The 71240-nt window shown below is 48.7% G+C and overlaps 3 non-coding genes and 5 pseudogenes across 3 annotated transcripts; all 8 read left to right on the plus strand.

Annotated features, from left to right (window-relative positions):
* Positions 1-24191: 24191 nt before the first annotated feature.
* Positions 24192-24308, plus strand: LOC129847650 (U5 spliceosomal RNA). The gene has a single exon (XR_008758455.1). It is a non-coding gene; the product is annotated as a U5 spliceosomal RNA (small nuclear RNA).
* Positions 24309-38059: 13751 nt separating this feature from the next.
* Positions 38060-38226, plus strand: LOC129847654 (U2 spliceosomal RNA; annotated as a pseudogene).
* Positions 38227-38536: 310 nt separating this feature from the next.
* Positions 38537-38653, plus strand: LOC129847648 (U5 spliceosomal RNA). Its single transcript, XR_008758454.1, has one exon. It is a non-coding gene; the product is annotated as a U5 spliceosomal RNA (small nuclear RNA).
* Positions 38654-47542: 8889 nt separating this feature from the next.
* Positions 47543-47718, plus strand: LOC129847652 (U2 spliceosomal RNA; annotated as a pseudogene).
* Positions 47719-48020: 302 nt separating this feature from the next.
* On the plus strand, positions 48021-48136 carry LOC129847651 (U5 spliceosomal RNA). Its single transcript, XR_008758456.1, has one exon. It is a non-coding gene; the product is annotated as a U5 spliceosomal RNA (small nuclear RNA).
* Positions 48137-50552: 2416 nt separating this feature from the next.
* On the plus strand, positions 50553-50722 carry LOC129847653 (U2 spliceosomal RNA; annotated as a pseudogene).
* A 2957-nt stretch (positions 50723-53679) lies between these two features.
* LOC129847647 (U2 spliceosomal RNA) lies at positions 53680-53860 on the plus strand (annotated as a pseudogene).
* Positions 53861-63589: 9729 nt separating this feature from the next.
* Positions 63590-63735, plus strand: LOC129847655 (U2 spliceosomal RNA; annotated as a pseudogene).
* The last annotated feature ends 7505 nt before the right edge of the window (positions 63736-71240 follow it).

The following is a 71240-nucleotide window of genomic DNA, read 5'->3' on the forward strand; positions in this document are numbered from 1 at the left end:
TCTCGTTTACTGCAACGGCATGATAGTGTACAGTGTCAGACAGCACGTGAAACGGAATTCGTTTGGACTTAAGATGAAACGGGCACAGGTCTTGACCTTTCTCACTGCCACGTTCTTTATGTGCTGCTGGCTACCCTTCATTGCAAGCACCATTTACTACCGCTCCCATGGCCGGTGTGAGGAGGTGAAGTACGTGGTGCTCAATGTCTGCATAGCTATAGGGAACATGCACTGTATCACCAGTCCCACCTTGTATCTAATTATGAGGGCCCGCAGGGGTTCCCAAAGCTGTTTTAGTCTCCGAAGCAGAGATACTCCTCCACCTCAGCGAAGGCGCACTGATGCAACCACAGCCTGTTAGCGGGAACGATTGGCGAGGTGTGTCCGTGATGACTAGGTGTACTTCGGACTAAAGGGGCCATTGCTATGTGTGCCACAAGCCCAGCTACTGTATGCCAAAAATTAACTGGGACCTCAGGCAGTAGGCGAGAGGTTGGATGTCATGATGCTGTTGAAGTGGTTACCACTGATAAATTAACTTGAGTCAGCCATGATATGTAATATCACTGTTACATGTGGACATTTTGTGTGTGCCATCTCTGTGAAAGACATATCTAAACTAAATGTATACTGTGTATGATTCTGAGTAAAACATGACAACCCCACTTTCACTGAATGTTAGACATGTGCAGTTTATTAAAACATAGAATGTAGTCACTGAAACACCATTGTGCTGAAACTACACCATATCCACAGTCATATCCATGGTTTGACAACCTAGGTTTGATATCGATCGCACTCGCCCACTTGATGGGGGCATACGTCGAAGAGCTGAGCATTGTTATGCAAGGACATATCAAAGAAGTCTCTACATCGGATCTTTGGGGTGATGTCCGAGTTCTGGTTGTGGATAACATCTGTATGATGCATCGGAGGATCACTATCAGCAAATAGGTCTGGGCTGTTATCGGGCCATGTTGGATATGTTGATCTCACAGCAAGGTTGTTCAGCTCAGGATCATCCAACCCCAAAGTGTTGTCATCGACCCGTGTCGGACACGTCTGCCTCACAGCAAGGCTGTTCTGCTCAGGGTCATCCAACCCGACGTGTCCGATTGTGCTCATGTCATCTAGCATCAAGAAGGCGCTGGCACATAGAGTTTCTATCCTCTCGAGCAGTGCTGTGTAAGAGCTGACAAAATCATCCCCGTACACCCTGTACTGATCCACAGGCATGCGGATGAACTGGATGAAACTCGTGTTCTCAAACGACATGGCAAAACGGGACATTCCCATGGCCCTGAGGCACCTACTAACTAGAGGGTTGAGCTTAACCTTCTCCCGCCTCTGCTGCCTCTCTCGCCTCTCTCGTCGGTGCTGTTGAAGAGATCTAGACCGAGAATACATGCTGTATGATACACAGTCCAATGTAGTCTGTAATGTATTATAAAATAGTATGACTTTATGGGAATGTAACTTAGAGAGCATAAGGTTCACTGTGAACACTGTGGACTGATATAGATAGCTTTACATTTAACCAGGTTGTCGTTGGTTGTATGTGTGAACAAGTCTATATGCCTGCAGTCAATGACTGAATATGTCTGAGATGTAGACCCTTTTGTACCCAATGTCACTGCTTATTACACATGATAAATGAAAGCGAAGTAAACAGTTGTCCAACGTGTGATCTCTTCACCCAGTCATAATCTGTCATGCCCATAAAGGACATTTGTCCTATCATATCAAAGAGGGTGATATAATAACATAATCCCTATACAGAGGTTACTGGGTTGCATGTACACTTTATTTACATGGTGTTATTTACATGGTATTTTTGTTATATGTCACAACAACCACTCAGGGTCTACCAATTTATATGGGCATCTGAGCTCACATTAGTCTCAGCTGTTGTCTACACCCTCGAACCTGGGGCGTTTTCTTTTTTCCACTCTCAGCCTTTCCACAGAGCCTCTGTGCTGGTGTTCATTATTTGTCATTTTATGTCCCTTGCTACTTGTCCTGGGTACTTGCTCAAGACGTTGCTTCTGAGTCCTACATTCTTGTGTGTCACTAGCAGGCCTCATACCCTTTCTCAGGGCAAGTGCTGAGCGCCCGTTTGCCCCGAGCAGTCCAGTTGTCATGGCACAGAGTTTCTGGGAATGCCAAGGCCTTGCGGTTATCAACTCTCCCTTTACATCCACCATTGTCGCAGCGTAGTCCCGTTTCAACATCTCAACCGAGAACACGTCAGTGCCGTGAACCTTGTTGAACACGTCGGTCGCGTCTTTCCACTCCCAATCCTCCTCTAACTCAGCTAAGTGACCGCGAGTATCACGGTTCACTCTCAACAGTATCTTTTCCTGGTGATACACGGTCCGTGTGGTGCAAAACGAGCTAACGTTTTTCACGGGTACACCAGAGTACTCCGCTGAGTAAACGCTCAGTCTGGGTCCGTGAAAGGTGCCGCTCGGACCTAGTCTAGATTCTTTCAGGTGTCTTTTATCATAGGCTTCCTTAGGTGCATTCGGAGACATTGCCTTTCTGACAACCCCCCCATAATACAAGGAGGCAGAGCACTGGAAAGTCTCCCCTCCCAGCACGCACTTGTTGAAAGTGAGTTCGTTTAGTGGTTCTATTGCAGCCGTGGCTTCCAGTATTACGGACCGCAGCGGATCCTTGTTGAAGTCCAAGGTGAATATCAATCTTGGCATAGGCGGCTGATCTTCACTGCTTTCATTGGCAAACTGTCCGAAAGCATTCACGTCCTGGAAGTCTCCTTTCTCGTAAGCCTCCACCATAGCTTCACCCAACTGATCCCAAAAGCCCGAGTGAGACCTTGGAGCGTATAGGGCAAGGATATCATATACCGCTTCAAGTGGAACTGTGACAGAACCTACTTTCTTGCAATGATTCGAGGCTCCTCTCCTGATATGCGGAGCATTGTGGTTCGTGGCGTATCTGTACGTACACAGCTTGTAAGTTGTTATAGCAGAGTTCGTACCCTGCCGAGCCGGGACCTTGCATGTGGAGCACAGCAAAAGCATCCCGTTCGCAACATCGTTGCCACCCTTGATCTCTTTATCAGAGAAAAACATAGCATCTATACCCAAAATGGACAGGTGTCCATTTTTCAAACTAGTCTTCAGCTGCTGCTCATGGATCTGGGTTAAGATGTACCCTAGCACCTTGCAGGCAAAGTGACCCTGTATGTCGACCGCACGGGGACATATGTCCGGAAGACAGGCCGCAGTGCACAGCTTGTAGACAGCGTTGGTCTCTAGGCAGATCTGTCCGAAGGAAAGCTGGTTCAGAGCTTTCAGCCTGTTCTTGTTCATCTGCTTCATGTAACCCCTCAGGTGGGGATAATCCTTCTCATCTGGAATCTCTGTCCACGGAGGGATCCATATGTCAAAGACAAAGTGGCATGCCAACTTCATGGCCTCAGCAAACACAAGCTGCTTGATGCAGAACGAAACCCTCCGACTGACGACTCCCGTGCACACAATGTGACTACCGTATAATGCCGCAAGGCATGCATCCCTGCTGGTGTCGAACCTCACGCCGAACTGCATTATCTCGGACTCTGCAATCATGGTCGCTGACTGTATCAGGTTCTGCCTATACAGACACACGGCAGCTATACGGTCCATCTTGAGTTTGACTACTGTGTCCTGTATCAGATTGGTGCTACGCGTGCGAGTTACATGCTCGGGAAACTCAGATTCCATGATCAGGCACCGGTCGGCCCAAGCGTCGCTCACAAAGCCCATTGTGTTGGTGTTCCACACAAAGCCGCAGTTGTGGACAGCGTGGTACTTCACGGTGTCCACCTTGCCGCTGCTCATGTCTCGGGTTACCACATCGCTCTCCAGTACGCTGGTGTCTAACAGGTTCTTGAACGTATTGGGGATCACGTTGGACTCTTTGTCGACTGATTTCAAGTTCTTCTCGTGTGATATATGAGCATCGTCTATCATGACTACACACGAGTTCCTCTTCTGCTTGTACTTGAAAGATTGCGGGGTGAAAGACGTCAGCGTCTCTATGCAGCCTTTTACCGTCCTGAACTGGTAGTTTAGCACGTTGTTTGCGTAACTCTTACCTTCACCGGGACCCGTAACGTTTAAGAGCATAATCCGTTCGATGGTGTACCTGGGAGCGGTGTTGGTGATAATGTAATTGAACGTCGTAGACGCCTGAAACAACCTGCCCACTTGAAGGCTGTCACAGAACAAGTAGCGCACCAATGCTTGGTCGTACACTTTCACCGGATTCAGAGGGTCCGAATGCTCCGGACAGTCATCGTCATTTCCAGGCGCCAGGTATAACGACTCGTGTATCTCGGTGAGGTCGTGACCGAGAGACAAGCTCGAGTTTCTCATTTTGTCGTCTATCACGTCGGTCAAACCTTGGTATAGTGAGTCTTTCACACTGAACTGGTGCCTGACAAGGATATTGAACACCATATCCACTATGCTCTCGAACTGTCTGCGGCCTCTGTACCTGACTTTCATTTCCTTGCTGAGGCGCTCCAGTTTACCCAGATGAGGGTACAGGTGCGCAAAGTAGTAGCTGTGGTCGTCTTTACTCACAATGAAGGGGTGTTCCTCTGAGGCGTTGTAGAAACAAGAATATGAGGTCTGACACTCTCCGCTACATGCTCCAATGTGGTCCTTGGTGAGCCTCGTCTTGCAATAACACTGTCCTTTCCTCAGCAAAGACGCGATAGCTTTAGTTCTGCGTCTACTCTTTACATCACGTAATACCCTGGCAATGCGGCTCTTGGTGACGGGCATGTGCCTGTGGATCAGAGATTTGAGAAATAGGTCCGGGTTCTCCCTGTCAATGAGTTTCTCCACAGAGTACCTGAATACCAAGAGACCTCTGATGTCAACCTCCATGCCTCCAGAGGACCTGTTGAGATCGACCGTGAAACGTTTCAGTCTTTCCACAAATCTCACATCCTCTGGAATGGTCGAGTTGTAGCACGTTTCAACAACCTTCTGGTTCAGCCATTGCACGCACGTCAGCTTAGACATGATTGCTAGGAACAGGTTCTTGGATTCACCTTTGCTTGTACTGTCTGTGATCCTCCCTATGGAGGTCTCCAGAACATTGAGATTTAGGTCCATTATAGACTCCGGTAAGGAAACCACCTGCCTCCCTGACTGACAGGCTGGAGTGTACATGGAACCCTGGAGTTCCTTCACCTTCTTCCTATCCACCTTGGTAGCATTCAGTGTATCACTGCGGATATCCACCCAGTCGAACATGGAGCCTAGCTCTCCCTTGCTGTCTCTCATCACTATCATAGCATTGTTGACGGATGATGCCCTTTTCCTAACCAATTGCAGTCGCATGAAAGCGTTGAACGCCTCCTCAAAGGCTTCTGTCATCTCATTGTCAGTTGCTTGATGTGGGGACGTGTCGTAATTGGTGTCAGACCTGGCGTCATCTCCTCTGAACACATCCATGTTCACACTCATGTTCATGAGTCTGAGCAACTGGGTACTGGACACATCCCCATCCGTATCACCAGAGGCGGCCAGTGTGCTTAACTGGGACTGTACACCGAGGCTAGACGACGGCGTATTTGTTTCACATGGCTCCTCGTTACTCATGTCTAGGATAAAACAGAATAGGCGCCCCTGAGCAAAATCCTCTCTGATAGGTGGTGACATACTGCAGAAATCTGTGTTCTCCAGAGTCACTTGGAGAACCTCGCCTTTGCAGCAATATGTCAGGTAAAGGAGAAATTGGAAAGTAGCTCTGCCCTTTGGTGACAACGCTCCGAAAGACAGCTCATCTGATATCCTATCGTGTAGTATGTCATTGTCAACCGCTAAGAAGAAGGCTCTCCTATTGGAAGGCACGTTCACTGTTTCTAACACAGCTGTATTTGCTTGTCTGTGGCAGAACATTACAATAGGTTGACACCGTTGTATTTTTCTTAGTGGCCATGCTTTGATAGTGTTGTCTTCTCTGGTCTAACACAATTGAGAGCCCTAGAGCCTACTTCCTAACTCCTTGGCATACATGTTACACTAAACCTCATGTCCTTGACAGGGTACTTCAGCTCTGAACAGTGAAGTCAGTTTCTCTGAGTTAGATAAGTCAGCCGTGTTTGGATACATGAGCTCGTTACTGAACCGGACACTTCAGCTCTGAACAGAGAAGTCAGTGTCTCGTATTTGGATAAGTCAGCCGTGTTCGGATACATGAGCACGTGACTGGATCGGACACTTCAGCTCTGAACAGAGAAGTCAGTGTCTCGTATTTGGATAACTCAGCTCTGCTCGGATGAGCCAGCCGTGGTCGGGCACCTCAGACTTGGTCACAAATGGGTAATTCAGCCCTGAACGGATAATTCAGCCTTGGTTGTGTAGGTCTGTACTTGGTTTCGATTAAGATCTTTCATCCTTTGCTCTCTGTATGCTCCTTAGTTCAACATTTGATATCTTAGCATCAGTTGGATGCTTGATACCATACAAAGGGTATCAGGTTGTCACTGAACAGTAGTTCTACGAAAAGATGTGACTACACTCTGTAAAATAAACTCCCCTAGGTCTCTTGAGTAACAATCATGAACAAAGCCGTGCCTTTCGCGGATTACTTTAATGACATCTACCCCGAGCGTAGAGTTGTAAACCCTGACCTTGAACCTAATCTGGTAGGGGTGATGATCAAGTCTGTCCTCTGTAACAGACAGGAGGAGGCGCTGTTATGCAGAGGGTTGGTGGTGCAGGCTCGAGATATCAAAATCTACACTACGGTACACTTCAAAGTTACTGGTATAGCTCCTGTTGTGGGTTATGACCTAGACTTGGGTCGCGATCAGGATGGCGAGGAAGAGACCTGGGAGCTGGTTGGTAGAAATTGGTCTAAACACTTTGCTGCTGAGCCAGTGAACGTCCACGTTCTCCATGATGACATTAAGCGGAAAGTAAATGCTCTCGTTTTCCCGCTTAAATGTATATCCTTGGCCAAAAGGTATGTAGAATCTGTAAGGGGAGCACTCACTTTCGGAGACTTTTGCCCCGACAAGGGCTACTACATTGCTCGAGACGGTAACACGCCTGCCTTGTGCTCCAATGTCATGTTTGGTAGGGTCTATTTCATGTCTGCAAACAAGCTGAACCAGGTGCTCTCAGTATCCGAACTCATCTATGATCACGACCTGTCTGAGGCTGAGACTAAGCTCTTTGACAGTAAACACGTGGCCTATTTCTACAAGGCAGCGTGTCTGGACATTGAGACCGTGTTTGACAAATCATACTGAGACATGTCCCTAAAATGCGACTCATTCGCCTACAGGTTCCCCTACTGCACTGAGCGTACAGTCGAGGGCATGACAGAGTACAGGACTAAGCTGGTTCACATGCTAGACACTGGCAGGTCACAATTGCCAAAACATAGTAAGCACGTCTCTATCCCTACTCTATCTCCTGACATGCCAGGTCAGCAGCACGAGATAACCTGCATCTCTCTCGTGATCCTCAACTCCCACATACCCAAGACTTCACCTGACCACCACAGGAAGAAGCTGATAGTTGTCTATAACAAATGTAAGGTAACACACAACCACCAACCAGAGGCTGACCACGAACTAGCCAGGGGTGCCGGTATAGACGATGTCAGAAGGATTATGTTTTACCCGTGTCCTGGAGAAGATGATCCAACTGCTGTACAAGTACGGCATAGAACTGCTGTACGTGTTCAACGCCGAATTCGATGTGAGAGTGATCGAGCAGCGTGTGCATTTTTACACTCAATCGAATTACACCAAGTTCCGAGACGCCGTTACCCAGGAACGAGGAGCCTCGCTATTGCGAGCCTGGTACGGCCTCTTTGTCACCAAGGCCCTGGCCCATGACATGGTACCGTTCTTCCAGTTTGAAAACGTACGTTACCTTGATATGTACAAGGAGATGCTGAAGAGCGTAGGCTCTGTGTTGCTCAACGGAACCTTGACCGAGTACAAGCTCCAACTGATATCTGTGCACATCCAAACGTTCAACAAAGAGAAGGCCAAGCTGGGCCACTTCAAGATGAACAGCTGCGGTATGAACATCATAGATCTGTACAGGATGGCGGGGACCAGAGATATAAAGTTTGCGTGTACCAGCATGAAGTTGAACGACGTGGCACCCTTTGTCATCTCCAAGGTCAGGAAGCTACACAGAAAGGTCCCAAAGGACACCAGAAAGCTTTGCAAGCTAGCGGACGTGGGTTACTCTAGCATGGACGAGATGATCAGACTCGGAGGTAGGAGTCTATTTACCGTGCTCGTCTGCAACTTGGTCGACTCACAGCTGTGCGCCAGGCTGGCTAAAGTTCTCAACCCAGTATCAGCTCTGTTTCATCAATGTAGGGCCACTCTCAATATAGACGTGGTGGTACACGGGAGAGGGGATAACTTTTGCGGCTTTGTGCAGAGCATTCACTCGGTTCAGATCCCCCAGCTCAAGTTTACACTCGATACCCTCAGAGTGAAAGCGGGACCCCTGGGCATGGAACTGAACAGCCGACTGCGATGGGATCCTAATCTCGCCTCAGACAATGGTGACAGTGACATGTGGAAGGGAGGATCTGTGTGTGACCCACTCACTGGCCTACACTACTCGGGGCCCGGCATGGGTCTGGAGCTGTCCTTTGACTTCTCCAGTATGTACCCCTCGATCATGTGCGCTCTCAACATCTCACCTGAGACCACCATCCCCTGGCCTCCCGTTGACTTTCCCCACGATCTATCGGGTTGGGTGTGTTACAACTGGGAGGCTGAGGGGTTTCAGTACGCATCGCTCATTCTCAAGTACGACCAGACCCAAGGCTGCTTCATCCGTGCCCCGGGCATATTCTCTTCTTCGGTAGAGTACTATCTCAACCAGCGAGCTGAGTTCAAGAGGAAACTCAAGAACCCTGACATCAGCGAGGCCGAGCGGGTCTACTACAAGCTACAGGAGGGAGAGTGTAAAGTCCTAGCAAACTCCTTCTACGGAACGGCTCCTCGTCCCTGCGGGCCTCTCATATCTGGCCACGGCAGGCAACAGATTGCCGTTGTAAACAACTGTGTGTCTACGTTCTACCAGCACAGCTGCCCTGTTGTCTACGGAGACACTGACAGTGTCATGGTCTCAGTTGGATACGGTCCCCGGGACATCCCCGAAAGGGACGTGTCTGATGTAGTCGTGCACAGAACAGATACGCCCCGGTCCGGGGACACTGACATCAAACTCCTCGAGAGCTTTGCCTGTAATGGCCGGAAGGCTGTGGGTGACATGTTTAAGAGGGCTGGCTCCCAGGTGCCTGCCTTTCTGGACTACGTGCACACTGCCTTGGTTGAGGACACTCTCGAGAGGATGTACGTGATAGGCAGAGGTAACACACACCGAAATGTAGCCAGAGACCCGAAAGGAACATTCACCAAGGAAGGATATCCCGTCTTTGTGGCAAGAGTCCTTGGGTCCGAAGAAGTTGCGGATGTCACAGGGCCCTTCGTTAAAGACAGGAGAGTCAAGCTGGAGTATGAAAACAGTTGCTCGGTCTACTGTCACGTAGCTAAGAAGACCTACGTGGCTCTCAGTCACAACCTAGACGACAAGGGTGATCTGTCTTCGATCTCCGTAAAGGTCAGGGGGCTGTCGGCCTTCAAAAGTATGCGCTCCCCTTGTGATTCTGCCGTGACGGACACCTTCATATCCTGCGTCATGAGGGGAGACTGTGTCAAACTGGAGACTGACGTGTTATCCTGCTTTTCAACCTCTCCCTGGCACCAGCTCAAGGCTGGAGATGTAATCTTATACCTGGAGAGGGAACCGATCCTGGACGATCACGGGCAGTGGTTAGACTTACATCGAGCTAGCTCCTTCCTCACCTCTTACCGAGTGGACGATGTTATAACGTTGAAGCTGGACTCTGGGTTCTCTGCGGTCTCTACGACACTGGTTCCCGTACAGGGCTACGAGTCTGCGTCGAGCGACACCATCACAGTGAGAACGCTGTACAAGGACTGGAAATACTGCATGAACCACATGTTCTCGCGCAAGGAAGCCATCCTCAGAGACCTGTTAGCGTGCAAAGCATCGCAACTCATCGCGTCCAAGATGGCAGCAGGGTTCTTTCCTTGGAGCAGTCTCATCAAATCATCAAAGAACAAGCACTTTAGTCAACAAACACTGGATCGCTTGAAGGTAGCCAACTCCAGTGTTAAAACGACCTACCTAGAAACTGTGAAGACGTGGCTACAGCACATTACAGGACTCTCTGTCAAGCCAGTCGAATGCCCCGAGTATCACAAGTGTAACCCTTGCGAAGCAGCCTTCTACAGATACCGCTTGAACCTCCCGGCTAACACAGGGTGTATCACGGCCATGTTCGGTGGATCGCTCATATGCGAGGCCAAGCGTTCCGACACAAGCGTGGTGTCTGACGGTGATAATGAACACGGGTCCAATCCCGTTAGAGATGACAACACGGAGGAGCATCACACCCCGGCCCCCAGAACCCTAACTCCAATCGATTCCTCGTCTTACACAGAGATCATTTCACACCCCTACCAGCCTTTCAACAAATGTTTCGCCAACTCCAGGGTGCTGATAGCTCACTATGCTGACTCTACCTTGGTGAACCGCTCTGGAAAGCTTTTAGCTCACTGCATTATAGACTACTGCTTACCCCGCTACATGTACAGTTCTGCTCTTGGCTCCCACAGCCTGGATGATTGCAAAGAGCACTTGCTCACCTCAATCTCCTCAGTCAGACAGAGGTTGAAGAGGGCAACCACGGCTTTCAACACGGTAATGAACAACTGCCCTGAACACATGATACCCGTCTGCGGTAGTAGTGAGTTGGAGCACCTAAGGGTGAACAGGGAAACTGTGGCGCGTCTGCCCGGTGAGAAACTCGAGGTCTGCAGCAATGTGATCACCAAGGACATGTCCCTACAGCCCCGTGATGTCTACAGGAACCTAAGCGCCTCGCTCGGGAAAAGGCTCACGGAAGCCATATCGGAAGGCATACTGTCCCTTGTCGACAACGACTCTTGCTCTGACGCCTCCATCTTGCTTTCGTTGCCGATTGTCATGTTGCAAGACGCTGGGATCACCTACTCTACTACTGGTAGGCTTTCCATAGTGAGAAGCGAGCTGTGCGAGAGGACTCTAGTTGACCTGGCAGGCCTTCTGTATCAGACTGTACTCATGTTGCAGATACAGACCCCTGACGCGTTCAGCTCTGGGCCCGTTATGTACCCAGAATCTGTTCTTTGCATCATGCCGTACTGTTGCGCCGACGCAAAAGTCATGAGAACCTGGATCGAGACCTTTAAGGAGAAAAAATGGATCACCCCTGTCCTGGCCACGCTCGGAAAGAGGAGACGTCCTCCCTCTGACTGCAGGGTGGTTACGTATCATTGCACCGGTTGTAAAAACTTCTACAAGGACCTGTTCACCAACAATATCCCCGGTCACAGGCTTATCCAGCGTGTCTACGGTGAAGACAAGAAGAGAAGGATAGGACGGTGTGTCAATGAAAGACGGTGGCTCTCGTGATCGAGACGAAAAGCACTGTATATACCATTTCGTATACATGCATTGAGTACAGACCGGTGATAGTATACCTTTAGCATCCCAAGCACGGGTAAAGATGTCTTTCAGTCAGAAGGAGTATGTGTTCACCCACACAATGAACAAGGTCAGTGAAGCACATCAGCCTACCATGTTCCAGATTGACTTGCAAGGGCTCATACCCTTTGGAGACTGCAGCACTCTGTTCATCATTGACAACATGACAGTTACCGCATACAAGCAAGGCACCTTGGACAAAATACCAGTCAAGTTCACTGTCCTCAATGACAACAAGACAAGGATCCTGACTAATGATCCATCTAAACTTTCATCCCAGTGGAACGTTGACATTAACGGTGGCTCCTGTATCAAGATAGCTGGCACGGACACAGTGCCTTTCAATCGAACCCTATCTGTCTATGATGACGACAACAGGCAGGCTCTCATCAATGTCTTAGCCTTCATGATGTCAAACAGTCTCTGGGCCTCGGACAGAGCGAAAGGAGCTTTAGACGTTCTGGTCGCTTCTCCCCGAGGGGAGTTTCAATTCATATGCGGCCTGTGTTCGGCGAAAGGCTTTGTCAGCATTACCAGGGGACCCAGTGGAATAGCATCCTTTTCTTTCCCCCAGTGTGCAGACAGCTACGTGTGCATACCTTCCCATCAACTCGGCACTGACAAGGACTATGATGCTCTCAGAAATGTCCTAGCTCTTTGGCGATCTGTCTCCCTCGACGACCTTGGAATTCTCCACAGAGTCACTCAGGAGATGGCAATGGCAACCCCGTGAGCCTTCCAAGACCTCGACTGTACATATTTCCCTCCTAGACACATGTATGGTGGGGGTATTGTCATCCCATATGCTGTGATGAAATACGTCACCGCACTGTACCAGACCATGAGCGAGTACGCGGACAACATTGCCATTGTAGACGAAAATAGGCCTCACATTAAAGTCTTGATCCAGAGCCCCTCTGAAAACATAGGTGAAATCACTGGGCATCTCTCAATCACCATACTCTATGGAACAACACTCTGGGACATATACACCAAACTCATCCATGGGCTGAGGCTTGCAGAGGGATGTGAGGAAGAAGACATTGACAGTCTTACTACTGTCACACAGTTAAGCACCGAGGTGTTGATCAGGAGAACCCAGTTGAAGTTTATGTTGAATAACCATATGTCTTTAAGGGATTGGTATAACTTTTACTATGGGGCAACATGTATGGGTTAACAACAATTGCGTGATATGTGCAGGAGGACTATGTTATACAGTAATGTTTCACAAATATATTGAATAAAGGCAAAAGACACCATTGATTTGGTTTATTCATGTCAAGAAAAAGTACACTCTAGCTGTAACATTGTATAATATCTTACAGAGTATGTTATGAAAAGAGTTCACTATTCATTTCCATAGCCTTGTGCTGAGAATATCGAAACCTCTTGTGTCCTTCGATCCTACTCCATCCTTGTCATTGTGTCCCCTCACATTAGGGGGAAGGTCGTGGCACAAAAGTTACATTCCTAGCCCCTCTCATGTAGTCAATCAACTCTCCTATGGTGTAGAAGTGTAGATTGGTCCCACATCGAAAGCCAGACCCATCGAACATGATCTTGTATACCTTTCCTTTCCCTGTTACAATGTCAAAGAGGTATCCAGAGCGGTGTTCATCCATGTAACATACTGCAGCAGCAGGGTTGATGTTTTCACTTTGCATACTCTTTAGACTGTTTAACAAGGCAGTGTGCTCACATGACCCTGGGGACCTACCATTTGGCGACTGCCCAAGAGACAGTCCCCACCATGCACTCTTTAGTAACTGTATCATAGTATGCATCTCTTCCACTACACGTATGCAAGTCCCCTTGTTTTGACCACCAGGTATGGCTCTAGGTCTACCCATCAGGTACCCTCCTGGGTAATTTGCAATCATGTCTTCTATAATTTTTGCTGGTTGACTGTATTCCCACTGTAGGAAGTCGGTGCATTTGTAACGGCCTCCAGTGACATATATGGAGAATGAGATAATTTCACAATCCCCTGTCTTCATCATACATGAACACACTCCTCCGGGCTCCGCTCCACGGTAGTCCGCTATGGCAAAAGCTCCCACCTTCACCTCGGGTCTATTGAGGAAAGATATCATTTGTTCCTCAGATACGGAACCCCACCAGTGGTCACCCAGTGACTCTACAAATGAAAGCCATGATCTGTCCAAGAGGCCAGTTTCCATAGGGCACTTCCATCCCAGTCATTTCGAATACACACTTGATATTTCTTCCCCAGTGCTGAGAGAGGCAAACTGTTAACAGATCCTAAGAACAGACCTTGCTATTTAACTGCCTCCCTGTAATGCTCGGTTGGGTAAACACAGAGAGTTGGACAGCACAGAAACAGTTGGACGAGTGCCCAGAGCTGGATAAACAAATAGAGCCGTTGCCTAGGTGAAGGGAAGATAAACAGACAGGGCTGGAGAAATTAAGCCTGTGTGGACAGCACAGACAAGGTTGGATGAGCCTGTGTGGACAGCACAGACAAGGTTGGATGAGTGCCCAGGTGACGGGAAGATAAACAGACAGGGATGGAGAAAGTAAGCCTGTGTGGACAGCACAGACAAGGTTGGATGAGTGCCCAGGGCTGGATAAACAAGTAGAGCTGTTGCCTAGGTGACGGGAAGATAAACAGACAGGGTTGGAGAAAGTAAGCCTGTGTGGACAGCACAGAAACAGTTGGACGAGTGCCCAAGGTCTGGATAAACAAGTAGAGACTTGCCCAGGTGGTGGGGAGATACACAAGACAGGGCTGGAGAAAGTAAGCCTGTGTGGACACAACAGCCACCTAAAGATGAGTGGTAGACAAGTAGCTAAACACCCTAGCTTGGATGAATGGATAATGTGTGGATTTAGAGACAACGTTGGATGAGTGCCCAGGGCTGGATAAACAAGTAGAGACTTGCCCAGGTGGTGGGGAGATACACAAGACAGGGCTGGAGAAAGTAAGCCTGTGTGGACACAACAGCCACTGTATGATGAGTGGTAGACGAGTAGCTAAACACCCTAGCTTGGATGAATGGATAATGTGTGGATTTAGAGACAAGGTTGGATGCACGCAAGTGGTTGAGTAACAGGCCAAGGATGAATAACCAAGGCATTGTGGCATGAATGGAGCCCTTTTGGATAGCACAGACACGGTTGGATGAAGCAGTACCGGGTGGATAGCCCAGCTATAATGACTTTGTGAAACATGTGTAGTTGCAACGGTACTGCTCTTTGTAATGTATGTGAATAAAAAGAACAAGGCTCTGACATGACTGGTGATACACTTTATTGATTGCATGTCAAAACAATGATATGTAATGTATATTACATTGACACATATACTGTCACAAATATTAATTGAGATGTACAGTAATACAATGGTCATGGCCTATACCTGGTCATACGGGCTAGTCTGTATGGAACGTTTGAGACTGGGTAGGCCTCCACTTGTCTCCACTGGTCCCCTCCTTCTCCCTCCTGTTACATCCATCTTGCTCATGCACAGGTCCTGTGTTGTAGAAAGGGGTCTTGGTACAAAGGAAACCTTTACAACCGTTGTCATATGGTCCAGCAAACTTGTCATTGAGTTAAAGTGTATATCTGTATCAAGCACAAACCCAGACTTATCAAACGTGACCTTGTATGGTTGTCCTTTTGCTGTTACAATAGGTATCCATATTCCTCTTCATCCATGTAACAGATCGCTGCAGCTGGCTTGGGGTATTCATCTTCCATCTTTTTTAGGTCCTGTATAACTTCAATGTGATTTGATGACATTGGGGAACTGCCCGTCGAATGTCCCCACCATGCACCCTATAGTAGCTGTATCATTTCACGCATCCCTTCCACTACACATTTGCCAGACCAATTGTTCTGTTCATCAGGTATGTCTCTTGGTCTAGCCATCAAGTAACCGCTTGGGACTGCTTTAAGCACATCGGTTATTAGCTGAACAGGGTCACCTCTGTCCCAGTCTAGGAACTCAGTGCATTTGTAATAGCCTTGGGTGACGTGTATATCAAATGGGATGAGAGTATTGTCAGTGCTCTTCACCATACAGGAACACACTCCTCCCTGCATGTCACCAAAGTAGGCCGTGATGGCAATAGCTCCTACAGTAACTTCGGGTCTATTTAGGGATGACATTAGCTGCTCTTTAGAGACGGAGCCCCACCACCTCTCACCCAGCCATTCTACCAGTGGAAGCCAGGATCTGTTCAATAGAGGCCAGTTGCCATATTTCCTTTGCTTAGCGACACGGAGTGAGTCGAATTGTCTTCTCCCCATATAGGCCATCTTCCAACCACTTACCTATTTTGCTATATATATGTAATTGGTATCATAGTTCTTGTGATTCAGCCATTGTAAGTAGTAGGAAAAGTGGAACCATACCCCAAAGCCGCACACTCTCACCAACCCCAGGAAAGGGCCTTATGTTTTCTAACTGTTGTTGCTAGAGACGTGGCTAGTTGCTCATCATGATTATGATCACATGCAGCCTTACGAACAGCTTTCACCTCTGTACAACCACACCTAACCCGTAACTTAACCCACTCATGAAAAGGTGTTTAACTGTGACACCTACTGCAACTGTCACATTTAACAGCTAATCATGGACCTATATCTCCTTACCTCAGGCAATTGTGCATTTCCGACCTCTAATCATGTTAGAGGAGAGTGGTATAGAAACTGACAATAGCGAGCTGAGCCTGGTAGGATAGACGCATGTTATATCATACTCTATAGACACCTCTTTCATAGACCATGCTCATCACAGGCATTTAACTTGTACTGATTCTAACACTCGTCTCTATTCCACAGGTATCTACCATAATCCTGACCCGTTCTGTAGGTACTCGGTTTGATGTCCTTTCATTCACTGTTGTAAAGTATACCATGTATAAGTGATACATTTCCCATGTCTTTAATACACATTCAGGAGAGTGATTACATACTATCGTCTGACGATGAGAGACCTAGGAACCTTGTCTTGGAACAAGCTCCTCCACTGTTGCCCCCAGAAGTCGTCAACCGGCCTCAACCTCACCTAGCATTACCTCCTCTTCCCCAGTTGAACAATGCAGAAGATGAAATGGTAGATATGGTAGTGTATACTGTGATGACACTTTTGCTTGTGTGTATGACTTGTTGGTAATGTGGTTATGTCTCTTTCGCTCAAGTATATGGCCGATGATGAGGATGGAGCTGATGAGGATGGAGATGATGAGGATGGAGATGACTAGGTTGCAATGTGTTGAGATCTAACTACACTGAACCCATTTTATTCATTTTTGAGCTGCCACTATGTCCTACTTTTGGTATGGATGTATGTAGATGTTATGTACTCTGTAAATAAATGTGACCTGGTATTCTTGCTCAGGATATTATTGTCTTTATTCACAGAAGGATATGGACATTGAATAATACACCACAAGCACTTTGTACTGGCACATTTACCAAGCGATATGACAGTGATTACATATGCTCTCCACCTATATCTTTCCTACTCTAGACAGTGTGTCTGGCATCTGTGACACCTGGGTGACGTTCCAGGCCTTCATCCCCAAAGATGTGGTTCTTTGGTCGGGCTACAAAGGTTGCATCTTCAAGGCAGCAGATGCGGGAATGAATAGATGTGATATATGGAAAGTGTACACCTGTCCCAATCGTAAACCGCAAGTTATCAAACGTCACCTTGAATCTCTTTCCCTTGGCAGTTACAATATCAAACAGGTATCCCAAACTGTCCTCATTCATATAATGGATTGCGGCAGCTGGGTTGGTGTGCTTGTTTGTCCTCATTCGTAGAAGCTCTATCACTTTACCATGTGGTGGGGACATTTCCAAACTGAGGAATGCAGCTCCCCACCATGAGCCTTTTATCAGCTTTACAATATAACGCAGCTCGTCCACAATTTGTGTCATAGCAAAGTATTTGGGGTTATGAGCCATCCAACTGGGTCTACGTAGCAAGTGTCCTTCTCCCAGTTTACGCACCAGAACTTTCATGTCAATAGGAGTTGAAAATAGACCTTGTACCATATCGGTACAGATGTACCTGCCTCGACTAATAACAACAGTAAAGGTCATGACTGAATCCTGTGTCTTCACCATATTCGAACACACTCCTCCTTGCATGCCACCGAAGTGTGCTGCGACGACAATGTCCCCTTTGCGACTGTTAGATGTATCCATGAATGTGATAATCTGCTCTTTAGAGACTGATCCCCACCAGCGCTCCCCAAGCCATTTTAGGAAGGAATGCCATGATGTGTTCAGTATAGACCAACTAAGCATGCTTTCCATCGAATGTTGCTTTCTCGAATCTTCCACAGCTGGAATCGAGTCGTGACCATCTTCACAGTAAACCTGTACCTCGCCACCCTCTTCGCTGTAGCCTTCGTTGCTGTCCACCACCTCGCCATCGTCAACCTCTTCATCGTACACGTCTTCACAGTCCACCACCTCGTCGTCGTAAACCTCTTCATCGTACACGTCGTCACAGTCCACCACCTCGTCATCATCGACTTCTTCACATTCCACGACAGCGCCGGTGTCAACCTCTTCACCATAGACCTCTTCACAGTAGACCACCTCTTCGTCGTCAACCTGTTCACAGTAGAGCTGTTCACTGTCGACGTCTTGGGTGTGGACCTCGTAGTCTGACTCCTCGGAATCGTAAATGTCATAGTCCACAAGACTATCGGTTGTTGAACGGGGACTGGTTTCAGCCTCTTGGTCTCTGGTATCCTCCATGTCAGCACCGGGAGTATCTCGGTTATGGGTATAGTCCTCTTGACAATTGGCCTGATAATCATCACACATCCAATCCTCGTAGTCACCTGCCATGGCCGCTCCCGAACTGCTTTCGGAATCAGATGATTTGGAGCCTGAGGACCTAACTGCTTGTGGTATATGGCTGTTCCCAATCTCATAACCCTGGCAGTAACTGTAACAAGACTGAGTCTGAGGCCTCTTGACACAAACAACTGTCTCGTAATGGTTCCGACTATTCTCCAAATATATGCCCTGCTTAGACACCTCTAAACCATTAGATCTGTATTCATTCCAACGGTTGGTATAGTATGTATATATGCTTACCCCCAACATGTCTGCAGCTGCTTGAATCTCCACTTCAGTCGCCCAACTACCTAAACAATTCATGTTGGACTCCGTAATGTACTCTGACACTGAACGGTAACACACTCTCAGGATGGTCCTATACATATGTTGTTTGCTCTGTAGCTGCTGCACCACCGCATTTCGAATTGGCTCATGGTACTCCTCTGTACCACATAGTGCTTCACTGACCGCTCTGAAGAAACAATTTCCGTCACCTTTTATTTTCCCATTCTTGCACGGAGCACCTAACACACCAGACGCAGTATGACTGAGAGACCTCTTCTTGCACTGCACCTTCAGCCTAGTGCACAGCAGCTGGGCATCTTCAACTGTAACAGGGTTGAACTGCAGCTCTCTGCATGTGCTGCCACTAACAAAGTCAATGTCCGAGTCGTCGCTACTGTCATTCTCCTTTGCTGTATTACAATATCTGAGTGTATAGAAAGACTCTGATTTCCCATGTGCCATTATACACTCTGTTCTGCTTCTTGAGAGACGTCAGTATGGTCATTAATATATCGCTTTGGCCCCTATTGTCAAAGACCCACAGTTCTGCAGACTGAGTCATGATAGGGCGGGCCTAAGGAAAGCGTCATCAATCACACAGAGCTTAACAGAAGCCACAGGAGCCTATAAGGCTTCCATGCTTGCTGACTGAGTCATGATAGGGTGGGCCTAAGGAAAGCGTCATCAAACACACAGAGCTTGACAGAAGCCACAGGAGCCTATAAGGCTTCCAGGCTTGCTCACTGTGAGGGCTTGGGTAGCCTTGTTTTAGTTTATAATGCTGTTGAATGCAAGTAAAAAATAAAGTATGCTCAGACAAGCAACTGTCAAGTGTTACCAACTGTACTTTATTGATAAAAGAGGTCCACATCACCATAGTACCAAATGAATACAATATAACATTTCAACTGTTAGGATAATTACATCTCCCCCATACTTTCTCGGAGCAGTGTCAGATTCAGTGACACCGATGACAAGTCCATCATCCTCACACCTTCAGTCTTCAGTACACTGAGACCCAGGGAATGTAGTCTGGCACCAGTGTTCACGTTGTATCCGGTACAGTCCACAGGACAGGCTGCGTAGTAAGGCCGATCTACCACGGCTGTTCCGGGACCATCCATGTCTCTTCCAGATGCACAATTCACCAAGATCTGTACACCTGCCTTGTATTGTGATCCACTGGGTATTAGAGACTGATTAGACGTTGTCTTCCAGTTAAACACTACAGAGAACACTGAGACGTCAGGCTTTCCTTTTCCGTAGTAGCGCACTAGAGTGATAGGCAGACATTTACAATCAAGTTTATACACTTGGTATGGTTTCATCAATGTCACCCGGTAAGTAACGTTCCAGGTGTCAAATTGCCTACAAATGTTCCTGTAGCAATAACCTTTCTCTACCCCAATGAGGTCAGGCATAGAGTGGTCATCCGAACCACCTTGGATAGAGCGGGCCACTCTAGATTTTCCTTGTAATCCGGGTCTGTCAAACTCAGGGCCTCCGTTCACAAACTCAGGGCCTCCGTTCATAACCCCATTTTCCCCGTCAAACTCAGGTCCCCCATCCATACCACGATATTCTCCGTCAAGGTCAAGTCCCCCATCCACACCCAGGTAGTCTTCTTCAAGCACAGGTCCATCACTGATTACACTGTGCTTTTCGTACAGATGCATACATAGAGACAAGTGGGTTGTTGCAACGAAGATGAACAGGTTACCCATAATAGTCCTACTTGTTATAGCTGATACCTCTTCCCCAGTGTTGATAAATGTAAACTCTTGTAACAACCCAAACTGACTTATAAGTACTTCCCTGTATTAGTACGTTGGCTAGAACATCAAGTGTTGGATAACTGATACGTGGTTTGCTACACTACTGAAAGCTGGATCTATTGTCACAGCCTCCAAATTCCACAGACAGGATACAACATAAAGTTTTGGATAACTGAGAGGTTGTGGTGGACACTCACAGATTCAACATTCCGGGCAAGGGCCCTGTGTGCGAAGTGACAGGCTGTCCCCCCGTACTGCCCTTGGGCCCCGTGTGAGTTTGGGTATTGAATCTAAAAACGCCCCCCCTCCTGCACTACCTTCCCTTGGTTGTGGATATTGTGCCTTTTGGGTATGGTTGTTGTTACATAACCCTCCCGTTGTCCTCCTATTATGCCTAGCACACAGTGTCCCCCCCCCGGGTCACCCTGTCCCGTCTTGGCTAAAGGCCCAGTGGGCACAAGTGTGACAGTATGGGTGTGAACAGCCTTTGCAGATGTATTTCTTACACCTGCAGCACGCTGTGTGTGTCTTGGCGTCCTTCTTGGGTGGGCAGAGCTGACACCTCTTCCTCTTACTCGCCCCCAGCGGGGCGGCCGGGGCGGCGGCGGCCGGGCCGGCGGCTCGCTCCCGGGCTTGCGGACGAGCCTCGGCGGATACACGCTCGCCCCGTATGACTTTGACAAGTGCGGACGCGGCTTCGGTGCGGGGGAGACGCTGCCTTCTTTGGATCAAGGGCTTCACGAGCGCCTTTCCGAGCGGCTCCAGGAACACCCTCCTCTTGTTCCGCTTCCCGGGCATCCAGTCGGGGTTGATCTCTCGCCATATGACAAAGGCATTGTAGGAGGACACGTCGAGGATGTTGTGGAAGATGACCAGGGGCCAGCGGGCGGTCATCCGTCTGCAGCTGTAGGTCCCGACCACCTTGTCTAGGTTGTCCACGCCGCCCTTGTTGCAGTTGTAGTCTAGGATGAGGGCCGGCTTCCGGTCTCGGCGATCGCTAACGTCGGGCTCCGCGTGCCGCGTGCTCAGAAGCAGCACGTTCTTATTTCTCTTTGCCAGGTAGGACACTAGAGTGGCGGTGGGCGTGAAGGCGAACCTGGAGGACGAGACCTGTCTGCCCTTGGACTGGAGCAGCGCGGGAGGGAGCTCGGGCTTGTTCTTTCGCACCGTGCCCACCATGGTGAGGTTCCTCTCGAGGAGCCGCTGCCCAAGTTCGTAGGATGTGAAGAAATTGTCACACGTGACGTTGTGACCGGCCGGCAGTCCCTCGGTCAGATCGAGGACGACGCGCGCGCCCTGGTTCTTCTCGGGGCCTCCGCCGGCCGCCTTGCCGGTGTACACTTGCATCTTCCAAGCGTAGCTGGACTTGGCGTCGCAGGCCACCCACGACTTGATGCCGTATTTGGCCGGCTTGCTGGGAATGTACTGTCGGAAAGGACAGCGTCCTTTCGGCGAGGGAGAGAGGAGGGAGAGGGGAGGGAGAGGAGATTAGCAGCGTCATCGTTACCGGCTCACCATCGGGGCGCACTGCGTTTACGTTACACGCAGCCGCCGCCGCCCGTGCCACTGCCCATTGCTACTACTGCCCATTGCTACTACTGCCGATTGCTACTACTGCCCATTGCTACTACTGCCCATTGCTACTACTGCCCATTGCTACTACTGCCCATTGCTACTACTGCCCGTGCTCTCTACGCTACACGTACATACACAGATACATTGACTGCTACCGCTGTCTATGCACAGATACATAGACTGCCCGTGCTCTCTACGCTACACGTACATACACAGATACATTGACTGCTACCGCTCTCTATGCACATATACATAGAGTGCCCGTGCTCTCTACGCTACGCGTACATACACAGATACATTGACTGCCCGTGCTCTCTACGCTACGTGTACGTACACAGATGCATAGACGGTACTCTGAACGGGACCAGTTGTTCGTCCACTGTCACTTCGGGCCCCGGGTTGGAGAGGGCCTGCAGCCGCTCCTCCCACAGGTCCCACACCTCTCTCACGGCCGCCAGTCTGTCGGTGGCGAGACTGGCGGTCGTCGAATCGCAGCAGCCTTGAGTACTTGTGAAACGCCTTGAGCGGCATGGTGGCGCGGAACACGGTCCTGCCGCTCTCGGCGTCCCACAGGCTGGCCGCGGCCTCGCCTCGGGACCTGTAGACGCCGGCTAGGATCAGCAGCCCTACGTAGGCGCGCAGGTCGGTGGAGTCCATGGGTCGCCAGCCGTCGCCGTATTTTCTCACCCCCTGCAGATTGGTCATGTCCACGATGATCCTTTCTATCGCCGGTGTGACAAACAGCCGGAAGGCGGACGCGATGTTGAGCGCTCGCGACGCGGCGTAGGCCGTGGGGCCCGGAGTCACGGCGGGGCAGGGCGGGCGGATGGCGCGGGGCCGGTCCGGGCCGCGATAGGCCGCGGAGGACCATTTGATTTTGCCGTTTTTCGACAGCAGCGTCTCCCTTTCTCGCTCTGGCTCTCTGGCTCTGTCTGGCTCTCTGTCTCTGGCTCGCTCTCTGTCTGGCTCTCTGTCTCGCTCTCGGGCAGCGGCCGAGTCTCCCTCCGGCTCTCCCTCCGGCTCTTCCTCCGAAGAGGAGCACGACCGCGAGGCCGAGTCGTCTTCGTAGTCGTCCGCGTCGCGCTCGGGGTTGTATTCTTCACCGTCTTCATCTTCCGAAACGTCCTCCTCTTCGGAATCGCAGTAGTCTTCTTCATCTTCTTGGTCGACGCTGGAGGAAATCTGTTCCAGGACCTGAGCCGCGCTGAAACCAGGACTGCGAGGCGTCGTAGGCGGAGGCAACACGCTCGGCGGGGTCGTATTCCTCCTCGCCGTCGTCGTCGTCCTCATCATCGTCCTCATCATCGTCCTCATCTTCTTCTTCTTCTTCTTCTTCTTCCTGACAATATTAGTAGGCTCTCTACGCCCTGCTTACTGTCGTAGGTGGAGGGCTCACGCTCGGCGGGGTCGTATTCCTCCTCGTCGTCGTCCTCTTCTTCTTCCTGACAATATTAGTAGCCTCTCTACGCCCTGCTTACGGTGGCCACGTGAATGGGACGAGGCACGCGAATGGACGAGGCACGCGAATGGACGAGGCGCGTGGTTGGCCCTGCCTGCTCCTTCGGCCCTTCGGCCCCTTCGGTCCCATCCGGGACGCTCGGCTGGCCTCCCCGCGTGATAGCACCGAGGTCGTGCACAGAGTTGGTGGGGACAACTGGTCCCTGCCGGGGTCACTTTGACCCGGCCCAGACAGAGGGAAACAACTCCTAACACAGGCCCCGGGTCACTCCGACCCAGCTCAGACAGGGGTAGGAGGGGAGGGTTACAACATACACCTTGCTAACGCCGCCGGGGTCACTCTGACCCCTCTGACGTCACTATGACCCCGCCCACACAGGGGCAGGAGGGTTACAACATACACCTTGCTAACGCTGCCGGGGCCACTCTGACCCACACACAGACACGGGCAATCAACTCGGAACTGCCCGGGGTCACTGACTGAAAAAAAACGTTGGCCAGGATAGTGTCTGTCTGTCTGACTGACTTTCTACCCACACACAGCCCTCGAAAAGTTGGCAGAGTGGGTTGGGTGACCACCCACCCGCGAGTTACCGGCCTAGAGTGCACAGTGTGTCACGGGCCCGACCGACCTCTGACTTCCATAAGACTCTGGTTTCTCTTCATTACGCACAAGCCTTTCGCCTTTTACTAAAGACTTCCGTGGAGAGGAACACTCATGAGTTCAATGTATTTTTGGAAGGGCTTTGCTTCTTGCAGAGGCCGCTATATCTTGTTTCAAGAGAAATTGACAGAGATGATGACGCCGCCGCCACCGCCGCCGCAGAGACTTTTTGCTCATGCGTTTGACTTAGAATCGGTGCGCTGTATTTTTCCACTCCCAAGTAGTCGCTAAGTGCAATTGAGTTCAAGCCCGACGACTGGCGTATTTGCCGGGCTTTGAACAAATAGTCGTCGCACTAGGCGTAAAGAGCTAGTGACTTAAAGACGAATTAGCGACTTAAAAAAAAAAAAAAAAAAACACCCGCCTGTCTGTCGCCAGGGAAAGGTTGGGTGGGTGGGGGAGGAGGAGGAGCCGCCACCTTTTGCCAAACCAACCGCCAAAGTCTGCCGAGACCCCCGGGTGCCCGGCGGCTGCAGGGTTCCATTTGTGGGTTATCGCTTCTCGGCCTTTTGGCTCAGATACAAGCTCGGTACTGCGGTGCCTCAAAGCTCTATGGGTCAAGGGTCGAAGGTAGGAGGGCGTAAAGGGCAGGTTTATTTTCTTTATAAGAAAAATTTTGGAACCTGCAGGTTTTCTCCGGGAAGAGATGGCAAACGCTAAAGGTGGAGGTGGGTCTGTCCCTAGGACTGGACTCAAAAACACGATACGTTTTGCGTGGAAGGAGAATGAGGGACGGATGCCGAGGGACACCTTTGCAAGAACAGTGCTGATGGGGGCTCTGAAGCTTCGAGTACAGGAGGTGATGTGTCTCCAGGGAAATGCGATGGAGGAGGCTTACGACGTGACTTTCCACACTGAAGGTATGTGTGATGCAATGATGGACCGAGCTAAGGCTGGGGCTGGGGAGAGGCCGCTGTTGTTGTTCCAAGTGACGTGCCTGGCGAAAACGAATTTTAGGGTAATTAATGTACATATGTACAACCCCCATGTGGCGGATATCGCAATAAGAGAATGCCTGAGTCGTTTCTGCGAAGTCACATCAGGGGCAAGCTACGTAAAAGATTCCCTGGGGTTTTGGACCGGCAGACGCCAATTTCAGGTGCTCCTTAGGCCGGATCAGGGAGGTTTTGATGGGTTCCTCCATCCCCCGGCAAGTTTCTCGCTGGGTTCGGATAGAGGGATGCTTTTTTACACCCGCCAACCTCCGTACTGTAAGAAATGCAGAGAATATGGGCACGTAACAGCTGCATGTAGTGCGCAGAAGTTTCTGCCAATCGGTGGAACACGAGGGCAAGGATTGCACAGCGCCAAAAGAGTGCCATGGGTGTGGTAGCAGACAACACCTGTACAGGGAGTGCCCGGGGAGGCAAGGCTCGTACGCGGCAGCAGCAGCCGGGGAAAGGATGAAAAGAGGAAAAGGCATGGAGGAGGAGGAGAAGGGAAGGGAAGGTGGCCTAGGCCACAGTCGAGATGAGGAAGCAAAGAGGAGTTCAAGGGGAGAAAAAGATGAGCCACCCGTGTCCTTGCAAGCGCCACAAGTCGGGGGTCAGCCTGATGTGGGAGAGGGGACCTCTGTGGGTCTGGGGGTGGTCCCGGAGACACAGATGGAAGAGGGTAAGTCACCGAAAAGCAAGCAACAAGTAGAGGAGGGGGGAGCAACAGGGGAGATGGGCTCGTCCCTTGACACAGCGTCCATAGAGGAAGGGGTAGGGGCCAGTTTGGGGGAGATGATGGGCGAGCTCGAGGGCACGCAAACAAGGAACGAGGAATGGGTGTCCATACCGCCCTTACCGGCAACCCCAGGACAAAAGAGGGTAGCCTCCACAGAACAGAAGACCAGGGAGGAATAAAGGGTTCTTTCTGACAGAGGGGAAACACGGAGGAGGAAGAAGAAGAGGACCTTGATTGAGCTGGGAGAGGGCCAGAGCGGGAAGGAAGAGAGTGCTACTGAGGTCGTTCCCCCCAGTTTGACAGAATCATCCATCCCACTCAGCCAGATGGAGGTAGAGCGGGAGACAAGTGCTGGGAAAGCCAGCGGGAGATGGGGTGTCTCAGGACATGTCTGGGTCACCGGATCCCCACATCCCAGTCAGTTACCCCATGGTCTGGGGTACCCGGGAGGAGAGGAGAGTGGGTGGAGAAACCACGGAGAGGGAGGATCAAGAGGTTTTGTACGGGGGTCTCCCGGTTTTCACAATGGAGGGGATGCAGTCGTCAGAGGCACTGTTTATGCCATCAGGGGATGGGGTGTCTCAGGCTATTTCTGGGATGCCGGGACTCCCTATCCCCACCCCATTCCCAGGGTTTTGGGAGTTGCAGGGTGGGGAGGTGGGAGGGTTGGGGGAGCCTCCGAAGATGTAGGAGTGGGACCCCTGTTGGAGGAGGATCTGTACCAATAGGACAGGGTAAGTGGAGGACTGCTGAACAGGGTTTCAGATCTTCCTTATTTAGGGTAAATGGCGGACATCCAAATAATGACAATGAATGTTCGAGGTCTGAGGGACCCGATAAAAAGAAGGGCAGTGTTTAGTTGGTTAGCCAACATAGATTTTACTTTTTGTAGGAGGTGCATTTGAGAGCTGGGGGGGATGTGGAGCAGTTTAAAAAAGAGTGGGATAAAGGGAAGTCAGTGTGGAGTGTGGGGGGAGTCCACTCAGTGGGGGTTGGGATTTTGTTTGGCACAAGGGAGGTGAAGGTAGAGGGAATACACATAGCAATGCAGGGGAGGGTTTTGGGGGTAGACATAGGATTAGGGGATTTTAGGCTAAGGGTTATAGGGGTATACGGGCCAAAGACGGTGCCAGAGAGAAGGGAGATGGTGGAGCTGCTGGCACCGCTGTGTGCCACAAACAGGGTTTTAGTGGTGGGAGGGGATTTTAATGTAGATCTAGGAGGGGTAGCAGATGGTAGTGTAGGGGCCATCACCGGACTTATGGCAAGTCATGGTCTGGTGGATGGTGGCCTTAACACTGCCCCGGCGTTGGCGGGCCCCACGTGGCGTAATTCCCGGGGGGTTGTGCGGAGGCTGGACTAAGTCTTTCTACCTAAATCCATGGGGCTTTTGTCTGGGCGGTTGCTGCCTGTGTTTTTCTCGGATCACGACGGGGTCCTCCTTAGGGTCAAAGCGCCGGTCAGCCTTTTTGGTAGGGGTTTCTGGAAGCTTGACCGGGACATCCTGGAGGAGCGAGATTTCGTCAACAATTTCTGTGTTTTTTTTCGAGGGCTTGAGGGTCTCCAACCTATGTGCGGAGGGGTTTTGGAGTGGTGGGAGATAGCCAAAGGCAGGATTAGGGTTTTTATTTGTGGGTATTGTAACAGGAAGGTAAGAGAGGAGAGAAGGGAGGTGGGGCAGCTCCAACGGTTACTTGAGCTAGAGTACGAGGCTGGCAACCTCGGAAGCTCAATGGACATGGAGCGTGCAACCAGCCTCAAGGCTCAAATCAGGGAGGTGCATGAGAGGAAGGCCCGGGCTTTCCTGCAGCGTGCACACTCAGATTTCATAGAGCAGAATGAGACATGCTCAGCAGTGTTTTTTAAATCAGTTAGGGAAAAGCAGCAAGACAGGTTTTTTATGCGGTGAGAGAGACAGGGTAGGATGGTCAGGGAGCCGGCTCAGATGGTCAGGGTGGCAACTGACCATTTCCGGGAGTTTTTTCAGGAGAGGGTAGTAGAGGAAGAGCAGGGAACCATGTTTTTAGAACATTTGTCCCGGCGTGTGCCGGAGGACATTAGAAGGGGGTGATGGAGGCCCCGATAACACTAGAGGAGGTGGAGAACGCCCTCAAGAGGATGGGGAAAGGGAAGGTGATTTGTGCCGTCACTTCCTGTTGAATCTGCAGACGTGTTGCTGTGCGTTTTGTTGCTGTGCGTTTTGCTGCCAACTTTACTTTACTTTGCTAGCTGACAACTTTACGTTTTTTGTTTTGTTTCTGTTTTTAATTACCGTTTATATTTTTAGTTTTTCCATCGCAACTTTTTTCCCTCATTCAACTTTTTCACTCCGGACGCTTTATCTGGACATGGTTCGTCAACACCTTCAACAGCCGAAGCTAAGTAGTAACATTAACATGATGTCTTCTAATTGCAGTCGCTGTACTCATAATATACAGGAGAACGATCGCCTTACGGCGAAAATAGCTGTGCTGCAAGCCCAGCTTCAGACGCAATCGTTAGGCAAGGGTAATTTCAGTGTAGGAAAGGAAGAAACAGCGTCTGTGCCACCAGTAAGTACAGATAGTAACGTTAGTATAAATCCCCCCGCACAGTCCCCGCAGCCGGACAACTTTCTCATGGCTTCTGGAGGGAAATGCTGTTGGAATGCTCAACAGGTGTCGCTCATTCAGCCGACAGAAACTTTCAACCGGTTTTCCCCATTATGTAGCGAGTCGGAGTCTGAGTCTTCTCTTGTCTCTACTCCTCCCGTTACGGGGTCTGAGACGCCGAAGGCTCCCACCGTTAGCTCTGACAAATTGAAAACCCTAGTCATTGGCGACTCCATTACCCGCAGTATTAGACTCAAAACGAATCACCCAGCGATCATACACTGTTTACCAGGGGGCAGGGCTACCGACGTTAAGGCTAATCTTAAGATGGTGCTGGCTAAAGCTAAATCTGGCGAGTGTAGAGAGTATAGAGATATTGTTATCCACGTCGGCACCAACGATGTTAGGATGAAACAGTCAGAGGTCACCAAGTGCAACATAGCTTCAGCGTGTAAATCAGCTAGAAAGATGTGTCGGCATCGAGTAATTGTCTCTGGCCCCCTCCCAGTTAGGGGGAGTGACGAGCTCTACAGCAGAGTCTCAGCACTCAATCGCTGGTTGAAAACTGTTTTCTGCCCCTCCCAAAAGATAGAATTTGTAGATAATTGGCCCTCTTTCTGGGACTCACCCACAAACAGGACCAAGCCTGACCTGCTAAGGAGTGACGGACTCCATCCTACCTGGAGGGGTGCTCTCATCTTATCTACCAACATAGATAGGGCTCTAACTCCTTTAGCCCCACAATGAAATAGGGTGCAGGCCAGGCAAGCAGGCTGTTAGCCAACCTGCCAGCTTAGTGGAGTCTGCCAATAGCACAGTCAGTGTAGTCAGCTCAGCCATACCCATTGAGACTGTGTCTGTGCCTCGACCTAGGTTGGGCAAAACTAAACATGGCGGTGTTCGCCTTAGCAATCTTATTAGGATAAAGACCTCCTCCATTCCTGCCATTATTGAAAGAGATCGTGATACCTCACATCTCAAAATAGGGTTACTTAATGTTAGATCCCTCACTTCAAAGGCAGTCATAGTCAATGAACTAATCACTGATCATAATCTTGATGTGATTGGCCTGACTGAAACATGGCTTAAGCCTGATGAATTTACTGTGTTAAATGAGGCCTCACCTCGTGGTTACACTAGTGACCATATCCCCCGTGCATCCCGCAAAGGCGGAGATGTTGCTAACATCTACGATAGCAAATTTCAATTTACAAAAAAAAAAATGGCGTTTTCGTCTTTTGAGCTTCTAGTCATGAAATCTATGCAGCCTACTCAATCACTTTTTATAGCTACTGTTTACAGGCCTCCTGGGCCATATACAGCGTTCCTCTCTGAGTTTCCTGAATTCCTATCAGACCTTGTAGTCATAGCAGATCATATTCTAATTTTTGGGGATTTTAATATTCACATGGAGAAGTCCACAGACCCACTCCAAAAGTCTTTCGGAGCCATCATCGACTCAGTGGGTTTTGTCCAACATGTCTCTGGACCTACTCACTGCCACAGTCATACTCTGGACCTAGTTTTGTCCCATGGAATAAATGTTGTAGATCTTAATGTTTTTCCACATAATCCTGGACTATCGGACCACCATTTTATTACGTTTGCAATCGCAACAAATAATCTGCTCAGACCCCAACCAAGGAGCATCAAAAGTCGTGCTATAAATTCTCAGACAACACAAAAATTCCTTGATGCCCTTCCAGACTCCTGCTGCCTACCCAAGGACGTCAGAGGACAAAAATCAGTTAACCACTTAACTGAGGAACTCAATTTAACCTTGCGCAATACCCTAGATGCAGTTGCACCCCTAAAAACGAAAAACATTTGTCATAAGAATCTAGCTCCCTGGTATACAGAAAATACCCGAGCTTTGAAGCAAGCTTCCAGGAAATTGGAACGGAAATGGCGCCACACAAAACTGGAAGTCTTCCGACTAGCTGGAAAGACAGTACCGTGCAGTACCGAAGAGCCCTCACTGCTGCTCGATCATCCTACTTTTCCAACTTAATCGAGGAAAATAAGAACAATCCAAAATTTCTTTTTGATACTGTTGCAAAGCTAACTAAAAAGCAGCATTCCCCAAGAGAGGATGGCTTTCACTTCAGCAGTAATAAATTCATGAACTTCTTTGAGGAAAAGATCATGACCATTAGAAAGCAAATTACGGACTCCTCTTTGAATCTGCGTATTCCTCCAGGGCTTAGCTGTCCTGGATCTGCACAGCTCTGCGAGGGCCTGGGATCGGGAGAGACACTTAAGTGTTTTAGTACTATATCTCTTGACACAATGATGAAAATAATCATGGCCTCTAAACCTTCAAGCTGCATACTGGATCCTATTCCTACTAAACTGTTGAAGGAGCTGCTTCCTGTGCTTGGCCCTCCTATGTTGACATAATAAACAGCTCTCTATCCACCGGATGTGTACCAAACTCACTAAAAGTGGCAGTGATAAAGCCTCTCTTGAAAAAGCCAAACCTTGACCCGGAAAATATAAAAAAACTATCGGCCTATATCGAATCTTCCATTCCTCTCAAAAATTTTAGAAAAAGCTGTTGCGCAGCAACTCACTGCCTTTCTGAAGACAAACAATGTATACGAAATGCTTCAGTCTGGTTTTAGACCCCATCATAGCACTGAGACTGCACTTGTGAAGGTGGTAAATTACCTTTTAATGGCGTCAGACCGAGGCTCTGCATCTGTCCTCGTGCTACTAGACCTTAGTGCTGCCTTTGACACCATCGATCACCACATTCTTTTGGAGAGACTGGAAACCCAAATTGGTCTACACGGACAAGTTCTGGCCTGGTTTAGATCTTACCTGTCGGAAAGATATCAGTTTGTCTCTGTGAATGGTCTGTCCTCTGACAAATCAACTGTACATTTCGGTGTTCCTCAAGGTTCCGTTTTAGGACCACTATTGTTTTCACTATATATTTTACCTCTTGGGGATGTCATTCGAAAACATAATGTTAACTTTCACTGCTATGCGGATGACACACAGCTGTACATTTCAATGAAACATGGTGAAGCCCCAAAATTGCCCTCGCTAGAAGCCTGTGTTTCAGACATAAGTGGATGGCTGAAAACTTTCTACTTTTAAACTCGGACAAAACAGAAATGCTTGTTCTAGGTCCCAAGAAACAAAGAGATCTTCTGTTAAATCTGACAATTCATCTTGATGGTTGTAAAGTCGTCTCAAATAAAACTGTGAAGGACCTCGGCGTTACTCTTGACCCTGATCTCTCTTTTGACGAACATATCAAGACTGTTTCAAGGACAGCTTTTTTCTATCTACGTAACATTGCAAAAATCAGAAATTGTCTGTCCAAAATTGATGCAGAAAAATTAATCCATGCATTTGTTACTTCTAGGTTAGACTACTGCAATGCTCTACTTTCCGGCTACCCGGATAAAGCACTAAATAAACTTCAGTTAGTGCTAAATACGGCTGCTAGAATCCTGACTAGAACCAAGAAATTGGATCATATTACTCCAGTGCTAGCTTCCCTACACTGGCTTCCTGTTAAGGCAAGGGCTGATTTCAAGGTTTTACTGTTAACCTATAAAGCGTTACATGGGCTTGCTCCTACCTATCTTTCCGAGTTGGTCCTGCCGTACATACCTACACGTACGCTACGGTCACAAGACGCAGGCCTCCTAATTGTCCCTAAAATTTCTAAGCAAACAGCTGGAGGCAGGGCTTTCTCCTATAGATCTCCATTTTTATGGAACAGTCTGCCTACCCATGTGAGAGACGCAGACTCGGTCTCAACCTTTAAGTCTTTACTGAAGACTTATCTCTTCAGTAGGTCATATGATTGAGTGTAGTCTGGCCCAGGAGTGTGAAGGTGAACGGAAAGGCTCTGGAGCAACGAACCGCCCTTGCTGTCTCTCCAGGGCCGGTTCCCCTCTCTCCACTGGGATTCTCTGCCTCTAACCCTGTTACTGGGGCTGAGTCACTGGCTTGCTGGTGCTCTTTCATGCCGTCCCTAGGAGGGGTGCGTCACTTGAGTGGGTTGAGTTACTGACGTGAACTTCCTGTCTGGGTTGGCGCCCCCCCTTGGTTGTGCTGTAGTGGAGACCTTTGTGGGCTATACTCGGCCTTGTCTCAGGATTGTAAGTTGGTGGTTGAGGATATCCCTCTAGTGGTGTGGGGGCTGTGCTTTGGCAGAGTGGGTGGGGTTATATCCTTCCTGTTTGGCCCTGTCCGGGGGTTTCTTCGGATGGGGCCACAGTGTCTCCTGACCGCTCCTGTCTCAGCCTCCAGTATTTATGCTGCAGTAGTTTATGTGTCGGGGGGCTAGGGTCAGTTGGTTATACCTGGAGTACTTCTCCTGTCTTATCCAGTGTCCTGTGTGAATTTAAGTATGCTCTCTCTCGTTCTCTCTTTCTCTCTGAGAACCTGAGCCCTAGGACCATACGTCAGGACTACCGGGCATGCTGACACCTTGCTGTCCCCAGTCCGCCCGGCCTTGCTGCTATTCCAGTTTCAACTGTTTCTGCCTGCGGTTACGAAACCCCTACCTGTCCCAGACCTGCTGTTTTCAACTCTTAATGATCGGCTATGAAAAGCCAACTGAGATTTATTCCTGATTATTATTTGACCATGCTTGTCATTTATGAACATTTTGAAAATCTTGGCTCTCTCTAATTTTCTCCTTCTCTCTTTCTCTCGGAGGACCTGAGCCCTAGGACCATACGTCGGGACTACCGGCCGTGGTGACTCCTTGCTGCCCCCAGTCCGCCTGGCTTTGCTGCTATTCCAGTTTCAACTCTTCTGCCTGCGGTTATGGAACCCCTACCTGTCCCAGACCTGCTGTTTTCAACTCTTAATGATCGGCTATGAAAAGCCAACAGATTTATTCCTGATTATTATTTGACCATGCTTGTCATTTATGAACATTTTGAAAATCTTGGCTCTCTCTAATTTTCTCCTTCTCTCGGAGGACCTGGGCCCTAGGACCATGCGTCGGGACTGCCGCCCGTGGTGACTCCTTGCTGTCCCCAGTCCGCCTGGCCTTGCTGCTATTCCAGTTTCAGCTGTTCTGCCTGCGGTTATGGAACCGCCACCTGTCCCAGACCTGTTGTTTTTCAACTCTTAATGATCAGCTATGAAAAGCCAACTGAAAATTATTCATGATTATTATTTGACCATGCTTGTCACTTATGAACATTTTTGAACATCTTGGCATAGTTCTGTTATAATCTCCACCCGGCACAGACAGAAGAGGACTGGCCACCCCTCATAGCCTGGTTCCTCTCTAGGTTTCTTCCTAGGTTTTGGCCTTTCTAGGGAGTTTTTCCTAGCCACCGTGCTTCTACACTTGCATTCTAGCTGTTTGGGGTTTTAGGCTGGGTTTCTGTACAGCACTTCGAGATATTATCTGATGTACGAAGGGCTATATAAAATAAAATTGATTCATTGATTGATTGATGGATGGGCTGCCGGCGGAGTTTTACCTAAAATTTTGGGGTATGCTTGGACCGGTGGTCCTCGAAGTCCTGACGGCGGTTCTCGAGACTGGTGTCCCGGGCAGGTCAATGGCTGTAGGTGTGCTGTCCCTCCTCTACAAGAAGGGAGACGCCGCCGACCTTAGCAACTGGCGGCCTTTGACCATGCTGTGCGTAGATTATAAGATACTAGCTAAGGTCATGGCAGACCGTTTACGCAGAGCCCTTCCCTACGTTGTCCATGAGGATCAAACGTGTGGGGTGGAGGGCCGTTCCATTAGGTGGAACCTCCAATTGATCAGGGACTCCATCGCCTGGGTTGAGGATAGAAGTCTACCTTTAATGGTAGCGGCGCTTGATCAGGCAAAGGCTTTTGATCGCGTCAGTAGGGTTTTTCTTTTCAGAGTACTAGGTAGGTTAGGGTTTGGCGATCGCTTTATAAAGTGGATCAAGGTGTTGTATGTGGGAGCGGGGTGCCGGGTGAGCATTAACAGCCATCTGGGTGTCGTGTTCGGCCTCTCCTCAGGGGTAAGGCAGGGATGCCCGCTCTCGGCACTCCTTTTCGTGCTCTATATGGAGCCCCTAGCGGCTGCCATTAGGGCTGACGTAGGGGTGGAGGGTTTGTTAGTCCCTGGGAGCGGCGGTTTGCGTGTTAAGGTGACACAGTACGCAGATGACACCACTTTGCTTTTGTGCAAGGACTCGTGCCTGCTAAGGTCTCTGGACATAATTGGAGACTTTACCCGCGCGTCGGGAGCGGTCCTTAACCTCGCCAAGTCGTCTGTTAACCTGTCTAGGATCAGCGTGGCGCTAGCGGCACACCCCCCCCCCCCCCCACTGAAAAACCAGTGCCGCGAAATTCAAAAAAAATATTTTTTTAAAATATTTAACTTTCACACATTAAAGTCCAATACAGCTAATGAAAGACACAGATCTTGTGAATCCAGTCAACATTTCCGGTTTTTAAAATGTTTTACAGGGAAGACACAATATGTAAAGATGTACATCTATTACCTAAAAACACATTAGCATAATCCACCATCTTTTATTTGTCCACCAACACCAGTAGCCATCACCAATTCGGCTAAACTAAGATATTTATAGCCCCTAACCAACAAAAAAACTCATTAGATGACAGTCTGATAACATATTTATGGTATGGGATAGGTTTTGTTAGAAAAAAGTGCATATTTCAGGTAGATGGCATAGTTTACAATTGCACCCACCATCACAAATGGACTAGAATAATTACAATGAGCAACGTGTTTACCTAACTACTAATCATCAAACATTTCGTAAAAATACACAGCATACACGAATCGAAAGACACAGATCCTGTGAATACAGACAATATTTCAGATTTTCTAAGTGTCTTACAGCGAAAACACAATAAATCGTTATATTAGCTTAGCACATAGCAATTAGCAGCCCAGCATTGATTCTAGCCAAAGTGAGCGATAAAAGTCAACATCGCCAAAAGATATTAATTTTTTCACTAACCTTCTCAGAATTCTTCCGATGACACTCCTGTAACATCACATTACAACATGCATATACAGTTTGATCGAAAATGTTTATATTTAGCCACCAAAATCATGGTTAGACAATGTGAAATGTAGACAAGCTGGTAAAGAAAAAGTCCTTGCGCCACTTAGACAGTGATCTACTCTTATACATAAATACTCATAAACGTGACTAAAAAATATAGGGTGGACAGGGATTGATAGACAATTTAATTCTTAATACAATTGCGTTATTACATTTTTTAATTTATCCTTACTTTTCAATACAGTTTGCGCCAAGCGAAGCTACGTCAAAAAACATGGCGTCCTAAGCCACTAAAATGTTTCGACAGAAACACGATTTATCATAATAAAAATGTCCTACCTTGAGCTGTTCTTCCATCAGTATCTTGGGCAAAGGATCCTTTCTTGGGAGAAATCGTCTTTTGGTGGAAAGCTGTCCTCTTGCCATGTGGAAATGTCAACTGCGTTCGGGATGAACTGAAAAGCGTGCCCAACTTTTCACATCGTTGCAAAAATAAATGTCCCAAAATCGCACTAAACGGATATAAATTGCTATAAAACGCTTTAAATTAACTACCTTATGATGTTTTTAACTCCTATAACGAGTGAAAAGATGACCGGAGAAATATAACAGGCTAAACTAACGCTTGGAACAGGTGCGCGCCGGTGTCCTCTAGGCTCATGACGCAGCTCCCAAAGAATGACTAGCTTCAGGGTTTTTTCATTTGTAGGGCCTGTGAACGCGCAATCGACCCCGTTGGAATCGTCATCACGTAAAGGCATCCAGGGGAAGACGTAAGAAGTGTCCGTATAGTCATAGCAACGACAGTGCCCTTATAACTGACTTCAGAAGAGTGGCCAACATTTCTCAAATCTGACTCCATGTCAGGGAAATTGCTGTAGAATGGGCTCTGTTCCACTTAGAGACAAAATTTCAACTCCTATAGAAACTATAGACTGTTTTCTATCCAATAATAATAATAATATGCATATTGTACGATCAAGGATTTTGTGGGAAGCCGTTTAAAAAATTAGCCAAATTAGCATAAATAGTCTAAACAGCGCCCCCATCCCCAACAGGTTAAGTTTTTCGGCAGATGGCGGGGCAGGACGGACGTGCCCGGAGGACTATCTCTCTGTAATGGGGCCCTGAGGATTCTTGGGGTCCATTTTGAGACCTTCGGCTCTGCGACACTGAACTGGAACATGAGGGTGGCTGTGGTTCAGAGGAAGCTGGCAATGTGGAAGGCCAGATCTTTGTCTTTCTTGGGCAAGGTCCTGGTACTGAAGGTGGATGTACTGCCTTCCCTCCTGTACTTGGCATACGTCTATCCATTGCCAGCGAGCATGAGGAGGGGGCTAGTAAGGCTCGTGTTTCAGTTCATGTGGGGGGGCAGGTATGAGTATGTCGCCAGGGCTCGCATGCTCTCATCCATCGGGGAGGGTGGGAGGGGGGTTCCACATTTCCCACTCAAGTTGGACTCGATTTTTGTGTCGTTTTTGTTGAATGAACTCGCAAATCCTGTGATTCATCCCTCCGGATACTTTCTGCGGGTGTTTTTCTCGTACCAGGCGAGGAGCATAATGGTGTGGTCCAACACGGGTCCTCGGGCGGAACAGCTGTCGTGGCACTTCAGTCATGCGGCGAAGTGGCTGCGTGCGCATCCCGAGGTTGAAGTTGCCCGAGTAGGTTTGGATCACAGACACCTGTACGAGGAGGTTAGACGGAGTGTTAGTGCGGCCCCAGTGGTGGGGGCCCCTGCTGTGGTCTGGGAGAACATACAGGTGCGGGGTCTAGACAATCGCCTCAAGGATCTAAACTGGTTAAGCCTCCACAAGTGCTTACCGGTAAGATCAATCATGTACCGGCATAGATTGGCACGGTCCCCTCAGTGTCCGAGACCAACTTGCGTTGGGGAGGAGACGATACGTCACATGTACTGGGACTGTGCCTTCGCTGGAGTAGTGTGGGCCAGGGCACAGGGTATACTAAGTAGAGTTAAGGGGGATTTTGTTATAACATGGGCGAGGGTGTAGAGAGGAATAGGGAGAGCAGGAGGGGTGAGGAGGGAACGGTTTTTGTTGTGACTGATCGTCAGCCTGTTTAAACAAGGGCTGTGGGATGCCAGGCAAGTGTTAGTTAAGTCAGGGGCAATCTGTGGGGTGGAGGGAATAGTGAGGCGAGTGGAGGGAGATTTGAGAGGAAGGATAAGGAGGGAGGAGAGGAAGTGGGGTCATCATGCCGCCCTAGAGAGGTGGAAAGGGGGGCTAGGGCTGGCCAGATAGGTGGGTCATAGATGGGAGTTTTTGTTGGCTGTTGTGGGATTGTGAGGGTTTTTAGTGAGGTACAGTGTAGGTTTTTGTTTTGCTGGGGTCCCACGCAAAAGAACGAGGGTCAAGCGCATGTTGGATCATAGAATGTCAGTCGGTGGCAAAATGTTTTGACAAACGGGTATTTCAACTGTAAAATAGATGATGGGAATGTGATGAAGTGGTGTGTACAACGAGTTGAAAACCAGTGTTTTGTTGGGCTGAAAAAAGGTTGAGGGGGTATGTTATAAATGAGGGAATGTGTTCACCGTCTAGAATGTATGAAAAGATGAATAAAAACTTTGAATCATCTGTTCTTATCAGTTTAATATCTGATACGTCCCCCATCGGGGGACTACATATTAAATGGATTTTTCGAACAGGGAGTCGGAAATGGGGCTTGCTCCGTCCGCTCCACGCATCGACCCGGTATTGCAGTACCTCCGGGAACGGTGTAACACAATTCTCCCGTCAAGAATAAAAAAGACACAAAGCTATCTAAACAGCTAGCAGCAGAAAGAAAGGAAAAATAAGAAAGATCCAAAGTGAAAGTAGGGCGAAGCGCTTTTCGTGGGTTCCCCCGTTTCCCGCCATTTTACTTAAAAAAAAAAAACGTTGGCCAGGATAGTGTCTGTCTGTCTGTGTCTGTCTGACTTTTTACCCACACACAGCCCTCGAAAAGTTGGCAGAGTGGGTTGGGTGACCACCCACCCGCGAGTTACCGGCCTAGCGTGCACAGTGTGTCTCGGGCCCCGACCGGCCTCACTTCCATACGACTCTGGTTTCTCTTCATTACGCACAAGCCTTTCGCCTTTTACTAAAGACTTCCGTGGAGAGGAACACTCATGAGTTCAACGTATTTTTGGAAGGGCTTTGCTTCTTGCAGAGCCCACTATATCTTGTTTCAAGAGAAATTGACAGAGATAATGACGACGCCGCCGCAGAGACTTTTTGCTCATGCATTTGACTTAGAATCGGAGCAGTGGTGTATTTTTCCACTCCCAAGTAGTCGCTAAGGGCAATTGAGTTCAAGCCGGGCTTTGAAGAAATAGTCGTCGCACTAGGCGTAATGAGCTAGTGACTTAAAGACGAATTAGCGACATAAAAAAAAAAAAAAAAAAAAAAAAAACACTAAAAACTGTCTCCAGGGAAAGGTTGGGTGGGTGGGGGAGGAGGAGGAGGAGCCGTCACCTTTTGCCAAACCAACCGCCAAAGTCTGCCGAGACCCCCGGGTGCTCGGCGGCTGCAGGGTTCCATTTGTGGGTTATCGCCTTTTGGCTCAGATCAAGCTTGGTACCGAGGTGCCCCAGAGCTCGCTGAGTCAGAAGGTCGGAGATAGGAGGGCGGTAATTATTGATAGGAATCATTACCATGTATAACCCCTACGTGAAGGACGAGGAGGTGAGGAGTTTTCTGGGGAGATACATGGACAATATATCCTCAGCAAGGCACCTCAAGGACTCTCTTGGGTTTTGGACGGGGAGGAGAGGTTTTCAGGCTCTTCTGAGGGAGGATCCAGGGGGTCTGGGAGGTAACCTCCATCCTCCGGCTATGTTCCCCCTGGGGGCTGACAGGGGAACATTATTTTATGCCCGTCAGCCTCCATTTTGCAGGCGTTGTATGGCCTATGGTCATACCTCGGCCTCGTGCAGCGGAAAGAAGTGCAGGTACTGTGGGTCGGTAGAGCACGAGGCGAGGGACTGTAGTGAGCCTAAGGCGTGCCACGGGTGTGGTTCGGTGGGGCACCTGTGGCGAGACTGCCCGGTGAGGCGGAAGTCATACGCGTCTGCAGCTGGGGGGGAGAGAGAGCGGGGGATGGGGGTAGAAGAAAAGAGCAGCGCGCAGAAGGTGGTGGAAGAGAGGGAGGAACTGCATCGAAGGAGCCAGCGAGAGAAGAGGAGAAAGAGGAGATGAGGGTCGGGTCAGAAGGAGAGGTGGTTGAAATGGAAGGAGAGGTGGATGGGACAGAGGGAGAGGAGGGGATGGGAGAAGAAGAAGTTGAAGAAGAAGAGGAAGAGGAGGAGGAGTTGGATATGGAACAGAAGGAGGAGGTCCTAGAAATGATGAGGGAGAGGATACGGGTGAAGGGGCCGATAGAGGACTGGAGGGTGGGGGAATTGGAGAGGGTGAAGATGGAGTATGAGAAGGTGGTCAGGGAGAAGGGGTTGTATGGGGAGAAGGATGGTAGAGATGGGAAAGAAGGAGAGGGGGCCGGGGAAGAAGGAGAGGTGGAGGGGGCAGAGGAGGTAGATATGGAAGAAGAGGTGTTTGGGACAGAGGGGAAGGAGGGAAAAGGAGAGAAAAGGAAGGAGAAGGGGATAGAGGAGGAGGTGGGTGGGAAAAATTCAGATAAGATGATTTTGAGGAGTGAGGAGGAGGATAGATTGTTATATGGGAGACTGGCAGAATTGGTGAGGAAGAAAGGGGGTTTGTTGGACAGGGGGGAAAATGAAAAGGACGTTTTAAAGTATAAAAAAGAGGTGAAGGAGATGGAGGATGGTTTATTTTTTTCTCTCCCTTTGTGTCCTTCCCATTGTTAAAACATTTATTTAAAAAAATAATAATAATAATCCCCTCCTTGTGTCCTTTCCCATTGTTGACAAGATTAGTTTGGTGCTGTGCTAGTTAGGTTGTTGTGTGTCCCGTGGTGCTGGTAGGCCCTGGTTAGCTTAGCCTAGCTGAGCCTGCTAGCATCCTCGGTTTGTCTTACGCCCCTCCCCCCTTCCTCCCAACCCCCTCTCCCTTCCCCCGCCCCCCTCTTCCTTCCCCTTCCCCCTCCCCTTTTTCCCCTTCCCCTCCCCCTCCTTTCACTGGTGTTGGGTTATAAAGGGAGTGGGCCTCCATCATGTCAGCAGCACAGGCTGGCATGAGGAGGCACCATGCAGTGCGCCTCCTTTTAAAGGAGAAGGGAGGAAAAATAATGTAGTTATCCCGATTGGATTTCTCCAGAAAATTCCTCCAAAAGGAACTCGGTTTCCATCCCGCGCAGGTAAACTGCATCCTCGCCCTTGCCTATGGGAAGGGCTTCAATGTCAGTTTTGCCAGCGGCAGCTACCCGAGAGATTTCTGGAGGGAACTCCAGAATGCCCTGAACACTCAGGGGTCCCTCACAGCAATGTTTGAGGTGACCAAGCTGACGGATAACAGCCGGAGGACGTTGCAGTATGGCTGGGCAGGTACTGCAATGTGAGGGGGTCCCTGGTCCAGGTGAAAGATCCCGATGGGATCTGGACAGGGGCCTGGAGGGTCACTGTCCAGCAGTGGGAGGATCCTGGGGGCTATGGTGGGTTGAAAGCCATCCCATCCACCATAGTCCTCGGAGAGAACAGGGGCCATGTTCACTACCAGGACCAGCCCAAGCTGTGCCGTAAGTGTGGTGAACATGGCCACCTTGCAGAGGCCTGTAAGAAGGTCGTCTGCATGAAGTGCCGGGAGGTGGGCCACCGCTACGAGGAATGCACGAACGGAAGGTCGTGCAACCTCTGTGGCGAGCGGTCCCACCTCATCCGCGGCTGCCCCTACTCCTGGGCCAATAAGGTCAGGGCCGAAGGTGGTGGTCACCGAGGCAGTTGCCGAGGAGGTGGTTGTGGAGCAGGTGGTGGTGGAGGAGACAGTGGTGGAGGAGACAGTGGTGGAGGCGGTGGCCGTAGTAGAGGACGCGGAAGGTGCAGTGGTGGAAGAAGTGGGAGGAGAGGACAAAACCCTCCCCACCCCAATCCCCCTGCCCCAGACTAAGGTGACCCCTGAAGGAGAAAGGGCCGAGAAAGACGGCCCCGGAGAGGTCTTGAGTGAGAGCTCCCCAAGTGGGTCAGACAGTATGGAGACGGTGTCAGAAGGCACGGGAGAGGGAGGGGAGATTCTGGAGGAACACCTCCCCCCACGAAAAAGAATGCAGAGGAGCTCTCTAACCCCGAACAGGGTGAGGAGAAAAAAGGAAAGGTGGAATGGGAGAGCTCCCAGGGGGGGAAGAATCCAGGACCTTCCCCTCCAACTCCCCCAATCAAATCTCCTTTTTAAGTCCGGTTTTAACCTCCTCTCCCTGCCACCCCCCCTTGCCCCGGAGGGAGAGAGAAAATTCCCTGGGAAAGTAGCCCCCTTTTAACTGTTCAATGTCTTCTTTTCTTTTAGCACTGTTTTTACTCACCCCTTTTATGGCTTTTAAAATCACCACCATAAATGTTAGAAGTGTAAAAACAGCAACAAGAGCACAGTCGGTTTTATCCTTTTTAGAAAGGTTTAACTCTGACGTGTTTTTATTACAGGAGTGTGGTCTACCCTTTTTATCTTCTTACAGGAAATGGGAGGACAAGTGGCAGCACGGGCCCTCCATTTGGAGTGGTTCCAATTTTAACAAGAACGACGGTGTTGCCATTTTAATCAAGACCCCACAGGTGTTGGTGAAGGGGAGCACGGTGGTGGTAGGCGGGCGAGCTCTTTTAGCCAATTGTACTTTTATGGGGAGGGATTTTAAAGTGCTAAATGTGTATGGTTTTAACGACAAACATGACCGGTGCTCACTTTTAGAAGACATGCAGTCCCACCTGCTAGGGAGGGATCCTCTAGTGGTGGGTGGGGATTTTAATTGTGTTTTAAGTAGAGCAGACAGGAGAGGGGCAGAAGAGGATTTTAAGGTAGACAGGTCAAGTGTTTTATTGCAAGGGCTGTGTAGGGATTTTAAACTGACTGACTGTTTTAAAACCCTGCATCCAAGAGAGGAGGGCTTCACCTGGACCAGTGGTGACGGCACCAGAGCCTCTCGCATTGATTATCTGTTTACCCGGGACTGTCCCCCAACTGATGCTAGAATAACCTCTGCTTTCTTCTCAGATCACGTAATGCTGACGTGCACCCTTTCACTAACCTCGGGTGTGACTGTGGGAAGAGGGCCCTGGAAATTGAACTGCTCCCTTTTAGAAGATGATAGAGTAGTTAGTCAGTACCGGGAGCAGTTCAGCCAGTGGCAGACGCTACAGGACCTTTTTGACACACGAGCACAGTGGTGGGAAATGGTGAAGGGAAGGACGAGGACCTTCTTTAGAGAGATAGGAAAGAAAAAAAGCAGAGAAAAAGATAGACGCATGGTGGGACTGCAAAAGCGACTGGAAAGGTATTTTAATTTATGCCAACAGGGCCTTGATTTTAACCAAGAAATAAAAGAAGTAAAGAAGGAAATGGTATTTTTAGCAGAACAGAAAAGCAAGGGGGTTATTTTAAGAAGTAAAGAAAGGGAATTAGAAGAGGGGGAGAAGTGCACTAGGTACTTTTTTAAGAAAATAGTTAGTAAGGGTAGGATAATGACGGGTTTAAAGATAAAGATGGGGTTTTAAAAACAGAGGGAATAAAAGAAGTAGTCGAGGATTTTTATGTGGAACTGTTTGGGGTAAAAGAGGTATGCGAAAAGACGATGGGGGACATTTTAACCTACATCGACAAGACCCTACCCAACACAGACGACCTGACAAAAGACCTGACGAGGACAGAAATCGACAAAGGACTGAAGCATTTTAAGAGGGGTAAATCACCGGGGGAGGACGGCCTCCCTTTGGAGTTTTATCTGACCTTTTGGGATGTTTTAGCCGACGAACTTCTGACTGTTTTTACTGACTTTGAACACCTGGACAGACTACCTGACAGTTTTAGAGTGGGGATCGTGACTCTTTTATATAAGAAAAACGACAGGACTGACCTGAAGAACTGGAGACCGATCACCCTTTTAAATTTTGACTGTAAACTTTTTACTAAGGTTTTAACACTCAGAATGTCTTCTGTTTTAGGGGAGGTGATCCACCCGGACCAAACCTGTGCCGTGCCCGGAAGGAAGATCACGGACAGCCTGATACTGATCCGAGATGCCATCTGTTATGCGAGAGACAGAAACATGCAACTTGTAGTCCTAAATTTAGATTTTGAAAAAGCCTTTGATCGGGTCTCGCACCAATACCTCTTTAAGGTACTGCAAAAAATGGGTTTCCCGGACAGGTTTTTAGCTTGGGTGGGACTGCTGTACGGGAACATCACCAGCAAAATCCTCGTAAATGGGCATCTGTCAAAAGCGGTGGGAGTACACTGCGGCGTCCGTCAGGGCTGTCCTTTATCTCCTCTTCTGTTCGTGGCCTGCATTGAACCACTGGCACAGGTCTTGAGAAGGGACCAACGGATCAGTGGGGTGGGTATCCCGGGGAGTGGGGGGGATGACCGCCAAGTGCGTTTTTTACATGGACGACGTCAACATTTTATGTACCGACCTTTTATCCTGTTGGGGATGGGGGCGCTGTTTAGACTATTTATGCTAATTTGGCTAATTTTTTAAACGGCTTCCCACAAAATCCTTGATCGTACAATATGCATATTATTATTATTATTGGATAGAAAACAGTCTATAGTTTCTATAGGAGTTGAAATTTTGTCTCTAAGTGGAACAGAGCCCATTCTACAGCAATTTCCCTGACATGGAGTCAGATTTGAGAAATGTTGGCCACTCTTCTGAAGTCAGTTAAAAGGGCACTGTCGTTGCTATGACTACACGGACACTTCTTACGTCTTCCCCTGGATGCCTTTACGTGATGACGATTCCAACGGGGTCGATTGCGCGTTCACAGGCCCTACAAATGAAAAAACCCTGAAGCTAGTCATTCTTTGGGAGCTGCGTCATGAGCCTAGAGGACACCGGCGCGCACCTGTTCCAAGCGTTAGTTTAGCCTGTTATATTTCTCCGGTCATCTTTTCACTCGTTATAGGAGTTAAAAACATCATAAGGTAGTTAATTTAAAGCGTTTTATAGCAATTTATATCCGTTTAGTGCGATTTTGGGACATTTATTTTTGCAACGATGTGAAAAGTTGGGCACGCTTTTCAGTTCATCCCGAACGCAGTTGACATTTCCACATGGCAAGAGGACAGCTTTCCACCAAAAGACGATTTCTCCCAAGAAAGGATCCTTTGCCCAAGATACTGATGGAAGAACAGCTCAAGGTAGGACATTTTTATTATGATAAATCGTGTTTCTGTCGAAACATTTTAGTGGCTTAGGACGCCATGTTTTTTGACGTAGCTTCGCTTGGCGCAAACTGTATTGAAAAGTAAGGATAAATTAAAAAATGTAATAACGCAATTGTATTAAGAATTAAATTGTCTATCAATCCCTGTCCACCCTATATTTTTTAGTCACGTTTATGAGTATTTATGTATAAGAGTAGATCACTGTCTAAGTGGCGCAAGGACTTTTTCTTTACCAGCTTGTCTACATTTCACATTGTCTAACCATGATTTTGGTGGCTAAATATAAACATTTTCGATCAAACTGTATATGCATGTTGTAATGTGATGTTACAGGAGTGTCATCGGAAGAATTCTGAGAAGGTTAGTGAAAAAATTAATATCTTTTGGCGATGTTGACTTTTATCGCTCACTTTGGCTAGAATCAATGCTGGGCTGCTAATTGCTATGTGCTAAGCTAATATAACGATTTATTGTGTTTTCGCTGTAAGACACTTAGAAAATCTGAAATATTGTCTGTATTCACAGGATCTGTGTCTTTCGATTCGTGTATGCTGTGTATTTTTACGAAATGTTTGATGATTAGTAGTTAGGTAAACACGTTGCTCATTGTAATTATTCTAGTCCATTTGTGATGGTGGGTGCAATTGTAAACTATGCCATCTACCTGAAATATGCACTTTTTTCTAACAAAACCTATCCCATACCATAAATATGTTATCAGACTGTCATCTAATGAGTTTTTTTGTTGGTTAGGGGCTATAAATATCTTAGTTTAGCCGAATTGGTGATGGCTACTGGTGTTGGTGGACAAATAAAAGATGGTGGATTATGCTAATGTGTTTTTAGGTAATAGATGTACATCTTTACATATTGTGTCTTCCCTGTAAAACATTTTAAAAACCGGAAATGTTGACTGGATTCACAAGATCTGTGTCTTTCATTAGCTGTATTGGACTTTAATGTGTGAAAGTTAAATATTTAAAAAAAAAAATTTTTTTGAATTTCGCGGCACTGGTTTTTCAGTGGGGGGGGGGGGGGGTGTGCCGCTAGCGCCACGCTGATCCTAGACAGGTTAACCGTCGACAGGACCCTGGACAGGACCGACGAGCCTCTGGGGCGAGACTGAACAGAGACAAGACCGAGGCCCTATTTTTCGGACCATGGGCAGACCCAGACTTGACCAGACTACCACTGACGGTCAAAACGACGGACATAAGGGTATTGGGGGTAAAGTTTGACCGGGAGGGAGGAGGGAGCGGCAATTGGAATGGGATCCTGGGGACAGTAAGACAGAGACTGGGTTTTTGGGGACTACGACAGCTGACTTTTGAGGGCAAGGTTTTAATCATTAAAGCTGTGATTTTACCTGTGCTTTTATTAATCAGTTCTGTTTTTATCCCCCCACGAAGGAGTCTTTTAGCCCTGGAGCGGATGCTGTTCTACTTCCTGTGGGGGAGCAAGTGGGAGAGGCTGAGGAGGGAGGTGGTTAAGAGGCCCAGGTCCAAGGGGGGGGAAAGGCTTGCCTGACCTCTACTTGTTCCTGGGCAGCCGCTACACAGCGTTACATCTCACTCTTGCCACCTCCCCGGCCAACAACAAGACCCAGGCCCTCGCACGGTTCTGGCTGGGATCTTACCTCAGGACTCTGGGGCTGATCCCAGTCGACCTGCGAGCCCCAGTCTCTTTCCTGCTCCCCACTCACTACGCTCAGCTCCAGAAATTTTTAAGACATTTTAAACTGGAAAAAGAAGCAGTCACGGTTTTAACTAAACACCGCTCTCTTCTCTCTCTTGTGCAGGATCGGGAACCAGTGTGTCCAGTACGCGGGCTTGCTATAGGCGAGCCCACAACGGTTTGGCGTAATGTGGCCCATCCTGCTCTCCTGAATCGGCACCGGGATCTGTCCTGGATGGTCGCCCACGAGATCCTCCCGGTCAGGGCCGTCATGCACTCACGGGGCATGGCGAGAACACCCGCGTGCCCCCGACCAGGCTGCGGCCAAGAGGAGTCGGTGAGGCACCTGCTCTGTGAGTGCAGAGCCGCCAGGGACCTGTGGAAGGAAGCAGGCCCCCTGATCACTCCGTGTCTGCCAGCAGGGGAGGACCTAACGCCTCAGCTCGTGCTGTACGGGGTGGGCCGAAGGCCCATTCCATCGAAGGCCTTCACCAAGCTCTGGCCCACCCTCACGTGCCTGAAGGACGCCCTGTGGTCCTCCCGTAACCTGCTGGTAGCGAAGAACATAGAGACCACCCCCCAGGCAGTGGCTATGGTAGCCACGGAAGCCCTGGGGTGGTACAGAAGAAAGGGGGCCTCGACCCCAAGTGAAGGGTCCCCCACAACACCCTAGGTCCCGGCGGCCACGGCCTGACAGCGCTGCGGCGCCTAGGGCGATGCGCCTAGGGGAGGGATCTCCTCTGGGCCCCGAAGGATGGGACGGTAGTTTATCCAGAGGCGAGTTTGATAAGGACTCACCCCGCACCTGTACAAAGGACCGAAGACAGCTTTTTAACAAAGTGACTTTTTAACATGTTTTTCATGTCTTAAAAATGTTTTACTTTTGTTAAATCATTCGTACACATTTTAAATGGCTTTTACAGATTTGATGTTTTTACAAGAAAAGTACTTTTATTCATGGTTGTTTTCATTGGTTTTAACAACATGTACTTTTTAACAAATTTAAATGTAATGTTCAAATGCTGTGTTTTATGCCTCTTGCCGTTTTTATGTGTATGAAATGATGTAAAAAAATGTATGAGCTGTTTTAAAGGAAATGTGCTAATAAAACTTTTTCCAAAAGAAAAAATCTGTTCTTATCAGTTTAATATCTGATACGTCCCCCATCGGGGGACTACATATTAAATGGATTTTTCGAACAGGGAGTCGGAAATGGGGCTTGCTCCGTCCGCTCCACGCATCGACCCGGTATTGCAGTACCTCCGGGAACGGTGCAACACACATTCCTCCCGTTGTCAAGGAAAGAAAAAAGAAAGGGAAAAAAACATCCAAAGTGAAAGTAGGGCGAAGCGCTCTTCGTGGGTTCCCCCCGTTTCCCGCCATTTTACTTAAAAAAAAAAAAAAAGTTGGCCAGGATAGTGAGTGTCTGTCTGTCTGTTTGACTGACTGACTGACTGACTGACTTTTTACCCACACACAGCCCTCGAAAAGTTGGCAGAGTGGGTTGGGTGACCACCCACCCGCGAGTTACCGGCCTAGAGTGCACAGTGTGTCTCGGGCCCCGACCGGCCTCTGACTTCCATACGACTCTGGTTTCTCTTCATTACGCACAAGCCTTTCGCCTTTTACTAAGGATTTCCGTGGAGAGGAACACTCATGAGTTCAACGTATTTTTGGAAGGGCTTTGCTTCTTGCAGAGTCCGCTATATCTTGTTTCAAGAGAAATTGACAGAGATGATGACGCCGCCGCCGCCGCAGAGACTTTTTGCTCATGCATTTGACTTAGAATCGGAGCGGTGTATTTTTCCACTCCCAAGTAGTCGCTAAGGGCAATTGAGTTCAAGCCCGACGACTGGCGTATTTGCCGGGCTTTGAACAAATAGTCGTCGCACTAGGCGTAAAGAGCTAGTGACTTAAAGACGAATAAGCGACTTTAAAAAAATAAAAATAAAACACCCGCCTGTCTGTCTGTCGCCAGGGAAGGGGTGGGGGGGGGGGGGGAGCCACCTTTTGCCGAACCGCCAAAGTCTGCCGAGACCCCCGGGTGCCCGGCGGCTGCAGGGTACCATTTGTGGGTTATTGCTTCTCGGCCTTTTGGCTCAGATCAAGCTTGGTACCGAGGTGCCCCACAGCTCGCTGAGTCAGAAGGTCGAAGGAAGACCGGAGGGAGGAAAGTTTATTGTTTTGGTGGCAATTTTCGTTTTTTTTGGAAGTCGTTTTGGAATGGAGAATATGGAGAAGGGGATCCCGGCGATTGGATTGACCAACACGGTGTGTTTTGCATGGAGGAATAAAGAGGTGGAGCAAGTCGGGAGAGATACCTTTGCAAGAACGATATTGATGGGAGCCTTGAAGTTGACGGTGGGAGATGTCCTCTGCTTCCAGGATAACCCTATAGAAAATGCGCATGATGTAACCTTTTATACGGAGAAGAAGCATGAGGAAATCATGAAGAGGGTGAAGGATCTGAAAGAAGAGAGGCCGATGAACATGTATGAGGTTACGAGCTTGGCGAGGAACAGTTTCAGGGTGGTGACAGTGACAATGTATAATCCTCATGTAAAGGACGAGGAGGTGAGGGCTTTCCTGGGGAGGTTTATGGACAGGGTATCCTCAGCCAGGCTCCTCAGAGACTCTTTGGGTTTCTGGACGGGGAAGAGAGGATTTCAGGCCCTCCTCAGGGAGGATCCAAAGGGACAGGGTGGTTACCTCCATCCTCCGGCAATGTTCTCCCTGGGGGCTGATAGGGGGACGTTGTTTTATGCACGTCAGCCCCCGTTTTGCAGGCGTTGTATGGCCTATGGCCATGCCTCGGCCTCGTGCAGCAGGAGGAAGTGCAGGTACTGTGGGTCGGTCAAGCATGTCATGGGTGTGGCTCGGTGGCACACATGTGGCGGGACTGCCCGGCTAGGAAGAGGTCATACGCGTCTGCAGCTGGGGGGGGAACGAGAGCTGAGGAGGGGGGTAGAAGAGAAGAGGAGCGGGAAGAAGTTGGTGGCAGAGGAGGAGGGACTGTACCGAAGGAACCAGAGAGAGAAGAGGAGAAGAGGGCCGGGACAGAAGGAGAGGTGGCCGGGACAGAAGGAGAGGTGGCCAGGAAAGAAGGAGAGGTGGTCGAGATGGAAGGAGAGGTGGTCGGGACAGAGGGGAAGGAAACAAAAGAGGAGGTTTTGGGCATGGGGCAGAAAAAGGAACTCATTGGGAAGCTGGGGGGGTGAAGGGGAGGGGGCCGGTGAAGGGATGGAGGGCAGGGGATTTGAAGAGGGGTTTGGTGAAGGAGATTAGGGAGAAGGTTTCGTCTGGGGAGCAGGATGGTAGGGACGGGACAGAAGGAGAGGTGGCCGGGGCAGAAGGAGAAGTGGCTGGGGCAGTGGGGTTTGAGATGGAAGTAGGGGTGGTCGGGACAGAGGGGGAGGAAGGGAAGGAGGCAAAAGGAGAGAAAAGGAAGGAGAAGGGGATAGAAGAGGAGGTAGGAGGGGAGAGACCAGTTGGGACAGAAGAGGAGAGGGAGGAGAAGATTAAAAAGAGAAATAGCTAGAATGGTGCTGGAAAGGGTGTGGGAGAGAGGACCGATTAAGGGATGGAAGGAAGGTGAATATGAGGAGGTGGTAAAGGATTATGAGGAGTTGATTAGGGACAGGGGTTTGCCAGAGGAGTGAGATTATGGGGGGGGGGGGAGATAACCCTTGGAATCCAACAAAGAAAAAGAGGGTGGAGCCATTGGGTAGCGGTAAGAGGAAAAGTGGTGAGAAGGGGGGAAGGGAGGGAGAAGAAGCAGGGCCTTCGTGGGCTCCCTCTCCTTCATCCTCTTTTACACCCCTGGAGGAGCTGGACCTCCCGGTGATGGCACTGGGCTGGGCGATGGAGGGAGGTACAGGTTACCTGTATGGGGACGTGGGGTCCCCAGTCAGTAGTCTGGATGAGGGTGAAGGGATGGCCTTGAGGGTGGGGCAGGGGCAGGGAGATGGCCCCAAGTGACATTTGCCCCCATGATTATTTGTTTAGGATTGGGTTATTGGTTATTAGTAGGTGTTGAGATGAGAATTTTATGTTGTTGGTTAGAAGTATATATATTTTGATTTGATGTAAGATTGTGGTGGTTGTTGAATGTAAATAAAAGCTTATAAAAAAAATCTGTTCTTATCAGTTTAATATCTGATACGTCCCCCATCGGGGGACTACATATTAAATGGATTTTTCGAACAGGGAGTCGGAAATGGGGCTTGCTCCGTCCGCTCCACGCATCGACCCGGTATTGCAGTACCTCCGGGAACGGTGCAACACACATTCCTCCCGTTGTCAAGGAAAGAAAAAAGAAAGGGAAAAAAACATCCAAAGTGAAAGTAGGGCGAAGTGATTATAACTTGGCAGACACATACAGGAGACATGATAAGAAAGGTATAGGGCATACATGGAGAAACTCAAGAGGAGCAAGCAAAAGATTAGATTATCTGTTTGTATCCAAGACCACCCAGAGCGTGAGTTTCTCCATATATCCAAATTGGTTCTCAGATCATGACACAATTGGGGTGTCTTGTGAAATTAAAGGGGAGGAGATAGGAAGAGGTTTTTGGAAGTTAAACACGAAGGTGCGGAATTTAGAGATGAGTTTACGTCCTTTTATAATTCATGGAGGGATATGAAATGGGCATTTAAAAACACAGCTGAATGGTGGGAGGCGGTAAAAACCAAAATAAAGGTGTTTTGTCAAATTTATAGTAAAAGGAAAAAACAGGAAGAAAGGCATCTTGAGAAAGAACTGCAAGACAAATTACAGGCCATACATTCCAAAATAAATGAGGGTAAGCAGGTGTGTGGGGAAGAATACAGAAACATTCAAAAGAAAATAGAACACAACATTGAAACAAAGGTCAAGAACTTTACGTTCTTGGCCAAAATAACAGAAAAAGAACAAGATGAAAAATGTTCAAAGTTCTTTTTCCAGTGTATTAAAGAAAAACAAAGAAAACCTGTAATTACCGAATTAGAAACAGGTAGGGGGAAAGTCACCAAAAAAGAAGATTTAATGACGCACGCTCAGGAGTTTTACCAAGCTTTGTTTAAGAAGAGAGAAGTGGATAAAGCAAGAATGGAGGAATTATTAAATAGTATAAGGAAAAAACTAAACAATGAAGAAAGGACACATTTAGAAAGGGAGGTATCCAAAAAGGAAATAGAGGAGGCAATGAAATCACTGAAGGCCGATAAAACACCTGGGAGTGATGGATTACCAAAATAATTTTATTGTTGTTTCTGGGGTATCCTAGGTGAGGATTTACTGGAGTATAAAGAGATCTTGGTTTTGGGGATGATGCCAGAATCTATGAGGCCCGGTGTAATAAATGTAATTTACAAGAAGGGAGAAAAAGAGATGTTAAAAAACTGGAGGCCTATTACCTTGCTAAATGTGGACAGTAAAATTTTTGGGAAGGTAATAACAAATAGGCTGAAAGAGGTGATGCCTAGCCTGGTTAATGAGGACCAGACATGTGGGGTTAAGAATAGGTCTGCAACAAACAACCTACAGTTAACCAGAGACGTGATCGTTTGGGCAAAGGATAGGAACCTACCGTTGTGTGTGTTGAACGTCGATCAGGAGAAGGCGTTCGATAGGGTTAGTCACGACTTCCTGTTCTCAACTCTAGAAAGAATGAATTGTGGTAAAACTCTGGTGAATTGGGTTAGGACAATGTACAATAAGGCATACAGTAGAGTACAAATCAACGGGTTTCTCAGCAAACCGGTTCTACAAGAAGGTGGGGTGAGACAGGGGTGCCCTTTGTCACCGCTACTGTACGTATTATTTGCTGAACCGTTAGCGAATTTGATGAGGAACGATACAGGTATAGACGGGGTACATATCCCAGGGAGCAACGGGGAAAGGGTTAAAATTGCCCAGTACGCAGACGACACCACTCTGTTTCTAGGTTCTGACCGAGCGATAGATAGGGCGATAGTACTGTTGAAAACTTATGGAGAAGCAGTGGGGTCAAAAGTTAATTTGGGGAAGTCCTCTATGATGTACTGCGGTGCCTGGGAAGGGAGAACAGAGGGCAAGGGAGGCATAACTGTCTGTAAAGATGGGCTAAAAATATTAGGGGTGTATTTTTTTCAAGAGGACGGGATAAAGGAAAATTGGGAAGGAAAGATTGAAAGAGTAAAGGTAAAACTTAATATGTGGAAAAGCAGAAGGTTAACGATCAGTGGAAAGATTATGGTAATAAAAACAGTTATATTGCCAACCTTAATCTACCTGGCGCTGGTGTTCCCAATCAATGCCAGGAGCAAAATTGTTGTGACAAGGTTGATATTTTCATTTATATGGGGCGGCTCATACGAAAGTGTAAAGAGAGAGATGATGTATGGGAAGGTGTCAAAGGGAGGGAGGGACATCCCGTGTCTGTCGGTGAAACTGGATTGTCTTTTCCTCAGTCAGATGTGTAAAACCTTGTTGAAAGGAAGACAACATAAATCATTTTTTTTTGTCAGGTTGTGGTTCGGGTCCACTTTAAGAGGGATGTTACCTTGGGACAACAGGGTCCCGAATGCAGAGGTTAAACCTAAGTATTACGTACAGGCCATATCATTTATGAAAATACACATAAAGGAAATCGAAAGAGAGGTCTTATTGGACCAAAGGAAAATGTATGAAATTATAAGGGAAAATTGGGAGCAGAGATATGAGGCTGACCTGAAAGTAGTTAATTGGGAGGGGTTACAACCAAGATGGATGGATAATGAGTGTAAGGATTTGGGATGGCTGTGTGATTTAAATAGGTTGGCTGTAAAGGAAAGGATGTATAGGCACAACTGCGCAGTGAACGTTGAGTGCCCCAGGTGCAAAAAAAGTGAAACCGTAACGCATGTATTCTGGGAGTGTTTTTTTGCAAGAGATTTCTGGGGAAAGTGTGCACCCGTTATTAAAATGGTCTGTAATAAAATAATTTTGAATAGTAAAAATATAGTGTATGGTGAGGAGATCCTAACACTGCCAAAGGAACAGTTCAGAGCCGTGTGGGGTATTATTAGTTTGGGGAAGCTGGTACTGTGGGAAAAAAATTTTGTATCAAAAAGGAGAAAGACAAAACGGTACCAGCAGATGCCTTCTATTTGTTGTTATGGAAGTTAAGAAATGTGATTGAAATGGACAGATACGTGCACGGGGAGGACTTTTTTAAGAGAGTTTGGGGATGTGTAAAATTTGTATAAAAATGCAAAAGTGTTGATGGGAAAATGTCACAGTAAATTGTAAATTTTTGTAATAAAAAAAATCTGTTCTTATCAGTTTAATATCTGATACGTCCCCCATCGGGGGACTACATATTAAATGGATTTTTCGAACAGGGAGTCGGAAATGGGGCTTGCTCCGTCCGCTCCACGCATCGACCCGGTATTGCAGTACCTCCGGGAACGGTGCAACACACATTCCTCCCGTTGTCAAGGAAAGAAAAAAGAAAAGGAAAAAAACATCCAAAGTGAAAGTAGGGCGAAGCGCTCTTCGTGGGTTCCCCCGTTTCCCGCCATTATACTTAAAAAAAAAAAAAACGTTGGTCAGGATAGTGAGTGAGGGAGTGTCTGTCTTTCTCTGTCTGTCTGTCTGTCTTTTTACCCACACACAGCCGTGGAAAAGTAGGCAGAGTGGGTTGGGTGACCACCCACCCGCGAGATCCCAGCCTAGTAGTGCACAGAGTGTGTCTCGGGCCCCGACCTCTGACTTCCACACGACTCTGGTTTCTCTTCATTACGCACAAGCCTTTCGCCTTTTTTTGAGTTCAAAGTATTTTTGGAAGGGCTTTGCTTCTGGCAGAGACCGCTATATCTTGTTTCAAGAGAAATTGACAGAGATGATGATGATGACGCCGCCGCCGCCGCCGCAGCAGAGACTTGTTGCTCATGCGTTTGACTAGTCGCTAAGGGCAATTGAGTTCAAGCCCGACGGACGACTGGCGTATTTGCCGGGCTTTGAACAAATAGTCGTCGCACTAGGCGGCGTAAAGAGCTAGTGACTTCAAGACGCATTGGCGACTTTAAAAACAAATAAAAAACACCCGCCTGTCTGTCGCCAGGGAAGGGGGGGGGGGGGAGCCACCTTTTGCCAAACCGCCAAAGTCTGACGAGACCCCCGGGTGCCCGGCGGCTGCAGGGTACCATTTGTGGGTTATCGCTTCTCGGCCTTTTGTCTCAGATCAAGCTTGGTACCGAGGTGCCCCACAGCTCGCTGAGTCGAAAGGTCGGAGATAGGAGGGCGGTAGTTTTTCGATAGGGATCTTTGGTGTTGTCTATAGAAGAGATAGTTGGTGGACTTTTTCTTGGAAGAAAAGAGCATTAGCGGTTGTTAGAGGTTGGTTTTTTGGCCAGGGTGAAGATGGCTCAGAACGAAGCGCAGAAGTCGGTGCCTGGTATTGGTCTTGCTAAAACCATAAGATTTGCATGGAGGGAGAAGGGAATGGAGCCGTTTGGAAGGGAGACATTCGGAAGAACCCCGTTGATGGGAGCGCTCAGTTTGGAGGTTAAGGATGTCTATTGTTCCCTGGAGAACCCAATGGAGGTCGCTTTTGATGTGACATTTTTCACAGAGGAAAAGCATGAAGAAACTTTGAAGAGAGCTAGAGAGATGGAGAAGACTAAGCCTATGTTTGCAAGCCTATGTGTCACTATATGGTGACAAATTTGGCTAAGAGGAACTTCAGGGTGGTAACGGTTACCATGTATAACCCCTACGTGAAGGACGAGGAGGTGAGGGCTTTTCTGGGGAGATTTATGGACAATATATCCTCAGCAAGGCACCTCAAAGACTCTCTTGGTTTTTGGACGGGGAGGAGAGGTTTCCAGGCTCTACTGAGGGAGGACCCGGGAGGTCTGGGAGGTTACCTTGATCCTCCGGCTATGTTCTCCCTGAGGGCTGAAAGGGGGACGTTATTCTATGCCCGTCAGCCTCCATTTTGCAGGCTTTGTATGGCCTATGGCCATGTTTTGGCCTCGTGCAGCGGGAGGAAGTGCAGGTACTGTGGGCCGGTCGAGCACGAGGCGAGGGACTGTGCTGAGCCTAAAGCATGTCATGGGTGCGGCTCGGTGGCACACATGTGGCGAGACTGCCCGGCTAGGAAGAGGTCATACGCGTCTGCAGCTGGGGGGGAGGAACGAGAGCTGGGGATGGGGGTAGAAGAGAAGAGGAGCGGGAAGAAGGTGGTGGCAGAGGAGGAGGAAGAGGAGAAGAGGGCCGGGACAGAAGGAGTGGTGGCCAGGACAGAAAGAGTGGTGGCCGGGACAGAAGGAGAGGTGGCCGGGAAAGAAGGAGTTGGTCGAGATGGAAGGAGAGGTGGTCGGGACAGAGGGGAAGGAAGCAGAAGGAGGTTTTGGACATGGGGCAGAAAAAGGAACTCCTTGGAACGCTGAAGGAGAGGATAAGGGGGAAGGGGGAAGGGGCCGGTAAAGGGCTGGAGGGCAGGGGATTAGGGAGAAGGGTTCGTCCGGGGAGCAGGATGGTAGAGCCGGGACAGAAGGAGAGGTGCCTGGGGCAGAGGAGTTTGAGATGGAAGTAGGGGTGGTTGGGACAGAGGGGGAGGAAGGGAAGGAGGCAAAAGGAGAGAAAAGGAAGGAGATAGAGGAGGAGGTAGGAGGGGAGAGACCAGTCTGGACAGCAGAGGGAGGAGAGGGTAAAATGAGCAATAACTGAAATGGTGATGGAAAGGGTGTGGGAGAGAGGACCGATTAAGGGATGGAAGGAAGGTGAATATGAGGAGGTGTTAAAGGATTTTGAGGAGGTGATTAGGGACAGGGGTTTGCCCGAGGAGCGGTATGGTGGGGGGGAGAGAATCGACCCCTTGGTGGTGGAATATAAAAAGAAAAAGAAAAAAAGGGTGGAACCCTGGGACAGCGTGAGGAGGAGAAGTGGTGGGAGAGTCGGAGGGGGGGGGGGGGGGGGGGGAGAGAAGCAGGGCCTTCGTGGGCTCCCTCTCCTTCATCCTCTTTTACACCCCTGGAGGAGCTGGACCTCCCGGTGATGGCACTGGGCTGGGCGATGGAGGGAGGTACAGGTTACCTGTATGGGGACGTGGGGTCCCCAGTCAGTAGTCTGGATGAGGGTGAAGGGATGGCCTTGAGGGTGGGGCAGGGGCAGGGAGATGGCCCCAAGTGACATTTGCTCCCATGATTATTTGTTTAGGATTGGGTTATTGGTTATTAGTAGGTGTTGAGATGAGAATTTTTTGTTGTTGGTTAGAAGTATATACACTGCTCAAAAAAATAAAGGGAACACTTAAACAACACAATGTAACTCCAAGTCAATCACACTTCTGTGAAATCAAACTGTCCACTTAGGAAGCAACACTGATTGACAATAAATTTCACATGCTGTTGTGCAAATGGGATAGACAAAAGGTGGAAATTATAGGCAATTAGCAAGACACCCTCAAAAAAGGAATGGTTCTGCAGGTGGTGACCACAGACCACTTCTCAGTTCCAATGCTTCCTGGCTGATGTTTTGGTCACTTTTGAATGCTGGCGGTGCTCTCACTCTAGTGGTAGCATGAGACGGAGTCTACAACCCACACAAATGGCTCAGGTAGTGCAGTTCATCCAGGATGTCACATCAATGCGAGCTGTGGCAAAAAGGTTTGCTGTGTCTGTCAGCGTAGTGTCCAGAGCATGGAGGCGCTACCAGGAGACAGGCCAGTACATCAGGAGACGTGGAGGAGGCCGTAGGAGGGCAACAACCCAGCAGCAGGACCGCTACCTCCGCCTTTGTGCAAGGAGGTGCACTGCCAGAGCCCTGCAAAATGACCTCCAGCAGGCCACAGCAGGATCCCTGGCAGCTATGTTTAAGGTGATCAAGCTGACGGACAATAGCATTAAAACCGTTATTGTCCGTATGTACAACGAAACGGTACAGCCGGAGGACGTTGCAGTATGGTTGGGCAGGTACTGCAACGTGAACGGGCCTGGAGGGTCACTGTCCAGCAGAGGGAGGACCCCGGGGGCTATGGTGGATTGAATGCCATCCCATCCACCATAGTCCTCGGAGAGAACAGGGGCCATGTTCACTACCAGGACCAGCCCAAGCTGTGCCGTAAGTGTGGTGAACATGGCCACCTAGCAGACGCCTGCGACAAGGTGGTCTGCATGAAGTGCCGGGTGGTGGGCCACCGCTACGAGGATTGCACGAACGGCAGATCGTGCAACCTCTGTGGCGAGCGGTCCCACCTCATCCGCAGCTGCCCCTCCTCCTGGGCCAACAAGGTCAGGGCTGGCAGGATGGAGGCGGCGGCTGCGGACCGGGCTACCGAGCGCCAGTGGGAGAGAGTGGCAGTTGCCACGGTGGCAGTAGTGGAGGAGGTGGTAGCGGTGGCAGTAGTGGAGGAGGAGGTGGTGGCGGTAGTGGAGGAGCTGGTAGGAGAGGTGGAGGGCGCGGAAGGCGCAGTGGTGGAAGAAGTGGGAGGGGAGGCAAAAACCTTCCCCACCCCAGTCCCCTTGCCCCAGACTGAAGTGACCCCTGAAGGAGAAAGGGCTGAGAAAGACGGGTCTGGAGAGTTGGTGAGTGAGAGCTCCCCAAGTGGGTCTGACAGCATGATCCGACACTGTCAAGCGAGGAGGGTACGGGAGGGGGGGGAAAGACCCTGGGCGAACACCTTCCCCTACGGAAGAGAAACGCAGAGGAGCTCTCCGACCCCGAACAGGGCAAGAAAAAGAAGAGTAAACTGGAGTGGGAGAGCTCCCTGGGGGAGGATGAGTCCAGGGTCTTCCCTCTCAACTCACCTAACCAGGAATCGTTTTTAAACCCTGTTTTAACCTCCTCTCCCTACCACCCCCCCTTACCCCGTAGGGAGAGAGAGAAAGAATCTGAAAAATAACCCCTTTTAAACTGGTTTAATGCCTTCTTTCCTTTTAGCACTGTTTTTACTCACCTCTTTCATGGCTTTTAACATCACCACTATAAATGTTAGAAGTGTTAAGAATGAAATAAGAGCACAATCGGTTTTATCCTTTTTAGAAAGTGTTAATTCAGATGTGTTTTTATTACAGGAGTGTGGTCTACCCTTTTTATCCTCTTACAGCAAATGGGAGGAAAAGTGGCAGCGCGGGCCCTCCATTTGGAGCGGATCCAATTTTAATAAAAACTATGATGTTGCCATTTTATTCAAGACCCCACAGGTGGTGGTGAGGGGAGCACAGTGGTGCTTGGGGGGCGTGCTCTTTTAGCCAACTGTACTTTTATAGGGAGGAATTTTAACGTGCTAAATGTATATGGTTTTAACAACAAACATGACCGTTGCACACTTTTAGAAGACCTGCAGTCCCACATGCTGGGGAGGGATCCTCTAGTGGTGGGTGGGGATTTTAACTGTGTTTCAACCTTTTGGGGCTATAGGGGGCGTTTTGGAAAAACTGGAAAATATGTGCAAATTTTCAAACGGCCTCTTAATATATTTTTCCTCTTACAATATGCATATTGTTAATAGTATTGGATAGAAAAGAGTCTATAGTTTCTAAAACCGTTTTAATTTTTTCTCCGAGTGGAACACAAGTCCTTTGGCAGCACTTTCCCCGACCAGGAAGTAAAATGCAAGATGTTTATGCTCGCTTCAACGCTCTGCCTATACATGGTCATGCCACCTATGACCCGAAACACACCTCGTACGCCTTCCTCTGGGTGTCAAGAGGACGTCAGAAGAGAAATCTTGCGTTTATCTTGTTCTGACGTGAAATAAGACCTATTTCTTTGGCGTGACCGTCAATTTCAGGAAGTCAGAAGCGCGCGACTTGGGAGAGATATCATGTTTTGTTTTGCTGCCGTTTCTGATGTGAACTATCTCCAGCTCGGATTTGATTTGATAAATGAGACCATGTCATCGTAATGTATGTTTTTTCAATATAGTTTAATCAGATTATTTGAATTTTTTCGGGAGTTTTGCCGTGTTCCGTAATGTTTCCTTTGTTTACTTTGGAGAGATCCATGCCACTCGACTAGTACCCCTGCTAAAGGAAGATGGAAAGTTGCCATTCTGAATGGATTGAACGACTATTCTGGACTAAGGACAACTTGATCAACATTCTGATGAAAGATCAGCCAAAGTAAGACCAAATTTATAATGTTATTTCATATATCTGTCGTGCATGTCAACTGGTCGCGCGCGCCCAAGTGTGTCTGTCTGGCGTGGCTATGCTAATTTAGCGCTACATTTAGTTTGATGTAAAACATTTCATAAATCGGAAATATTGTCTGGAATCACAAGAATCCTGTTTTTCAATTGCTGCACAGTATGTATTTCTCCTAAATGTTTTATGAGGAGTAATTAGGTAGTTGATGTTGGTGTCTGTAAATGTTATGGCTGCTTTCGGTGCAATTTTTGAGTGTAGCTGAAATGTAATTTATGATTTATACCATAAATATGCACATTTTTCCAAAAAAACATATGCTATACAATAAATATGTTATCAGACTGTCATCTTGGGAAGTTGTTTCTTGGTTAGTGGCTATATATATCTTCATTTGGTCGAATTTGTGATAGCTGCTGATGGAGTAAAAAACTGATGTCTTTTGCTAAGGTGGTTAGCTAATAGATTTACATATTTTGTCTTCCCTGTAAAACATTTTAAAAATCTGACATGTTGGCTAGATTCACAAGATGTCTGCCTTTCATATGCTGTATTGGACTTGTTAATGTGTGAAAGTTAAATATTTTAAAAAAATGTATTTTGAATTTGCCGCTCTGCCTTTTCAATGGAGTGTGGGAGGAGTGCCGCTAGCGGCACCCCTGTCCTCGAGAGGTAAGCAGAGCAGACAGGAGAGCAGCGAGAGAGGATTTTAAGGTAGATAGGTCAAGTGTTTTATTGCAAGGGTTGTGCAGGTATTTTAAACTAACTGACTGTTTTAAAACCCTGCATCCAAGAGAGGAGGGCTTCACCTGGACCAGTGGTGACGGCACCAGAGCCTCTCGTATTGACTATCTGTTTACCCGCGATTGCCCGCCAACCGATGCTAGAATAACCCCTGCTTTCTTCTCAGATCACGTAATGCTGACGTGCACCCTTTCACTAACTTCGGGTGTGACTGTAGTACGAGGGCCCTGGAAACTGAACTGCTCCCTTTTAGAAGATGATAGAGTAGTTAGTCAGTACAGGGAGCAGTTCAGCCAGTGGCAGACGCTACAGGACTTCTTTGATGCACGAGCACAGTGGTGGGAAATGGTGAAGGGTAAGACGAGGACCTTCTTCAGGGAGATAGGAAAGAGGGAAAGCAATAAACAGGATAGACGCATGTTGGGACTGCAGAAGCGACTGGAACGGTATTTTAACTTTTGCCAACAGGGCTTTGATTTTAACCAAGAAATCAAAGAAGTAAAGAAAGAAATGGCATTTTTAGCAGAACATAAGAGCAAGGGCGTTATTTTAAGAAGCAAGGAAAGGGAATTAGAAGAGGGTGAGAAGTGCACTAGGTACTTTTTTAAGAAGATAGTTAGTAAGGGTGGGTTAATGACAGGGTTAAAAGATAAAGATGGGGTTTTAAAAACAGACACAGAGGGAATTAAAGGAGTAGTCAAGGATTTTTATGGGGAACTGTTCGGGGTAAAAGATGTATGTGAGGAGATTATGGAGGACGTTTTAAGATACATTGACAGGACCATACCCAGCACGGATGACCTAACGAAAGATCTGACAATGACTGAACTCGACGAAGGACTGAGACATTTTAAGAGGGGTAAATCACCGGGGGAGGACGGCCACCCCTTGGAGTTTTATCTGACCTTTTGGGATGTTTTAGCCGACAATCTTCTGACTGTTTTTACTGACTTGGAACAACTCGACAGACTACCTGACAGTTTTAGAGTAGGTAATGTGACCCTTTTACATAAGAAAAATGACAGGACTGACCTGACAAACTGGAGACCGATTACCCTTTTAAATTTTGATTGTAAACTTTTTACCAAGGTTTTAACACTCAGAATGTCTTCTGTTTTAGGGGAGGTGATCCACCCGGATCAAGCCTGTGCCATTCCGGGAAGGAAGATCACGGACAGCCTTGTACTGATCAGAGATGCCATCTGTTATGCGAGAGACAGAAACATGTGGCTTATAGTCCTAAATTTAGATTTTGAGAAAGCTTTTGATCGGGTCTCTTACCAGTACCTCTTCAAGGTACTGCAAAAAATGGGGTTCCCAGAAAGGTTTCTAGCTTGGGTGGGATTGCTGTATGGGGACATCACCAGCAGAATCCTTGTAAATGGGCATTTGTCAAGAGCAGTGGGAGTACACTGCGGTGTCCGTCAGGGATGCCCGTTATCTCCCCTCCTGTTTGTTGCTTGCATCGGGCCATTGGCACAGGTCTTGAGAAGGGACCAACGGATCAGTGGGGTGAGTATCCCGGGGAGTGGGGGGATGACTGCCAAGTGCGTTTTTTATATGGACGACGTCAACATTTTATGTACCGACCTTTTATCTGTTGACAGGACCCTGGACACGACTGACTGGTACGGACAAGCCTCTGGGGCGAGACTGAACAGGAACAAGACAGAGGCCCAATTCTTCGGACCATGGGCAGACTCAGACTTGACCAGACTACCTCTGACAGTCAAAATGACGGACATAAGGGTTCTGGGGGTAAAATTTGACAGGGAGGGAGGAGGTAGTGGCAATTGGACCAGGATTTTAGGGACTGTAAGACAGACTGGGTTTTTGGGGACTGAGACGGCTGACATTTGAGGGCAAGGTTTTAATCATCAAGGCCGTGATTTTACCTGTGCTTTTATTAAATCAGTTCTGTTTTTATCCCCGCACGAATAACTCTTTTAGCTCTGGACCGGATGCTGTTTTATTTCCTGTGGGGAAGCAAGTGGGAGAGGCTGAGGAGGGAGGTGGTAAAGAGGCCCAGGCTCAGGGGGGGAAAGGCTTGCCTGACCTCTACCTGTTCCTGGGCAGCCGCTACACAGCGTTACATCTGACTCTCGCCACCTCCCCGGTCAGCAACAAGACCCAGGCCCTCGCACGGTTCTGGCTGGGGTCTTACCTCAGATCCCTGAGGCTGATCCCAGTCGACCTGCGAGCCCCAGTCTCTTTCCTGCTCCCCACACACTATGCCCAGCACAAAAAGTTTAAGACATTTTAAACTGGAAAAGGAGCCTGTCACAGTTTTAACCAAACACCGCTCTCTTTTCTCTCTTGTGCAGGAACGGGAACCGGTGTGTCCAGTGCGAGGGCTCGCTATAGGTGAGCCCACCACGGTTTGGCGCAACGTGGCCCATCCTGCTCTGCTGAATTGGCATCGTGACCTGTCCTGGATGGTCGCCCATGAGATCCTCCCGGTCAGGGCCGTCATGCACTCCCGGGGCATGGCGAGGACATCCGCATGCCCCCGACCAGGCTGCGGCCAAGAAGAGTCGGTGAGGCACTTGCTCTGGGAGTGCAGAGCTGCAAGGGACCTGTGGAAGGAAGCAGGCCCCCTGATCTCCCCACGTCTGCCAGCAGGGGAGGACCTAACGCCGCAGCTCGTGCTGTATGGGGTGGGCCGAAGGCCTATTTCACCAAAGGCCTTCACAGAACTCTGGCCCACCCTTACGTGTCTGAATGACGCATTGTGGTCCTCCCGCAACCTGCTGGTAGGAAAACAGGTAGAGACCACCCCCCAGGCAGTGGCTTTGGTAGCCAAGGATGCCATGGGGTGGTACGAACGAAAGTGGGCCTCGACCCCAAGCGAAGGGTCCCCCACAACACCTGAGGTCCCGGCGGCCACGGCATGACAGCTCTACGGAGCCTAGGGCGATGCGCCTAGGGGAGGGGTCTCCTCTGGGCCCCGACGGATGGGTACGGAGTCAATTTGGAAGAGCAGGAGGAGGCTTTTTTGATAAGGACTCACCCCGTCCCTGTATAAAGGACTAAAGACAGCCTTTTAACAAAGGGACTTTGACAGGCTTTCCATGTCTTAAAAATGTTTTACTTTGTTAAATCATTAATACACATTTTAAATGGCTTTTATCAGATTGGTTTTTACAATAAAGGGTACTTTTATGTATGATTGTTTTATTTATTTAAATAAACAACTTGTACCTTTTATAAAAAATAATTGTAATGCAATGCTGGTTTTTATGCTCTTTAGGCCGTTCGTATGTGTAAAAATAATAATAAAAAATGTGAGCTGTTTTAAAGGAAAATGCATCAATAAAACTTTTACAAAAGAAAAAAAATCTGTTCTTATCAGTTTAATATCTGATACGTCCCCCATCGGGGGACTACATATTAAATGGATTTTTCGAACAGGGAGTCGGAAATGGAAGTGGAAGTGGAGGAGGAGGAGGAGGCACCTTTTGCCAAACCGCCAAAGTCTGCCGAGACCCCCGGGTGCCCGGCGGGTGCAGGGTTCCATTTGTGGGTTATTGCTTCTCGGCCTTTTGGCTCAGATCAAGCTTGGTACCGAGGTGCCCCAGAGCTCGCTGAGTCAGAAGGTCAAAGTAGGAAAGCGATAGGGGTTTTTCCCTGGAGTGGAATATTGTTTGGTAGGGGTTTTTCCCTGGAGTGGAATATTGTGTGGTGCGTGGTGATGTATTAATTTGGTTTTTGGAAGTGAAAAGAGGTTTTATACAGAAGAGTTTTTTTTTCTGGATAAGACAAGAATGGCGGTCCCGGGGATTGGTCTCGGTCCCGGGGATTGGTCTCGCAAACACGGTGCGGTTTACATGGGAGGAAAAGGAATTGCAGCCTTTTGGAAGAGAGGTTTTTGGGAGGACCCTGCTGATGGGGGTGCTCAAGCTGGGGGTAAAAGATGTTCTTTGCCTCCCGTAGAATCCAGCGGAGAGAGCTTTTGAGGTCACGTTATATACAGAGGAGAAGCATGAGGAAATAATGCGGACAGTAAGAGTTTGAGAAAGAAAGACCAATGTGCCACTATGTAGTGAAAAGTTTGGCAAAGAACAATTATAGAATAGTGACGGTGAGGATGTACAATCCCCACGTGAAAGAAGAAGAGGTGAGGACTTTCTTGGGGAGGTATATGGACAATATATCCTCAGGAAGGCTCCTCAAGGACTCTCTAGGTTTTTGGACTGGGAGGAGGGGATACCAGGCTCTTCTTAGAGAGGATCCAGGGGGCCTCGGAGGTTACCTCCATCCTCCAGCAATGTTCTCCCTGGGGGCTGACAGGGGGACGTTATACTATGCCCGTCGGCCTCAATTTTGCAGGCGTTGTATGGCCTACGGCCATAGTGTCGCCTCGTGTGGTGCTAGGAAGTGCAGGGTCTGTGGGTCTGGTGAGCACGAGGCGAGGGACTGTGCTGAGCCTAAAACATGTCATGGGTGTGGCTCGGAGGCACACCTGTGGCGAGACTGCCCGGCTAGGAAGAGGTCATACGCGTCTGCAGCTGGGGGGGAGCGAGAGCGGGGGATGGGGTAGAAGAGAAGAGGAGCGGGAAGAAGGTGGTGGCAGAGAGGGAGGAACTGCACCGAAGGAACCAGTGAGAGAAGAAAAAGAAGAGGGCCAGGACAGAAGGAGTGGTGGCTGGGACAAAAGGAGAGGTGGTCGAGATGGAGAGGTGGTTGGGGCAGAAGGAGAGGTGGTTGGGACAGAAGGAGAGGAAGGAAGCAGAAGTGGATGAATTGGACATGGAACAGAAAAAAGAAGTCCTTGAAAAGTTGAGGGATAGAGAAGGGGCCGGTGAAGGGTAGGGGAATTGGAGAGGGTGAGGATGGAGTATGAGAAGGAGGTTAGGGAGAAGGTTTTGTCTGGGGAGCAGGATGGTAGAGATGGGAAAGAAGGAGAGGGGGCCGGGGCAGAAGGAGAGGGGGAGGGGGCAGAGGTAGATATGGAAGGAGAGGTAGTCAGGACAGGGGGGAGGAGGGGAAGGAGGGAAAAGGAGAGAAAGGGAAGGAGAAGGGGGTGAAATGGAGGAAATAAGTAGGGATTGTAAGAAGAGGGTTGAGGAGACAGAAAGAATAATCTAGGGGAAAATTTTGGAGGTGGTGAAGAAGAAAGGGCCGATAGAGGGATGGAGAGAGGAGGAAAACAAACAGATTAATGACATTTTTGAGAAAGAGGTTAGGGGGATGGGGGACGGGGAATTTAGGAGGTCGCTTGGAAAATATGACAGGGAGTTTGAGAAGGAGATGAGGGAGAAGGGTTTGTTCATGGAGGCGGATAGGGAAAGGGAGAGAAGGGGCCACCCGGTGATATTACAAAAGAAAAAGAAGAAGAAAAAGGTGGAACCTTTAGAAAGCGGGGGGGGGGGGGGGGGGGGGGGGGAGTGGGGGGGCCTTCGTGGTCTCCCGCTCTTTCACCTTCATTAGCACCCCTGGAGGAGCTGGACCTCCAGGTTTTGGAACTGGGGTGGGAGAGAGAGGGAGGGACAGGAAACCTGTATGGGGACGTGGGGTCCTCGGTCAGTAGTCTGAGGGATGATTTGGAAGTGAGGGGGAGGGAGCCAAACACTTTTTATAGATCCTGGGGAGCTGATACGGAGGAAGAGGGGGGGACGTCGGGAGAAAGAATGGCGTCCCCGCTGGTAGAAAAGGAGAAGTGGAGCATCGGGTGAGTCTCCTGTTTTGGTTTTTCTGTTTTGTGTTTAGTAGTTGTGTGAAGTATTGGTTTATGTGTTAGTTTTATTTCTATAATTTTACTTTTGTTAGTTTAAATGTAAGGGGTTTAAGGGATTTTGTTAAGAGGAGGGCGGTATTTAGTTTTTTGGAGTGTGTGGGTTTTGATTTTTGTTTTTTACAGGAGGTTTACCTGAGGGGTGGAGGGGATGTGTGTAGATTTAGGAGGGAGTGGGATAAGGGAGAATTGTTTTGGGGTATAGGAGAGGTGCACTCAACAGGGGTAGGGATATTGTGTGGGCACAGGGAGGTAAAGGTGGAGGGTTCATTTGTGATAATGCAGGGGAGGGTTTTGGGGGTGGATGTCGCAATAAGGGATTGTAAGTTTAGATTAGTGGTGGTGTACGGGCCACAGGTGGCGGCAGACAGGAGGGAGATGGTGGACTCTCTGGCGCCCCTGTGTGTCACAAATAGGCATTTAGTGATAGGGGGGAATTTTAATATAGATTTAGGGGTAGGGGGGGATAGTGCAGGCGCTATCACCGGGCTAATGGCTTGCCATGGTCTGGTTGATGGTGGCCTGCACACTGCTCCGACAATGGCCGGTCCTACATGACGCAACTCCAGGGGGTTTGCGCGGAGGCTCGACTATATTTTCTTATCCAGGTCTTTGGGTCAGTTGACTGGGCGTTTGTTGCCCGTTTTCTTTTCGGACCACGACGGGGTGCTCCTGCAGGTGGGGGCGCCAGTCTGCCTCTGGAAGTTAGATCGGGATGTGCTGGAGGAGCAAGTTTTCGTTGACGCCTCTTTTGGTTTCTTTCGGGGCCTTGAAGGCCTCCGGTCCATGTGCGAGGGGGTGTTAGAGTGGTGGGATTTAGTTAAGGTAAGGATTAGGGCCTTTATAAGAGGGTATTGTAGGAGGAAGAAAAGGGAGGAAAGGAGGGAGGTGGATCGTATCCAAAGGTTGCTCGAACTCGAGTACGAGGCAGGCAACCTCGGCGGGTCGATTGACTGGGAGAGATTCACAACCCTGAAGGCACAGCTCAGGGAGCTGCAGGAGCGGAAGGCTCAAGCTTTCCTGGAGCGTGCACATAATGGCTTTCTAGAACATAATGAGACTTGTTCCGCTATGTTCTTTAAGTCAGTTAGGGCCAGACAGAGTAGGAAGGTAATGCATGGGGTTAGGGAAGAAAATGGCAGTATAGTTAGAGACCCGGAGGAAATGGTCAGGGTGACAACTGACCATTTCCGAGTTTTTTTTAAGGAGAGGGTAATAGATGTAGAGCAGGGAAATGTGTTTTTAGAACACTTGTCCCGGCGATTGCCGGAGGGCATTAGAGACGTGATGGAGGCTCAGATCTCCCTCGAAGAGGATGGGAAAAGGGAAGGTGCCTGGGATGGATGGGCTGCCGGCTGAGTTTTACCTCAAGTTTTGGGGTATTCTTGGACCGGTGGTCCTCGAAGTCTTGAAGACCATCCTTGAGACGGGGGTCCCGGGGGGATCAATGGCGGTTGGTGTGCTGTCACTTCTTTATAAGAAGGGGGAAGCAACTGACCTAGTTGCCGTTGACCATGCTGTGTGTGGATTATAAGATGCTAGTAAAGGTCTTAGCGGACCGTTTGCGCACAGCCCTTCCCTACGTCGCCCATGAGGATCAGACGTGCGGGGTAGAGGGACGCTCTATTAGATGGAACCTACAGTTGATCAGGGACTCTATCGCTTGGGTAGAAGATAGAGGTCTGTCATTATCTTCTACTGAGTACGGATCCCGGATCCGGGTTTGAAAATAGACAACTTACGGTGATCGCCACAAATAGTCATATTAAACATTCCTGAAAATAAAAGTGTCTCACATGCTTCAAAAGCCTTGAATCTTGCTAATCTAACTGCATTGTCAGATTTAAAAAATGATTTACTGCGAAAGAATAGGATGCGATTATCTGAGCTCAGCGCTCCACAAATAAATACTTTTCCAACCAGCACAAGCGTAACATTATCACAGATTGCATTGAAAGAAATGGTTTACCTGTGGAAAATCTTCTCTGTTTGCAATCCCAAGGCTCATTGTTACACACTGAATGGTCTTTTGTTCGGTTAAATCCATTTTTTATAGCCTAACACGAAACATTTTGTTAACGCTTATATCGTTGAATTTCATGTCATAAAATTTTTGCCGAAACATCCGACCTAAATACACTGACTAAACCTGACGTTATCCAGTCAGGTTTGGTTTCCTTGAAATCAACTGTTTGTTTGTAACACAACCGAACTTGATGGGTCATTTTGCGGGACGTATTGATCTGAAAAAAACGATTGGAAGACAACGACCTCTGACCTAATTTGCGCACCAATCGGATGACCATTGTCTCTTTGATTGACTGTATTTTAACCCAATGACCACTCATCGTCTTGAAATCTAGCTGGTTAGATAGCCATTGAACAGAGGTAAATGGCACTATCAAATGTTAATTTGTTTGGAGACGAACTCACACGGAGAACGTGTTCGCAACAGCAGTCTTTTCAATTCGCATTTCAACGTGGAAGGACTGAAAGTTATTACGCGCAGCGGTATTTCGGCAACGTGCATCCTCAACTGTATTTTCATCGAAAATCATGGCGAATAAGTCTGGGAAAGCTAAGTCCAAGACTAGATATAGCAATGTAGAGGCAATTTTAGAAGAAATTGATCGGGGACGAAATGTTATCTGAGGACGAATCTGTGGGAGCTGCCGCTTATGATTCTGAAACTGAGGTATATTTCTTGGAAAGAGAGGATATCGTTTTGGATTGGTAAGTTCTTGTCATGCTAATGCCGTTGTTTGTAATATAAAATGTTATGTGATGTTTTAGTTGCAATATATGCAAATTTTATGAAATGTGTAACGTACACGTGGGCTATTCATTGTGAGGGTACGCTTGTATAGCATGTAGCATGTGTACTGTACTTTGAGAATATATTATGGTAGCATGGCCACAGATATGATTTGAAACCAGTGTTTGTTTTATTCCCTGTTCTCTCTCTAAAAAAGAATGTATTTCTGTAGAATGTAGCAGCCAACACAAACAGCTAGCCAGCATGTGTACTCTACTCCAACACAAACAGCCAGCCAACACAAACAGCCAGCCAGCTGTGGACGTCGGGCCCTCATACCACCCTCATGGAGTCTGTTTCTGACCGTTCGAGCACACATGCACATTTGTGGCCTGCTGGAGGTCATTTTGCAGGGCTCTGGCAGTGCTCCTCCTGCTCAAAGGCGGAGGTAGCGGTCCTGCTGCTGGGTTGTTGCCCTCCTACGGCCTCCTCCACGTCTCCTGATGTACTGGCCTGTCTCCTGGTAGCGCCTCCATGCTCTGGACACTACGCTGACAGGCATAGCAAACCTTCTTGCCACAGCTCGCATTGATGTGCCATCCTGGATGAGCTGCACTACCTGAGCCACTTGTGGGTTGTAGGCTCCGTCTCGTGCTACCACTAGAGTGAGAGCACCGCCAGCATTCAAAAGTGACCAAAACATCAGCCAGGAAGCATAGGAAATGAGAAGTCGTCTATAGTCACCACCTGCAGAATCACTCTTTTATTGGGGTTGTCTGGCTAATTGCCTATAATTTCCACCTTTTGTCTATTCTATTTGCACAACAGCATGTGAAATTTATTGTCAGTGTAGCTTCCTAAGTGGACAGTTTGATTTCACAGAAGTGTGATTGACTTGTTACATTGTGTTGTTTAAGTGTTCCCTTTATTTTTTTGAGCAGTGTATTTTTCTATCCAGGTCTTTGGGTCAGTTGTCTGGTCGGCTGTTGCCTGTTTTCTTTTCAGATCACGACGGGGTGCTCCTGCAGGTGAGTTCTCCAGTCTGCCTCTTCGGTAGGAGGTACTGGAAATTAGATCGGGATGTGCTGGATGAGCAAGCTTTCGTTAATGCCTTTATTGGTGTGTTTCGGGGGCTTGAAGGCCTCCGTTCCATGTGCGAGGGGGTATTAGAGTGGTGGGACTTAGTCAAGGTAAGGATTAGGATCTTTATTATAGGATATTGTAAGAGGAGAAAAAGGGAGGAAAGGAGGGAGGTGGATCATATCCAAAAGGTTGCTCGAGCTCGAGTACGAGGCAGGCAACCTCGGCGGGTCGGTCAACTGGGAGAGATCCACTGCCCTGAAGGCGCAACTCAGGGAGCTGCAGGAGCGGAAGGCTCGAGCTTTCCTAGAGCGTGCGCATAGTGGCTTTTTAGAACATAACGAGACTTGTTCCGCTATGTTCTTTAAGTCGGTTAGGGCCAGAGAGTAGGAAAGTAATGTACGGGGTAAGGGGAGAAAATGGTAGTGTAGCTAGAGAGCCAGAGGAGATGGTCAGAGTGACCACTAACCATTTCCGAGGGTTCTTTAAGGAGAGGGTAATAGATGTAGAGCAGGGAAGTGTGTTTTTAGAACACTTGTCCCGGCAATTGCCGGAGGACATTAGAGAAGCGATGGAGGCTCAGATCTCCCTCGAAGTGGATGGGAAAAGGAAAGGTGCCTGGGATGGATGGGCTGCCGGCAGAGTTTTACCTCAAGTTTTGGGGGATACTCGGACCGGTGGTCTTTGAAGTCTTGAAGGCCATCCTCGAGACGGGCGTCCCGGGGGGATCAATGGCCGTCGGTGTGCTGTCACTTCTTTACAAGAAGGGGGACGCCACAGACCTTGGCAACTGCCGGCCTTTGACCATGCTGTGTGTAGACTAGCGTCTTAGCGGACCGTTTGCGCACAACCCTTCCCTACGTCGTCCACGAGGATCAGACATGCGGGGTAGAGGGACGCTCTATTAGATGGGACTCCATCGCTTGGGTTGAAGATAGAGGTCTGCCTTTAACCTGTTTGGGCTGCAGGGGCAGTATTGAGTAGCCGGATAAAAGGTGCCCATTTTAAACAACCTCGTACTCAATTCTTGCTCGTACAATATGCATATTATTATTACTATTGGATAGAAAACACTCTAGTTTCTAAAACCATTTGAATTATATCTGTGAGTAAAACAGAACTTATTTTGCAGCAAACTTCCTGACAGGAAGTGGAAAATCTGAAATCGATGCTCTCTTCTAGGGGCTGCCTATAAAGGTCCTTGATATTTATTAGATTACATGCACTTCATACGTCTTCCACTAGATGTCGACAGGCAGTGAAAAGAAATTGAGTGTAAAACTTGATCTGGGCTCGAATAAATGCTCTTTGTATGACGCGTCACCAGTTTCCTGTTTTCTGGAGAGCGCACGAAGGGACCTGGTTTTGCCTTCTGTACAGCTGTCGGTATAGACGA

Source organism: Salvelinus fontinalis, unplaced genomic scaffold, assembly GCF_029448725.1.
Source record: "Salvelinus fontinalis isolate EN_2023a unplaced genomic scaffold, ASM2944872v1 scaffold_0911, whole genome shotgun sequence".
Taxonomy (NCBI): Eukaryota; Metazoa; Chordata; class Actinopteri; order Salmoniformes; family Salmonidae; genus Salvelinus; species Salvelinus fontinalis.